Genomic DNA, 72,089 nt, shown 5'->3' on the forward strand with positions numbered 1-72,089 from the left:
AAACAAAAACCTAGCCTCCAAGACATCAAACACTACTAAACCGAGTAATAGGATCGACCCCGAGGCCTAAGGCTTGAATCCCCAAGCTAAATACTAATTTCTAGCCAAAAATGCCCTATGGGCCGCGGCCCTCCCTAGCCACGCCGCGGCTCGCCCCTCAGACAGAGGCAGCCCTTCTCTGCCAAGCAACATGGGCCGCGGCTCACCATAGCCATGTCACGGCTCATTATGCAAAATAGCAAAAACCAGAATTTCTTCCCCTGCATTTTCCTTGAAACCAACTCTTCAAACCAATCCCAAACATCAACCTAACACCCAATTCGACCCCTAAACTTCATCTACAACTCACCCTCATCAAAACCCAAGTTAAACACCAACAAACTTCCATTAATTCCAACTAACCACCAAGAAATCACAAACTGAAACTTAAAAGAAAACAGGGTATAACAAGACTTTCATGGCTGAGTTTCCTTACCTCAAGCTTGATTTTGAATCCCCTTCAATGGCTGAATCAAGTTCCTAAGCTCAAACCTTGATTTCCTAGCTTATTCCTTCAAATTGGCTTCAAAATTCCAAAGGGAGAAAGAGGGAAAATGGTGCACGGGTGAGGGAGAGAGAGAGGGTTGTTGATGCTCTGTTTTTAACAATTCCACAGCCTTCTAAACTCAAAGGGCTGATATATATCTTAGGGGTGAAAAGACTATTTTGCCCCTAAGTCAAATAAAGGCTTCTAAAGACTCCCAAGGGTAAAATCGTCCTTTCCCGCCTATCTCGTTAATTATAATTAACACCCTCCAATTCCCATTATTCTCAATATTCTCAAATACCAATAGTTCACATCCTGTTACCCTTTAATTCCCGGCAACGTTCTAATCATCAAATTACCCCGAGACTCACTCCGAGCCCCGAACTTAATCCCGTTATGACTAGACCGAAATCTTGCATTCCGTGATCATCTCATGCCGAATGGCTCAAACCAATCCACATATAATGTGGTATTATTTATAATTCACCCATATGCATGAAAATACACAATCACGCCCTCAACGGCCAAATTACCAAAATGCCCTTGTAATTAAAATATGAACCCATATGCATGCATTCACCATCATATAATAATATAATCCACATAAACATGCATATAATCATTAAATATCATAATAAATAAATTATGGCCCTCCCGGCCTCCTAATCAAAGTCCTAAACCTTATTAGGAAATGTGGGGCATTACAGAGGCATCACAGAATACCACAAACTTTCCTCCCTCCGAAGGAAGACTTAACACAGGTGCAGTAATAAGTCATTGCTTCAACTCTTGGAAACTGTCCTCACACTTCTCTGACCAAACAAACTTCTGGTTCTTCCGTGTCAACTCTATCATTGGTGAAGCAATCTTCGAGAACCCTTCTACAAACCACCTGTAATAACCTGCTAACCCGAGGAAACTCCGCACCTCCGAGGCGCTCCTTAGCCTCGGCCAATCTCTCACCGCTTCCACCTTGGATAGATCCACCTTAATCCCTTCTGTACCGACTATATGCCCAAGAAAAGTCACCTCTAGAAACAAAAACTCACACTTCTTAAACTTAGAATATAATTGATGCTCCCTTAACCTCTGTAAAACCTATCAGAGATGCCGATCATGCTCTACCTCTGAACTGGAGTATACTAAGATGTCTTCGATGAAGACAATGGCGAACTGATCTAAGAAGTCCTTGAACACCCTATTCATTAGATCCATAAAAGTTGTCAGGGCATTGGTAAAACCAAAAGACATGACCAAGAACTCATAGTGCCCATACCGTGTTCAGAAGGTCATCTTCGGTATGTCCTCATCTTTGATCCTCAGCTGGTGATAACCAGATCGAAAATCAATCTTTGAGAACACCGTCTTTGCCTGCAACTGATCGAACAAGCCATCAATCCTTGGTAGAGGGTACTTATTCTTGATAGTCAACTTGTTCAATTCCCTGTAGTCTATGCACATTCTCAGAGTCCCATCCTTCTTCTTAACAAACAAAACTGGAGCGCCCCATGGAGAGTAACTCGGCCTGATGAATCCCAAATCTAGAAGTTCTTGTAGTTGTATCTTCAATTCCTTCAACTCTGCTGGTGCCATCCTATACGGTGCTCTTGATACTATAACTGTCCCCGGTGCTAACTCGATAACAAACAGAATCTCCCTGCGCAGCGGTAATCCTGGTAACTGCTCAGTGAATACATCTAAAATCCCATAAACCACCCTGGTCTCTCCCAGCCCCGCTGGCAACATCCTAGTAATGTCCACTACACTAGCCAGAAAATCTATATATCCACCCTGTAGCAAGTCTCTGGCTCTCAATGCAGATATCATGGGCGCGGGGTTCGCCTACCGCACCCACGAAGATAAAAGGATAAAAGGATCCTTGCCCTCAGGCTCAAAAGTCACCATCTTCTTCCTGCAGTCAATAGTAGCCCCGTACCTGACCAGCCAATCCATCCCTAAGATCATATCAAATTCCTCCATGTCTAACTCAATCAGATCTATCGAAAGCTCCCTACTATCAACCATCACTAGCAGTACCCTAATCCATCTCCTAGAAACTACCAGTTCCCCAGTAGGCAATAAAGTCCCAAACCCCACAGTCCAATACTCACTAGGTATACACAATCTATCAATCACTTTACCAGAAACAAAGGAATGTGTAGCACCAGAGTCAATCAATACAGTAAAAGGAGAGCCAGCGCTAGAAAGCTGACCTATCACTATCGACGGACTAGCCCCAGCCTCTGCCTGTGTCAAGGTGAATACTCGAGCTGGAGTCAAGCTATCCACCTTTCCTGCTTCCCCTTTCTTCACTGTTGGGTAGTCCTTCTTGAGGTGCCCCACTGTTCCACCTACATAGTAAGCCTTAGCTCGACACTCGCCCTGATAGTGTCTTCTACACCTGGGGCACTTCGGATAGGTCCGCCATGCCTCGCCGCCACCCTGACGGCCACCCTGACTATCCCGACCCCTCCTATCAGGACTAGCAACGGTCGAAGTGTCAGGGGTCTTCCTCTTAAAATCATTGGGGCCTCCGCCCCTACCTGACCCAGAATAAGGAGGCACCACTCTGCAGCCCTCCTGCCTTACTACACTTTCCCTCCAGATCTTATTCTCCGCTTCCTCAGCGGTAAGAGCCTTCTCCACAGCCTGAGCATAAGTGGTCCCTCCAGGAACTGTCGTAATCCTCACATCTCGGGCTATCATATCATTAAGCCCTCTGATAAATCTATCCTGCCTAGCTGCATCTATAGGCACAAGGTCTGGTGCAAATTTTGGAAGTCTATCAAATTTTAGGGCATACTCAGTAACTATCATACTACCCTGAACCAACCCTACAAACTCATTAACTTTTGCTGCCCGAATGGCAACATTGTAGTATTTTTTTCCTGAACAAGTCTTTAAATCCTTCCCAACTCAAAGTAGTGATGTCCCTGGTCTGTGATGCCACTTCCCACCAAATGCGGGCATCCTCTCTCAACATATATGTGGCACAGGCCACTCTATCACGCCCCTCTATCCTCATAAAATCCAGAATAGTAGTAATCATAGTCAGCCATTGCTCAGCCTTCAATGGGACTGGTCCACCCTCAAAGATTGGGGGCTGCTGCTTCCTAAACCGCTCATATAACGACTCCCACATGTTCCCAACCTCTCCTGGCTGTACAACTGATACCACTGCAGGTGGTACAGTAGGGGCAGCACTCCCTGATGGAGCCTGATGTCGTAGCAAACGAATCTGTTCGTCTTGGCTCTATAACTGCGCTTGCATATCGGCCATGAGTTACTGCTAGTTCCCAGGAACTGGCGGAGGAATCTAGCCCTGGTCATCACCTTCGGTCTCAGACCTAGTGCTAGCTAGTCGGGTAGATTTTCTTAGACGCATAGTTATCCTAGTGAATCTGCAATCAATGACTCAGTAATAAGACCATGATGACAGGGTAAAAGCTTCTCCAAAATCCACCAAAGAAACACAACCAATCACAAGCAATCAAGATATCGCCATTTATCCACATGCACCGGCTTTGCTAATAAGCATGCCCCAACATTTCCACACAACAGCTAAGATATAAACATCCATCCATACACAATATGCAGTTAATCATCCAAGTATTCATTTACATGCACGGCAATGTTAATAAGCATGCCTCAATATTTTCACATAGCAGTTAAGGGCCAGGCCCTATCAGTATCTCATGCTTCCTATTAATCCAATAAATAACAACATTCGTAATTCATTCTAGGCATACAAGCATATAAGCACGTATACACATTACCAAACCCTGAATCGAGCTTGTCTCTAACAGCGAATGTACATGTCTAGTCGGTCTTCAGGAACCCTTAAACCTAGGACGCTCTGATACCAAGTTGTAACGCCCTGGATAGCCAAGACTACTACACTGTGTACTTATTAAGGTAGAGGACTTACTAATCAAGTCATTTATTGAAAAATGTGATACTGAAACCACTAAGGAAATGGGGTTAAAAGATTTTGGTCTCAAAAGGTGCATTTCATACAAATAAATATTTTTACATATGGAATCCCAAAAAGGAACAGCGTTCAAAAGTCAGTTTAAAAAAATTCCAGAGTTCAAACAACCCTTAGCCACTCTAAGTGCAAAGCAAACGTTTCTTGTTCTCCTGTTTCTGTGTCCCTCTCAACCGTGGCGGTTGAGCAGCTAATCATGTACATTCTGCTCTCAGAGCTCTCCAAATAAGGGCTGATCAAACTTGCCCTTGCCTTTACCTGCACCACGAAGCACCCGTGAGCCAAGGCCCAACAAGAAAACATATCACATTATATAACAAGCAACAATAACCTTTGGATAACACCTTAAGCATGTTTATACACTTAACTTACCATAATAATCACAAAGCATGAGGATTCAACCAAAGATTCAGCTAATCAACACCAAGCTATACAGCATAACAATCCACCAATCAATAATAACAATCAAATCACACGGTAATCAGGGCCGACACCTTAGGTCGCACCCTCTGTTTTTCCCACTGACTCCGACCCGCTTAAATCGAGCTCAGTGCATAATAAGCTGTCCTTAGCTACCAGTGGCTGAGCTGCGCCCTGTGCCCTAGTATAAACTTCGGTACTCTTAGGTCGTTTATTTACTATTTACATGGCATAATACCATCCTTCACAAAGCATACAAAATAGGGAACCCTTAGTCCCATTATAAATCGACAGTTGGGTCCAGTTTTCTTACCTTTAGTTTCCAAATAAACTGGTTACGCGAGATGCCTCTTGAGCATGATCCATTTCCCAAGCCCTAGCTTACACCTAGTCACAACCAAGATAAGAGATACCATTAATAATTGTAAAAGAAGGGCTTCTAGACAAAGTTCTAATCTCCGGAACATTGAATTCCACCAAGCACAGTAGTAGATTAGATCCTGAGCACCCTAGGTTAAATTCCCATGCTTAAAATCCAAAAACCCCTAATTTCCTTAACGGTCGTGACTCAAGCCTCCCATGCCACGGCATGGCCCCAACCAGAGGCTCCCCCACACCCAAAACCAGACACGGGTCGCGGCCCTACAAGCCCCATGTCGCGCCCTGCCTTCCTTCCTCATCATGCATCAGCTTCAGAGGGCCGCGGCTCACCAAGAACCATGTCGCGGCCTGACCCCTTCGAACCCAGAAAAACCTCCATTTTTAACTCTCAAACCTCACTCAAAACCATCCTAATTCCATAACTCAATTATCACAAAACTTCTAACATGATTCCAGCAACATAATCTAGCGAAAACCTGGCTTAAAAACTCATCAAAATCCCACTTCAATCTCTGAAATCCAAAAGCTCAAGAACACTAAAACCAGCCAAGAAAACATCAGAATTCAAGTATTAAATCATAAATTCAAGCTTACCTTCATTGCAGAACCAATTCTCTAAGCAATTTCTGAGCTAACTCTGAAGTTCCTAGCTTCAATTCAGTCTTCAATTTCAAAACCCAAAAACCTTCAGAACTCAATCAAAACCACAGAATTTCAACTACAAAAAGTGTGATTCAATCCTTACCTCAGTCTTGGTTGAATTCCTTTGCTAAAACTGAGCTAATCCCTCAAAACTTTAGCTCAAATCACAGAGTTTCCAGCTAAATTTCCCTTAGATTCCAATGGTTTGCTTTGAGAGAGAGAGAGAAAAGAAGAGAAGGTCGGTTTCTAGTGTTCCACCGAATTCTGTGTTTTACTTAGTCTATTCTTAGGCAATTAAGTTAATCCCGAGGCTCGGGGTACCGGAAACGTCCCCGAGGGCAAAATGGTAAAATTCCCCAGTATTCCCACCTAGACTTCTTAACCTCAAATATATCTCCAATTATTTATTTCCACAACCCGATATCCTAAATAAGCATCCAATACCTGAAATACCCCTTGACTTGCCAAAAGTCAAGTATTAAGCCCTGTTGTGACTTTCCCGCTAACTAGCTCCCTAGGATCACCTCAAATTGCATGCTGCAGTCTTACCCACATGATAATGTGGTTCTCACAAGTATAGCATAAAATCACATTTACATTCATATAATCATACTAGCATGCTTATCATATAATCATGCATTAAGTTAATAAATTCACACATAAACCAGTTATGCCCTCCCGACACACTAATCAAGGCCCTTAAGCCATATTAGTGATTTTGGGTCGTTACACTAGGAATGGCGAAGGCCGAGTACGGCAAGGGGCCGGAACAGCATCGAGCACGTGGAGTGCAAATCTAAGTACGATAAGGACCGGGAGCGGCGCTAGCACGCATAGTGCAAAGCCGAGTGTCGCAAGGGGCCGGAACGGCTTTGAGCACGCGGAGTGTGAGCCTGTTAGGGCGAGACCCTCCTAGGATGCTTGAGTCATCCTCACGGTGAATACCACAAACCCAGGGCATGGTAAAGCACCTGGGTTGGCATGGCCACTATATGTTTAGCCTGTTGGTTATTTTGTTATATGCTGATTGATAGATATGCATATGTTAATTGTTTTGTATTGAGTTTTCTTGTTGGGATTTGGCTCACGGGTGCTCTATGGAGCAGGTAAGGTCAAGGGTAAGTTCGACCAACAATGAGTATTGAGAGCGTGGAGCGACAAGTACATGGTCGACCTAACTGGCTGCCACGGTCAGGGGTATTTTTGGGAAAAGCAATGAATAGACTTGAATTTGTCGCCTAGTCGACCCTAAATGTATTTTGAGTTGTAAATATTTTCTAAACAGTATTTTGGGATCTCAAATGTTTAACTTTTAGTGTTTTCAATGAATGACTACATTTTTATATTAAATGCCCTAAAACGACCCTCAACACAATTTAGCTACACTTTTAATCTAAAACCTCGATTAGTGAGTTAATGGATGGTTTTTAAACTCACTTAGTAATGACTTTATGGAAGTAGGGCATTACAACTTGGTATCAGAGCGAGCCAAGGTTTATGGTTCCTAGAGATTGATCGAACATGTACGCTCACTGCTAGTGACAAGCTCGACTCAGGGTTAGTTGGTAATTATTGAATTATATGCTTGATTGCATGTTAAATGCCTTATTTGCCTGATTATGTTAAATAGAGCATGATGAATGTGTTGACATATGCATGATGTTAGGGCATGGCCCCTTGATTGTTGTATGTTATCTGTGTTATGTGAACTTCTTTTTATGGTTGGTTGACGTGAATTGGGAGGTGGTTTTGGATGTTGTTATCATGCCTGATGAGTGGCATCATTGATTGCAGGCATATTGTTGTGATGCCTCGACGATCAATCAGACTCTGTGGAAATAGGGTCGAGGATGACAACCAAGGTCAGGACCCTCCACCTGCCCCACCGAATTGGCAATAATTATTTGTCGAGATGGAAGCTAGACTTCACCTAACAAAAGAAGAGCTTCGACAGTTAAGGCAACAAGCCCCTCCTCATGGCATTGGGTTGCAGGTTCCACAGGCTGTGGGACCAGTGCCAGTCAAGCTTGTTGTGGAAAATAGATGGGAACCTTTGTATGAGAGGTTCAGGAAGCAGCATCATCCAACCTTCGAGGGTGGACCAGACCCACTGCAGATAGAGCAGTGGATGAACATGATTTCTTCCATTCTAGATTTTATGAGAATGGAAGGAATGAGAGACTAGTTTGTGCCAGCTACATATTGAGAGAAGACGCCCGCATCTGGTGGGATGTTATGTTGCAGAGAAGGAATGTTGCAGTTATGACCTGGGAAGAGTTTAGAAACATTTTCAATGAGAAGTATTACAGTGTCGCAGTCCGAGCTGCGAAGGTTGATGAGTTTAACAACCTGACTCAGAATCGAATGACAGTTACTGAGTATGCTTTGAAGTTTGACCGGTTAGTGAAGTTTGCGTCGGATTTGGTGCCGACTGACATGGAATGAAGAGATCGGTTTGTGCGGGGATTAATTGTAATGATCGTCCATGATGTCAGGATAACTTTGAATTTGGGACTACCATTTATGCTTTGGTAGTGGAGAAGGCCCTTACAGTTAAGGGGGTCGAGGATCAGATATGGAGAGAGGGTGCTACTAGGCGCGATGCTCGGAGGATGGTGCCTCCTTTCACCGGATCTAGTGGGGTAGTGGCCCCAGTGAGCATAAGAGAAAGAACCTAGACTCTTTCATTCCTCCTAGCTCAGATAGGAGGGCACGGGGTACTTTCAGTGGCCGTCAAGGTGGGGAGACAACTGGAGGAATTTCCCAGTGTGTCCTCGATGCAGACAACGACATCAAGGAGAGTGGAGGATCAGGGCCTGCTTTACTTATGGAAGTATTAGCCATCTGCATAAGGACTGCCCACAAGCCAGGATAGAGGAACCAAAGCAGAGCAATAGTCTCACTCCTGCCAGAGTATTTACCTTGACCCTGACTAAGGCTGAGGTTAGCCCTCGGTCGTGACAGGTCAGATTTTTAGAGTTTATTCTTCTTTTACTGCATTGATTGATTTTGGGGCTACTTATTTATTTGTTTCTGCTAGAGTGATAGATCAGTTGTGTAGACCTAGTGATTTGTATGCTAGGGGATTTCAGACTTTGTTCCCGACTGGGGAACTGGTAGTCTCTAGGAGATGTTTTAGAGCATTTCCAGTAGAGACAGACATTAAGGAGTTGTCTGTGGATTTGATTGAGCTAGCAATGGATGACTTTGATATGATCCTAGGGATGGAATGGTTATCGAAGTATGGGGCGACGATTGACTACAAGTGCAGAATGGTGACCTTTGAACTAGAAGGAGAGGTAGCATTTGTATTCATGGGGACAGTGAGTGGTCCGCGAGTACCTATGATTTCGGCACTGAAGGCTAGGGACCTGATGCAAGAGGGTTGCATAGGATTCCTAGCAAATATTGTGGATACTTCTAGAGTTGTGTCGGTTGGGCTGAGTGAGACCAGACTGGTATGTGAGTCTCCATATTTGTTCCCCGCAGACTTGCCAGGTTGCCACCACATCGGGAGATTGAGCTCATCATAGAATTGGCGCCAGGGGAAGAGCCAGTATCTAGGACACCCTATAGAATTGCTCTGGTAGAGTTAAAGGAACTAAAGATTCAATTGCAACAGTTATTGGATTTAGGATTCATCAGACCGAGTTTTTTGCCATGGGGTGCTCCAGTGCTGTTCGTCAAGAAAAAGGATGGATCCTTAAGGATGTGTATCAACTACAGAGAGCAGAACAAGCTGACCATTAAGAACAAGTACCCACTACCTAGGATCGACGAATTGTTTTACCAGCTACAGGAGAAGACAATGTTTTCTAAGAATGACCTTCGGTCAGTGTAACGCCCTGGATAGCCAAGACCATTACACTGTATATTTATAAAGGTGCAGGACTTGCTAATCAAGTCATTAAGTTGAAAATGTGTCATTAAAGCCAACTAAGGTTTAAAAAGGTTTTGGTCATAAAAGACACATTTCATAAAATTAAACGTTTTTATACAAGGGGATCCCAAAAGAAACAACGTTTGAAAGTCAGTTTACAAAATTTCAAGGTATAAACAACTGCTGGCCACTCTAAGGGGAAAATAGGCTTTTATGATCCTCCTGTTCCTGTCCCTTCCTCAACCGTGGCGGCTAAGCAGCTGGTCATGTACAAGGCTGATCAAGCTTACCAGTCAGCCAGTCATGGCGGCTTTTATGATCCTTCTGCCTTCAGAGCTCTCCCATCAAGGCTGATCAAGCTTACCCTTGCCTTTACCTACACCACGTAGCACCCGTGAGCCAAGGCCCAGCAAGAAAACATAACATCATAGCACAAGTACTGATAATAATCATATAACTCTTAAAACATCTTTATACACTTAGCAATCCCTAAAAATCACATAATTCATAGACATACTCATGATTCCATAAGCTAATACTTAGCCACTAAGCAACTCATATACAACAGTCGACAATGACAATCATATCACACAGTAATTAGGTTCAACGCCCTTAGGTCGCACCCTCTGTTTACCCCACTAACTCCGGTCCGCTTAAACCGAGCTCAGTGAATATTAAGCTGTCCTTAGCTACCAGTGGTTGAGCCACGCCCTGTGCGCCAGTGTAAACCCCGACACTCTTAGGCCGTTGATTTAATATTCTCATGGCCTAATACCAACTTTCATAACGCATACAAGAATAAGGAACCCTTAGTCCCATAATTAACTCACAACCGGGTGCAATTTTTCTTACCTTTGATTTCCAAATGCTTAGATAATAAGAGATGCCCCCTAAGCAAGATTCGTTTCCTGAGGCCTAGCTTTTACCTAGTCACAACCAAGATAAGGAATTCTATTAACAATTGTAAAAAAGTTTCTGATTATAGTTCTAGCCTCTGGGACATCGAATTCCACCAAACACGGTAGTGGAATCGATCCCGAGCATCCTAGACTAGGTTCCCGCACTTAAAACCTCCAAAAGGCTAAAAGTGCCCTTAAGGGTCACCACCCTTAAGACCCATGCCGCAGCCCACCCCCTGAAACAGAGGCTAGGCCTCCCTGAACACAGACACGTACCGCAGCCCTGCCCCTATGGCGCCGCGGCGCTCCCTTACCTCAGAGCCTTCCTAGCTCTTCCTTGCTCCGTAGGGCCGTGGCCCAGCCCTTCGAACCCAGAAGAACCACCATTTTTAACACTCAAACCTCACTCAAAACCATCCAAAACCATCCCAAATCCACAACTCAATTGTCACAAAACTTCTAACGCGTTTCCAGCAACATAATCCAGCAAAAACTTACCCTAGAAACTCATCAAAATCCCACTTCAATCTCTGAAACCTTAAAGCTTAAAAACATCAAAACTGGTCAAGAAAACACCAAGATTTAAACATTAGATCATAAATTCGAGCTTACCTTCACTAAAGAACCCATTCTCGAATAAATTTCTGAGCTAACTCCCAAGTTCCTAGCTTCAATTTAGTCTTCAATTTCAAAACCCAAAAACCTCTTAGAACTTAATCAAAACCACAGAATTTAAATAACCAAGAGTGTGGTTCAAGTATTACCTTAATCCTGGTTGAACTCCTCAGCTAAATACTAAGTTAATCTTCCAAAACTTCAGCTCAAATCACTGAGTTCCCAACCAAATTTCCTTAGTTTTCAATAGTTTCCCTTGAGAGAAAAAAAAAAGAGAGGAAATGAAAGTGACAAGCTGAAAGAAGGAGAGGGTTGGTTTGGGCATCTTCCAGTGTTTTCTATGCTCTAACTTATTCTATCTTTAGTTGATTAAGTCAATCCCGAGGCTCGGGCTACCAAAACGTCCCCGAGGGCAAAAATGGTAAAATTCCCCAGTATTCCCACCTAGGCTTCATATCCTCAAATATATCTCCAAATATTTATTTTCATAACCCAATAACCCAAATAACCATCTAATACCTTAAATACCCCTTGACTCGACCCAAGCCAGGTATTAGGTCCCGTTGTGACTTTCCCGCTAACTAGCTTCCTAGGATCGCCTCAAGTCGCATACTGCAAACATATCCACATAATAATGTGGTCTCCATAATTTATCACATTTATACCCTCAACAAGACAAAATTACAAATATGCCCTAATATTCTTCACATGGCCTACATGCATACTAATTCTCATAATCATGCATCTCATTTATTCATATAATCATATAGGCATGCTCATCACATAATCATGGATTAAATCATTTAAATCATACATAAACCAATTATGCCCTCCTGACATGCTAATCAAGGCCCTTAAGCCTTATTAGCAATTTCGGATCGTTACAACTATCCCCTCCTAATGAGAATTTCATCCTCGAAATTTACTTGAATAACTCGGGATATTGATCTCGCATTGCTATCTCGACCCTACTATTCCTCCATAACACTTTAACTAGCTGAAGAGATGACTAGAGCGAGTATAGAGTTGGTGGTTGGTCAGCTAGCCAACATCACTCGTCAGTCTACACTACTTGCGAGGATCAAGAAGGCATAGGGGGAGGATCCCCAGTTGAGAGGACACAAAGAGAGCATTATATCCTGAGCGGCTAAGGACTTCTCTTTTTTGGAGATGGGACTACTAAAAAACAAGGGCCAGATTTGCATTCCGATGGATTCTGGTATCTGGCGAGAGATACTGGATGAGTCTCATACCACTCTCTATTCTTTACATCCAGGTACGACAAAGATATACCAAGATTTGAGGACTTTTTATTGGTGGCCGGGGATGAAGAGGGATGTGGTGGATTATGTGGAAAAATGCTTAACTTGTCAGTAGGTAAAGGCTGAACAACAAAGGCCAGCAGGGTTGTTGCTGCCTCTAGGGATTCCATAATGGAAATGGGAGGATATTACCATGGACTTCATGGTTAGATTGCCAAAGATTGTGGGACAACATGATTTAGTGTGGGTGATTGTGGATAGGTATACCAAGTTTGCCCACTTTTTGCCTGTTAGGACAACTTATACTGTGGAGCAGTATGTTGAATTGTACGTGAAGGAAATCATGCGACTACATGGGGCTCTGAGTTCGATAGTATCTAACAGGGACCCCACCTTCACCTCCAAGTTTTGGGAGAGCCTGCAGAAGGCTATGGGCACACAGTTACGGTTTAGTTCCACTTATCATCCTCAGACGGATGGACAGTCTTAGAGGACAATTCAGATACTACAGGATAAGTTACGAGCCTATGTGCTGGATTTTGGGGGATCTTGGAGTAAGTATCTCCCTTTGGTTGAGTTTTCATATAATAATAGTTATCAGGCGACTATCGGAGTGGCTCCGTGTGAGATGTTTTATTGGAGGAAGTGTAGATCACCTATCCATGGGGATGAGACAGGTGAGAGGAGATACTTGGTTCATGAGGTTGTTCAAAGGACCAATGAGGCAATTGAAAAGATTAGAGCTTGAATGCTCGCCTCCCAGAATCGCCAAAAGAGTTACTCAGACTTGAGATGCAGGATCATAGAGTTTCAAGTCAGTGACCATGTATTTCTCAGAGTTACTCCCTTGAGAGGAGTGAAACAGTTTGGTGTAAGGGGCAAGCTGGGTCCTAGGTTTGTTCGCACCTTTGATATTATGGAAATGGTTGGAGAGGTAGCTTACAGATTGGCGATGCCTCCATCTCTATCAGGGGTTCACAATGTGTATCATGTATCCATGCTTCGAAAGTATGTATCAGATTCTAAGCATGTACTGAGTTATGAAAACTTGGAGCTGGACAAGGATTTATCGTATGAGGAGAAGCCGGTTCAGATTCTTGACCGAAAGGATAAATTCTTGCGGAGTTAGACCATCGCCTTAGTGAAAGTGTTGTGGAGGAATAGCAAAGTGGAAGAGGCGACTTGGGAACTTGAGATAGATATGCGGGATCAGTATCCCGAGTTATTTAGGTAATTTCGAGGATGAAATTTCTGTAAGAAAGGGACAGTTGTAGCGTCCCAAATTCGCTAATAAGGCTTAGGGCCTGGATTAGCATGCCAGGAGGGCAATAATTGATTTAATTATGTTCATATGTGAATTTGATGAGTATGTGAGTAGAAATACATGTTTAGGTGAATTAAATATGCATGTGGGCCCCATTTGGCCATTAGGGGCATATTTGTAATTTTCGCCTGTTGAGGGCATAAATGCAATATTTGTGTATATTGTGATTGATACCACGAGTGAGTGGTATATATTTGTGACGCATGATCCGAGAGAGTCCTAGGGAACAGTTTAGCTAGAAATCACAACGGTGTCAAATACCTGGCTCAGGAGGAGCCTAGGGGTATTTTGGGAATGTTATATGTGTCCGGAATTTATGGAGTAATGGGTATTAGTTTAGTAATGATTTGGACATGATGGGATTAAATGGGGATTTATAGGAACAATTGAGGAATTAACGAGATTTAGCAAATGACTAAATTGCCCTTGGGTTACTTAAGGATTGAGGATAAGTTTAAGGGGTATTTTAGACCTTTTGCATAGGCAGCTGTGATTCTATGGTCTGGTAGAAGAAATCAGAAGGAAAGAAACAAAAAGAATTCTCAGCTCTTTTCCTCTCTCTATCTCTCGGTTTCTTCCTCCCTCTTTGGAAACTTGAAGGCTTACGGAATTCTAAAGGATCTAAGCTGGGAATTGAAGTTTAGAGGCTGGTAGAACTTGGGAAGGTAGCTCAAGGGTGTGGATATTGCAGAGGTAAGACTTTAACTTGATTATTAAGATTGAACTCTGATGGTTTTATTAGAACTTAAGCCTGCATGGGGTTTGATCTTGTTAGTTGTATGTGAGATGAATTTGGGTGTCATGTGAGAGTATGAATTGTTTAGAGGTTTAGTTGTGATGATTAGACTGAGGGAATATAAATTCTAGACTTAATTATGAGTTTAATTTATGTTTGAATTATGAGAATTGGGGTTTAGTCTCGAAGAAAACGCAGAAAGAATGGTGATTTTCAAGGCTTGGAGGCTCGAGTCGCGGCCTTGTTCTTCAGGCACCGCAACTCGTGTGTGTCGAAGAGGCTAGAAGCCTCTGTCTGCCTAGACGCGCCGCAGCCCAAGGATTAGAGTTCCACGAACCGTGTCCCTCAACAGAGAGGCATTTTTCCTTAGACTTGAGTGTGTTGCGGCTCTTAAGGGGCTGCACCGTGGCCAAAATTCTAGATATTGATTGTTTGAAAATTTTTGGCTCGGGAACCCAAGGTCCCAGAGGCTAGAATTATATCCCAAAATTATTTATTGGATTAGAGCTTGATGGATGGCTATTGTGATTTCGTTGTGACTAGGTTTTTAGAGAGGTTCGGACTGTGCTCGGAATTGCGGTGCTCAAGAAGCTTGGGACACAAGTAAGAAAATTGTTGTACCCATAGAGCAGGGCGTAGCCCTATTGTTTGTATTGCTGGGCATGGCCCTATGTGATTGAATTGCAGGGCGTAGCCCTATTTTTTACGTTTAGTTTATGTTTAAATATTTGTTTTATATTATGCTTTGTATTGCATATTTTGTGAATGAACGGCGAAGGCCGAGAATGGCCGGAAGCCGAGTACGGCAAGGGGCCAGGAATGACGTTGAGCACGTGGAGTGCAAAGCCAAGTACGGCAAGGGCCGAGAGCGACGCTAGCAGGCAGAGTGTAAAGCTGAGTACGGCAAGGGTCCGGGATGGCTTTGAGCACGCAGAGTGCGAGCCGTTAAGGCGAGTACCTCCTAGGATGCTGGAGTCATCCTCATGGTGAAGACCACAAACCCAAGGCCTGGTAAAGTGCCTGGGACGGCATGGCCACTATGTGTTTAGCCTGTTTGTTGTTTTGTTATATGTTTATTGATAGATATGCATATGTTAATTGTTTTGTATTGAGTTTTCTTGCTGGTCTTCGGCTCATGGGTGCTCTATGGTGCAGGTAAGGGCAAGGGTAAGGTCGACCAACCATGAGTATGGAGAGCATGGAGCGACTGGTACATGTTCGGCCTACCTGGCTACCACGATCAGGGATATTTTTGGGAAATGCAATGTATAGACTTGAATTTGTCACCTAGTCGGCCCTAAATGTATTTTGAGTTGTAAATATTTTCTAAACAGTATTTTGGGATCTCAAATGTTTAACTTTTAGTGTTTTCAGTGAATGAATACATTTTTATATTTAATGCCTAAAACAACCTTCAACACAGTTTAGCTACACTTTTAATCTAAAACATCAATTAGCGAGCTAATGGCACGTTTTTAAACTCACTTAGTAACGACTCTAAGGAAGTAGGGTGTTATTGTGCAAGTAAAGGAGTTGATAGTTTGACCAGCCATGAGTTGGAGAGCTTCAGGGGCGGTGTGTACATATGCAGCCTGCTCGATCGCCATGGTCGGGGTAGCTTGCGAGGAACTAGGGTTAAACCCTGTTTTTGCCGCTTAGAACGGCTAAATTGTATCTGTTTATCTTTTACCAATCTGTAAACTGATTTTTTTGGGATCCCATGTACGAACTTAATATTTTAATGGAAAATAAACATTTTGTAGACCAAATATTTTACTACTTGACCTTGACTTAGTCTTTAATTACACATTTAAGTTCAAATTACTTGCTTAGTAGGTTAAGCATTATTTTAAACACACAGTGTAACGGTCTTTGTTATCCAGGGCATTACAACTTGGTATCAGATCGGTCTAGGTTTAAGGGTTCCTAAAGACTGGTTGGGCGTGTACACTCACCGCTAAAGATAAGCTCGACTCACGGTTAGGTATCTAATGACATGAATATGTGGTTACTTGTTTAAATTGAACCTATGTGTCTTATCTGCATGTTGGTATAGAAAGCATGATGTGTATGAATATATTTGGTAATAATGGAATTTAATAATTAATGCATGAGTAATGTAGGGTGGTGCTTTGATATGCTTATTGTGTGTGTGATTATTGTGAGTGTTTGGACCTGCCCGTGGGATGATTCTAGATATGAACATCAGGGTTGAGGGGTTTAGTCCGTGATTGCGGACATATTCAGAATGTATAAATTCAAGATGGTTAATTGGACCTGGTATTGTTAGAATGGGGGCCGCAGATGATAGTTAAGGTCGGAACCCTCCATCTGCTCCTGGAATTCGCAGGAGACGTTCGCTGGTATGTGAGTAAGGCTGCTAGATCAGGATAAGGAGATTAGATGGTTGAGACAGTAGGTTTCGTTGGGGAGTTGATATTTGGACCAGCCATGAGTTGGAGAGCTTCAGGGGCGGTGTGTACATATGCAGCCTGCTCGATCGCCACGGTTGGGGTAGCTTGGGAAAAACTAGGGTTAAACCCTATTTTTGCCGCTTAGAATGGCTAAATTGTATCTTTTTATCTTTTACCAATCTGTAAGCTGATATTTTTTGGATCCCATGTACGAACTTAATATTTTAATGAAAAATAAACATTTTGTTGACCAAATCTTTTATTACTTGACATTGACTTAGTCTTTAATTACACATTTAAGTTCAAATGACCTACTTAGCAAGCTAAGCACTATTTCAAACATACAATGTAACGGTCTTTGTTATCCAGGGCGTTACAGTCAATTCCCCTAATATTTATAGGGAATTATGATGAACAATATCGGTTAACCATAATATAAATGGTAGCATATTGTTATATTATTTTATAATATAATGTAATATTATATTATATTATAATATAATGTTTTAGATTAAATAAATGTGACAAAGTGTATCACATATTGTAACATATAATAGAGAGTTACAATATTTAGATATATGAGATATATCCAAATAATGTAACATATTTGGTGTTACAAATTTGTAACTTCCAAATATTACCCTTTATTGTGTAAAATTGTTGTTACACAATATTGAGATGAATTTCATAAAGTCATATGTGATATGGCTGTTAGAGATATGATTTTAACCCCAATAATGTGTTTTGGGAGTTACAAAATCATTTGGGAGAGTTTGGAACCATTTGGAAAAACAGCACATTTTTCAGTGCTGAAATTGGTCGGTGGCCGCGGCCACTGAAATGTTGGTGGCCGCGGCCTGTGGGACAGAGACCAGTGGCCGCGGCCACTAATGTCCCTGGCTGCAGCCATAGGCCAAAAACTGACCAATTTTCAGTTTTTTCAATCTTTGTTGAACGGCTCAAAAAACCCAAATAACTCCCAAATCTCTTTTTTAATTCCATATTAATCCAATTAAACATTGGTAACAACCATGGGGGTTGGTGGAATTTGAAATTCAAAGGGTGTCTCTAAACTCTATAAATAGGAGCCTATAGCTCACTTGTAAGACACAACATTTCTATCCATTAGAGCACTTGGCTAGAAACACCTTGAGGCTTGATAATTCCATAAAGCTTTTCCAATATCTGAGAGAGATCCCTTAGTGCTTGAGTTAGGGGGAAATAAGCTTTTGGACAAAGGTTTTAAACCTTGTTCAAGTTGGTGATCCCCAACCCTCTTCACTTAGGTTGTGTAAGTGAGAGTTTCTTGTATTTCTGTTCTTCTTTCTATTGTATTGTTTTCTTCTTATTCTCTTGTTCCTATTACTTGTATTTCTTGTTCAAGAGTTTTAATCTTTTCTTTTCTTTTGTTTCAAACACTTTAATTTATTTGTAACCTTTTGCTTAGAGTTTTATTTTACTATTCTCTTCTTCTTCATCATCCTCTTCATTTCCTTTGTTTTATTTGTATTTTCAGTTATAGAGTTGTAACACTTTATTTAATCAATCCTTGTCTATTGTAATATTTTGCATAGAGTTGTAACATATTATTATTAATTTCCATTGAGGCAAAACAATTTTTCCTAACATTCAAAAGCTTATCCCTTTTTGTTTCAATGGAAGGGGAAACCATCAAGATCATGAACCAAGACCTAGTAAGATTTGACAGGTTTGATGGATCCAATTGTACTAGGTGGCAAGACAAGGTGAGGTTTCTTTTAACCACTCTCAAAATTTCCTACATCCTTGAGTCTTCCTTGGCACCTCTAGCCGAGCCATCCGACAAAGACACTCCCGAGGAGGTGGAGAAAAGAAAAGGAGGACAACCTTCTTTGTAGGGGCCATATCCTCAACGCCCTATCCGATAGGCTCTATGACCTCTACACCGAGACCAAATCGGGCAAGGAGATATGGGATGCACTTGAGAAAAAGTTTAAGGTGGAAGAGGAAGGTACCAAAAAGTTTTTGATATCTTAATACTTCGATTTCAAATTTTTTGGTGATAAACCTATTCTTCCTCAAATTCATGAATTGCAAATTATTGTTAATAAATTGAAAGTGTTAAAGATTGAGCTTCCCCAGGCCTTTCAAGTTGGTGCTATAGTGGCTAAATTACCACCAACTTGGAAGAGCTATAGGAAAAGAATCCTTCATAAAAATGAGGATTATTCTTTGGAGGAAATCCAAAAGCATATTCGAATCGAAGAGGAATCGATATGTAGAGACAAACTTGTGGAGGGGTCTAATGGAGAGACTTCCAAAGCAAATGCGGTGTCACAACCAAAACATCTCAAAAACAAAGGGAAAAAGGGTAATGAGAAACCTTTGGGTCCAAAAACCAACCCAAACAAGTTTAAGGGCGAGAAAGGTCATTGCTTTATGTATGGGAAAAAGGGTCACTAGGCTAGAGAGTGTAGGCATAGAAAAGACCAACAAGGACCTAAGGTGAACGCAACTCAAGAGGAAAACATAGTTGCTACCCTTAGTGAGGTGAATGCAGTCCAAGGCAAGGTGAAAGGGTGGTGGTATGATACATGTGCCATCGTCCATGTCACCTATGACAAATCATTGTTCAAGACCTTTGAAGAGTCAAAGGGCAACCATGAGATACAAATGGGCAATGAGGTAAAATCCAAGGTACTTGGCAAAGGTACTATTGATGTCTACTTCACCTCCAGCAAGAAAGTTACATTAGTGAATGTACTTTATGTTCCCGAAATGAGTAGAAACTTGGTAAGTGGTGATTTGCTTGGCAAGCCCGGCATTAAAGCCATTTTTGAGTCCGGTAAACTTATACTTACCAAATCAAATGTATTCTTGGGAAAAGGGTACTCTTGTGAGAGAATGGTTAAATTGTGCACCAATGATGTAACTTTCAATGTTATCAACAATAATGCTAATTCCGCCTATATTGTTGAGTATGATTCTTTATTTTTGTGGCATCTTAGACTATCGCATATAGGTTTTTCAACCATGAAAAGAGTAGTAAAATGTGGTATGATTGCATGCAATATTAAAAACTATGGTAAATGTGAAACATGTGTTAAGGCGAAAATGATTAAGAAACCATTTCCTAGTGTAGAAAGATCATCTAATTTACTAGATTTAATCCATAGTGATCTTTTTGAATTAAATGGTGTTTTAACTAGAGGTGGTAAAAGGTATTTTCTTACTTTTATAGATGATTTTAGTAGATATACCTATGTGTTTCTTTTAAAGCATAAAGATGAAACTTTTGATGCTTTTAAATTGTATAAATTAGAAGTTGAAAATCAACTAAATAAAAAGATTAAGGTGCTAAGAAGTGATAGAGGAGGATAGTACTTCTCTAATGAATTCAATACATTTTGTAAAGAAAATGGTATAATTCATGAGTGCACTGCACCTTATACACCACAACACAATGGTGTTGCCGAAAGGAAAAATAGGACTTATCTAGAGATGATAAATTCTATGTTGGTGTTTTCTAAGTTGAACTTCAACTTATGGGGTGAAGCGCTTTTAACCGCTTGTCACATTCTTAATCGAATACCGATGAAGAAAAATGAGATATCTCCATATGAGTTATGGAAAGGAAGAAAACCCAACATATGGTACTTCAAAGTGTGGGGGTGTCTTGCATATTGCAAGAAAAACGAACCTAATAGAACAAAGTTAGGTTCAAGAGTCATAAAGTGTGCTTTTGTTGGTTATGCCAACAATAGCAAAGCTTATAGGCTATTAGACTTAGAGTCTAATATTATGATTGAATCTAGAGAAGTTGAATTCTTTGAGAATATGTTATTTGACAACAATTCTAAAGCTTCAACATCTCTAAAGGAGAATTTGTTATATGAGAACAATTCTCAAGCATCTACATCGAAAGTTGATTCTCAAGAGGAGAATTCTCAAAAGGATGTAAAGCAACCCTTTGAACCTAGAAGAAGTCAAAGGCTTAAAAATCATAAAAGTCTAGTAGTGGATGAGATAGATTCTCAACGAATTTCATTCTACATGGTAGAAGGAAATAGAGAGGAAGTCATTAGGAAAATTCCTATTGTACTTCTCGTTGAGGATGATCCTAAGACTTATAGAGAAGCTATGCAATCGAGAGATAGTGCATTTTGGAAAGAAGCCATCAATGATGAGATGGATTTCATTCTTTCCAATAACACTTGGGAATTGGTAGACCTCCCACCGGGGTCTAAGCCAATTGGGTGTAAGTGGGTATTTAGGAGAAAATACCACACTGACGGCAGTATCCAAACCTTTAAAGCTAGATTAGTAGCTAAAGGGTTTAGGCAAAAAGAGGGTATCAATTATTTCGATACCTATGCGCCTGTTGCAAGAACAACTTCTATAAGAATTTTGTTCGCTTTAGCTTCTATAAACAACTTGTATGTTCATCAAATGGATGTCAAAACGGCATTCCTTAATGGTGACCTCAATGAGGAGTTCTATATGGAACAACCCGAAGGGTTTGTCCTACCAAAATATGAACATAAAGTTTGTAGACTTGTAAAATCCTTATATGGATTGAAACAAGCTCCTAAGTAATGGCATGAGAAATTTGATCAAGCCATAATGTCTAATGGGTTTAGACATAACAATGGAGACAAGTGTTTGTATTCCAAAACTTGTAAGGGATATGCGATCATTGTTTGCTTATATGTGGATGACATGCTTATTCTAAGTAATCGCATGAAAGGGATAGAAGAAACGAAGAGGTTTCTATCATCAACCTTCAAGATGAAAGATCTTGGAGAAGTTGATACCATACTCGGTATCAAAGTAAAGAAACATAGTGGGGGTTTTGCGTTAAGGCAAGCCCATTATGTTGAGAAAGTATTGAACAAATTTAACCATCTCAAGGTTAAAGATGCCAATACTCCATTCGATCATAGTGTAAAACTAGAGTAGAATGAAGGAAGAGCGGTGGCTCAATTGGAGTACGCTAGTGCTATAGGGAGTCTAATGTACGCTACCCAGTGTACTAGACCTGATATAGCATTTGCGGTAAGTAAACTTAGTAGGTTTACAAGTAATCCAAGTGTGGATCACTGGAAGGCAATTGGAAGAGTCCTAGGTTATCTCAAGAAAACCAAAGGACTAAGCCTTCACTACTCCAAATTTCCTTCGATATTAGAAGGATATACAGATGCAAGTTGGATATCCAATCTTGGGGACAACTTGTCCACAACTGGTTGGGTATTTACACTTGGTGGAGGTGCAATTTCTTGGGGTTCCAAGAAACAAACCTGTATATCTCATTCCACTATGGAAGCAGAGTTCATAGCTCTAGCTGCTACCGGCAAAGAGGTCGAATGATTAAGGGATCTGTTGATAGAGATTCCCCTAATCAAAGAAAATGTATCTACTATATCGATACATTGTGATAGCCAAGCGACATTGGCTAGAGCATACAGTGGAGTGTATAATGGGAAGTCTAGACACATTAGTCTAAGACATGGATATGTAAGAGAATTGATTCAAAGAGGAGTCATCTCAATATCCTATGTGAGAACAAGCGAAAATCAGGCGGATCCTTTCACTAAGCCACTAACGAGGGATTTAGTGGCTGCATCATCTCGAGGGATGGGACATAAACTCCCTAAAGAGATTCACGATTGATGGTAACCTATCTTAACAATATTTATTCAACTAGTGTTAGGTTCAATAGGTAATAACAAGTCAATCAAGTGAATATTAGTTGTACTCAAAACAAGTCCAATCTGAGATATTGAGTACTTGTGTGTTACCAAGTTGAGGGTTAAAACCGAAAGGTTTTTTAATAGAATTCAGTCTTGTAAAGACAAGTATTTTTGGTAACGAAATACTGTAAGAATTCTACCTATATGGACCTAGGGGTGGTGCCGCGTCTCATGAGAATTGGGAGTATTCTCAAGAACATCCATGAATGGAAAGTGCACATGGCCATTAACGGTGCAAAGTGAGACATAGAGGTCTGAAGTGAACATCGCAAAGATGTGTGTGTTATCACCGATTTGTCATCATGAAAAGATGGTTCAATGCCTAGTGCAACCTAATTTTCGACAAATTTTGTGATAATTACACTATAGTAAAGTTCAAGTTGAAAAACACTTTGCTTTATGCACTAATGCAATGACTCCTATAAGAGAGAGTTCTTATTTAATCAAGTGGGGGATATGTTATATTTCAAAATATAATGATTGATTAAATAACTGTTACAATAGATAACTATTTAATCTAGTGGGGGAATGTTATATTATTTTATAATATAATGTAATATTATATTATATTACAATATAATGTTTTAGATTAAATAAATGTGACAAAGTGTGTCACATATTGTAACATATAATATAGTCTTACAATATTTAGATATATGAGATATATCTAAATAATGTAACATATTTGGTGTTTCAAATTTGTAACTTCCAAATATTACCCTTTATTGTGTAAAATTGTTGTTACAGAATATTGAGATGAATTTCATAAAGCCATATGTGATATGGCTGTTAGAGATATGATTTTAACTCTAATAATGTGTTTTGGGAGTTACAAAATCATTTGGGAGGGTTTGGAACCGTTTGGAAAAATAACACATTTTTAAGTGCTGAAATTGGTCGGTGGTCGCGGCCACTAATGTCTCTGGCCGCAGCCACAGGCCAAAAACTGACCAATTTTCAGTTTTTTCAATCTTTGTTGAACGGCTCAAAAAACCCAAATAACTCCAAAATCTCTTTTTTAATTCCATATTAATCTAATTAAACATTGGTGACAGCCATGGGGGTTGGTGGAATTTGAAATTCAAAGGGTGTCTCTAAACTCTATAAATAGGAGCCTATAGCTCACTTGTAAGACACAACATTTCTATCCATTAGAGCACTTGGCTAGAAACACCTTGAGGCTTGATAATTCCATAAAGCTTTTCCAATATCTGAGAGAGATCCCTTAGTGCTTGAGTTAGGGGGAAATAAGCTTTTGGACAAATGTTTTAAACCTTGTTCAAGTTGGTGATCCCCAACCCTCTTCACTTAGGTTGTGTAAGTGAGAGTTTCTTGTCTTTATGTTCTTCTTTCTATTGTATTGTTTTCTTCTTATTCTCTTGTTCCTATTACTTGTATTTCTTGTTCAAGAGTTGTAATCTTTTCTTTTCTTTTGTTTCAAACACTTTAATTTATTTGTAACATTTTGCTTAGAGTTGTATTTTACTATTCTCTTCTTCTTCATCATCTTCTTCATTTCCTTTGTTTTATTTGTATTTTCAGTTATAGAGTTGTAACACTTTATTTAATCAATCCTTGTCTATTGTAATATTTTGCATAGAGTTGTAACATATTATTATTAATTTCCATTGAGGCAAAACAATTTTTCCTAACACATATTATATTGCGTAACTTCCCGAATTAATGGACATCTAAATACCCTAATTAATCTTATTTCCATTTATATCAATCAATAAATGTATATAATAATTGTGTACATTTATTGCGTATATCGGGCATCCGAGTCTGTACGAATTCTTCCATGTGCGTCGTTAAACTACCTTGAGCTAGATGCCATTGAACTAGATGTAAATGGAGCAAGACAGATTGATCCAAATAATACTCAGGCTTAGTGAAGGCGATCTGGACACTAGACATTGGATATATTGTCCTCTGTCATCTACGTTTCAAACGATCTAAAGGATCATGGGTCGTCCCGGACTTAGTGATTTAACCTCAAGCTACTTGACCTGGAATTGGAAAAATATCTCCGAAGTCTTGCCTCCTTTATTTATTTCGTGTCAGTTGTACCCCGAGCAAGATAATAGAGCTCGTGTTTTTAGGATACAACAATAATGTAAATTGATATATTTAAAGTTTATTCCTTTAGTGAAAATCATAATAATTAGAATTTCAAACAAAATTGGCATCATCAAGTGATTCAACACTTGATAATATATTTTAATTCCCATTAATATTCAGGTATTATATGTTTTTACCAAGGTCAAGGTAGTTCTCTTTCTAAGGAACCGCATGCAATACCTGCAAAAGCAACATATTATACATGTATACCTTACTTCAAATTACTCTTTATATATGATTAATATTACTTGCAATCAAATTTATCTACATGTGTGAAACGCCCTACTAATCTAGGACTGTTACAACGTGTGTTTCAAATAGTATTGGACTCGCTAAACGAGTCATTTGGACTTAAACATGTGATTGAAGTAACTAATGGTTCATGTATTGAAAATTTTGGTCAAATGACTTTACTTTCATTAAAAGTTTCAGTCTGTAAATGGGATCCCAAAATATAAGTTAAGAGTTATTTACAACTCAAAAGATTACAAAGCAAGCTGGCCTAAACAGCAAAATAGGGTTCAACCTTAGTTCCTCCATGATACTCCAGTCGTGGCGGTCAAGCAAGTTGCATATGTACATGTCGTCCTTAAAAATCTCCAACTCATGGTTGGCCCAGCTTCTCCTTACCCTTACCTGCACCACATAGCACCCGTGAGCCAAGGCTCAACAAGAAAACTTAATTAAACAAATTCGGATAGTCAACAGAACATAAACAACATGCTTAGCAATAATAATTGTACTCAAGCAGACACATTATCTAGGTATGCGACCATAGAGTCACACAAGTTCATATCACACTTCTATTTATTCAAGTGGCATCCAAGATGAACAAGTGCAGACCGCACTCCCAAGGTGGCCTATTCATAATGTTCTATGTTCTGCATGCATAGTGCCGACCACCGCTCATAAGTCAAGCTTTCCAATCAGGAGTAATCAAACATATAATTCATTTATCACATAATCAGATACAGTGCATTCATGTATGCTTAATCAGGTATTCACAAGAATAATTATAATCATGCTCGTTAACAGGTGCCTGAGCCTTAATCACAACCAAGGTGTAGTTTTCTTACCTCAGGTCCTGTGTGAATGGTGAAGCGACCCAGTGCGCGATCCTTGTCCTGAGCTTTACAGAAACCCTAGTCACAACATAAACATACTCTTATTAGGGATTGAATCCAAATCCCGAGGTTCACTCTGAACCCCAACTTATACAGTCACTATTCCCAGATGTCGGGACGTTAGGAACGTCCCCCGAGCCCCCAGGTGGGCCCCAAAATGGATTCCTGAACTCCCCGAGCTCAAATCCTAAAAATAAAAATAAAAATAAAACTACATTTCAGGGCACCTGGCGCGATCGCGCCCACAAAAAAATTGGGCTTTCCAGGACATTGGTGCGGTCGCGCCCCAAGCCTCGAGCCCCCAAATCGAATTTCAAGCTTCAAGCCTAGAACAAAAGTGTTCTTCCCCAAATGAAATCGCTGCGATTTTTGCGATTTCCCATCTCAAAAGCAGGGCTCAAAATTGGTTCAAACATACTTTTAATAGAATGTCGACCATAATTTCACCCCAAAATACTTTCAAAACCTAACCCACAACTCAAATACACAAAACTAGCTTAATTAACAATACATGAACCAAAATCATCCAAAACCTCAAGAACACTATTAAGGAAGGAAGGAAGGAACCGGAGAATTACCTCAATTTCCTCTGCTGAACCCGAATCTCTGCTGAAACCTTAGCTTAGCAGTTCCTATTCCCCAAGAACACTCTTCAATCTTCACCAAAATTGCCTCTAGGCTTGATCTTAAGGAAGAATTTCTTCAAAGTTCCCAAGTGAACACATAAGAGGGAAAGAGAAAGAGTGTTACACGTTCAGAACTCAAAGGCTCAATACTTAGCCTAATTTTTACTTAAGGGTCCCAAAAGACCAAAACACACCTACCTCTTTAGCCTCTCACTAAAGCCCTCAAGGGAAAAAAGGTCATTTTGCACCACTTTCCTTCTAAACCTTGATTAATACCCTAAATTCCCAATTAAATCTATTAAACTCAAATACTCCCCAAGTTAATTCCTGTTACTTAATAAATCTCGACAATTTACCAAAGTACCCCTAACCTCACCCCGAGCCTAGTATTTTAACCCTGTTGTGACTTTTCCGCTAAATTTCTCACTAGGACTGCCTTGTGCTAAGTATCACAAATATATCTACATAATAATGTAGTCGCAATCACATAGCATATAATTACATATATACCCTCTGTGGGTCAAAATTATGAAAAATGTAAATTCTAACATAAATGGACCCATAAACATATTTAATACACGTAAACATGCATAAACAGTCATATTATAATATAACTCATATATTCCACATATATTCAATTAAATCCACATAATTCACATATAATTTCAATTATGTCCTCCTGGCACACTAATGAAGGCACTAAGCCTTATTAGCAAATTTGGGACGTTAACAATGTGCAATTTATAGTACTTAAACCCATTATTGAATATTTGAAAACAAAATAATATAGCATTATCAAATAATGAATTTCATTTGTTCGAATTGTACATATATATAAATTTTTAGACTATAAAATGTCAAGAGTCCCCGTTCGAGCCTTGTCTACCAATTTATTGTTGTTTGTAAGAAAATATTTTTACAAAGTCAAAACCATGTACATATATGCAAAGTGTTGTATAGTATGGCAAAAAAATCATGGAACCATTCATTAACAACAATAAGCTATATAATTGCATAAATAAAACATTACATAGGCTACCTATTGTTGGGGGAGAGTGAGATAACATCACCTCAAAATTTAGAATCTACACAAAAAATTGATTGATATAGACTACATAAATATTGAGAATGATTATGCAAACCCAAGTTAGTGAATGATCTTCTTCAACTTTGATGAACCTTCAAAAACCCTTGTAGAACCACCTCTTTAAGCAAATCCTTAGAGCAAAAGCAAAACAACAAATCCAAGGCTTATACACATTTCTTAACGTTGTCCTAATACTCTCTTTTCTAGCAACCATTTATGCTTAAGGCCTTTCTAAAAGGAAATGAGGATTGAGATTGAACAAGCCTCAAACTCACAAAGTCAAGCACTTTTCTTTGTGAGTTTCTTGGAGAAAATTGAGATTCTTTGATCTTGAGAGAGAGATGTGTTAGAGAGAGATTGGAGAGAGTGTTCAAGTCTTCCAAAACTCTATTTTGACCCTTATATAGAGTAGGCATTGTAACGTCCCAAATTACCTATTAAGGCTTAGGGCCTTGATTAGGGGGCCAAGATGAAAAATTGTGGAAATTATGTGATAAATATGTGTTTATGTGATATATAGGTGTATCATTATATGATTACGTGAGTTATATTATAATATGACTAGATTTGCATGTTTAGGTGTATTAAATATGCATGTGGGTCTGTTTTTTATTATAATGACAATTTTTCGTAATTTGGTCTGTTATGGGTATATTTGGAATACATGTGCATATATGTGATATATGTGTGAGACCACATTTTTTTTTTTTTTGGTAACTCAGCAGTGTATTTAATTACTTTCAAAACCAATTTACAAACAAATGGCACCCAATAAGGCCCAAACATATTTCGGTTAACTGTACAATGGTTATATTCTATTTATAAAACACTATACCATTCAAGATCTTTGGCAGATACTTTCTTTGGCCATACACTTTGTATTCTAGTCTTACTAGCTACTTTAGTCTTCTGTACAATACTTGTTGGATCATCAAGGGAAGATAACCAAATACTTTCATTTCTTGCCCTCCATAAGTGGTACACTAGTGCAGCCATGATTGCTGAAAGGACCATTTTCCTAAACCTTGTTGCTTTCATTCTGCCAATCGCCCTCACCAGACCAGTTAGTTGCCCGCCAGTTATGTTCCAGTAGACCCAGCTCTTAACCTGTTGAAGGCATTCACTAGAATATGGGCATTCAAAGAAGAGATGAGAAGTTGTTTCATCTGTTATTTTGCAAAACTGACATTTAGCTTCCGAAATAATATTGAAACTATGTAATCTAGCTTTAGTCTTCAATCTGTCTTGGATAGCTAACCATAACATGAAACTGTGCTTTGGGGTATTCAATCTCCCCCAAACCTCCATGCTCCAATTAACCTTGTCATGCATTGGATTAAGAAGGCTGTAACCCTCTGCTATCTTATATTTCCTGTTATTAACACCAGTATCAACAAGAGGCTTCATCTGTTCTTTTACTGCTATAACCTTCCTCCAATACCAGCTGCTATTAGCTGGTGCAATGTAATCCCACCACACTCTACCTTTTATGTACACGCTATGCACCCATCTAACCCACAAATTGTCTTCTTTGGCTGCCACTGCCCAAACATATTTAAACATAGCATCTTTGTTCCATTCAGAGATTTTTTTAATACCGATACCTCCTGCTACTTTAGGTTTGCACAAGCTATCCCAAGCTATTTGCCCTGCTCCAACCATCACTTGTTTACCTGTCCACAAGTATGCTCGGAAAATAGCTTCAGTCTCTTTAATCACCCTCCTAGGCAGCAACATGATTTGACTCCAGTAGGACTGAATTGAGAGAAGAACATAGTTAATCAAAACTGCCCTCCCTACAAAAGAAATATTCCTTGTGCTCCAAGACCTGATTCTAGCAGTCATTTTATCCACTAGCAAGCTACATTCCTTTGCACAGATGCGTTTAGGACAGATGGGTACACCTAAATAATTGAACGGTACCTCACTCTTCCTAAACCCAGATACTTCCAATATGCGCTGCACCTCATTTGAGCTCATCCCACAGCTAAATATTGCAGATTTCGAAGCATTAGGCTGTAGACCTGATGTTTGCGAAAATAATTTGAGTACCTGTAGAAGATAACATATACTCTTATAATCTCCATTGCAGAACAGAAGTACATCATCAGCAAACATTAGATGATTTAATTTCAGCTCCTTGCATATGTTATGAAAAGCAAAGTCAGATTTCTGTCCCACTTTTTGCATTATTCTTGTAAGGTATTCCATTACCAGCACAAAAAGAAGAGGTGACATCGGATCCCCTTGTCGCAGCCCTCGTTTAGCCTCAAAATATCCATGCAATGACCCATTAATCATAAGTGAAAATCGAGGTGTTCTTATACATGTCATGACCAGCTGAACAAAAGGCTCAGGGAATTTAAAACTAGTCAACACTTCCTCAATAAAACTCCATTCGATGGTATCATAAGCCTTTTGTAAGTCTAGTTTAATTAAGCAACTGGCTTTTGAGGACTTTCTCCCATAATTGTAGACTAGGTCTTAGCAAATCATAATGTTGTGCGCTATAAATCGGCCATGAACAAAGCCTCCTTGATTTTGCGCCACAAGGCTAGGGAGAATTGTTTTGAGCCTCGAGCAAATCAGCTTCGTAGCTGCTTTATAAATGACATTACAGCATGCGATTGGCCTGTAATCCTTTACTGTATTCGGGCATTTAGTTTTAGGAACAAGTGTAATCACTGTGGAATTGATCTCTTTAAGCAGCTGCCCAGTCTTTAAGAAGAAGCAAATAGCTTCAGCAACTTCATCTCCAATTAGAGTCCAGTTTTCTTGATAAAAATAACTCCCATAGCCATCCGGTCCTGGTGCTTTATTTCCCGGAATTGCAAATATCACTTTCCTTACCTCATCTTTTGAATAATCTGCCAAAAGCATCTCTGTTTGGGACTCTGTTACTGTAGGACCTTGAGCCATCACACCAGCCAATACTGACTTCCTTTATAGCATCTTACTACTCAAAAGCTCTTGATAGAAGCTTAAAAAAGCTTCAATAACTTGTACAGGTTCATCTACCCGAATCCCTCTTGCATCAATAATGGATAGAATTCTGTTTTGTCTTCTTCTTTCCCGAATACTAAGATGGAATAAAGCTGAATTCTCATCTCCATGTCTAGCCCAACTCAGTTTCGACTTCTATTGTAGAAAGGAGACGTAATCCTTATGAACTTTTGTATATTTATTCCTAGCCTCCAACTCTACACCATGCAAAATAAAGTTCAAAGGATCACACTTCAGCCTTTCTTGACAGTCCATTAGGTGATCTCTAGCATGAATCTCGGCACTAATTATATCATAATAGCCTTGAGTATTGATCTCCTTGAACACTAGCTTTAGTGCCTTCAACTTGGTAATTAGCTTATACATTTTTGTCCCTGTAAAAGGTTGCTTCCAGATTTCTGCAACCTTATTACCATACTCTGGCTTCCTACCACACGGAACTTTTGCATAAACCGTAAGGACAGCTGGTGTATGATCAAACAGCCCATCATTCACAAAAACTGTCTCAGCTTCCGGGAACAAACTCTGCCAAGCTTGGTTTGCTAGTACACGGTCTATCTTAGAGTAGATTCTATCCTCTCCATGTTGTTTATTGCACCAAGTATAAAAATTCCCACTATATTTGACATCCTCAAGTTTGCAATTTGCTACACAGTCCATAAAGTCAGTAGAGGTCTTATATCTCACTCTATTGCAAATCCTCTCCTCTTTTGCTAAGATATCATTAAAGTCACCCATCACAATCCAAGGCCCCTTAATATTCAGATCTTGAAGGTCTTTCCAGAGCCATCTCCGCCCCTCCTCATCATTAAAAGCATAAACATAAGTGACAAAAAAGAAATTCTTATGATCAACTGTTGTAACTCCAAGATGGATCATCTGGCTAGTACACTTAATGATGTTAATATGAAAACTCAAGGGATTCCAGCTAACCACAATTCGGCCTCCTGAATGCCATGCATTATTTGAAGTGAAGCACCAACCAACAAACAAATTCAAGTATAAGGCTCCTAGTTTCTGAGCCTTCACTCTTGTCTCGAGCAGACCAACCAAACCAACTCTCTGAGAAGCAATGAATTGCTTTACTAATCGTTGTTTTTGTTGGTTGTTAATCCCTCGGACATTCCAGCTGAGTACTTTATCCATTTGAAAGAGAAGGTGCTCCCCCCCCCCCCCCCCTCCTGTATTTTCACTTTGGGCTCCATCAGCTATCATATTTCGGGGTTGCTGTTCCTGATGTTCATTTTGCCCCACTTCCCCCCCCATTCAAATCTAGCACCTGGAATGAATTAGTAACACAAGTATTAACTGGAGGATCCTGTGCTTTAACCTTCCAGACCTTCGTTGCTGGCTTGAATCCATCCGGATCAGCATTTGTGGTCAGAGTAGGTGCCATATTCTTATCCAAATCTTGCATTGACACTCCCGGTTCAACTGATTTCTCTGTTTTCTTAACCACCCATTCAGGCTTCCTTCCTTCTTTTCGCCTACACATATTGGTATCATGACCCATTCCTTGACAGTGGTCACATATTAATGGTTTCCACTCATACGTGATAGCCACTGAGGTGTTACTACCATGCTCATCCTCAAACCAAATCAAATCTGGAAAAACTTGCTTCAGAGAAACTTCAATGAGTACCCTAAGATAGCTTAACTTGTCCCTAATTTTAGTGATAGAGTCGACCATCAAAGGCTTTCCTACTTGACTAATTATCTTGAATAAGGACTTCTCTCCCCAATATTTCAGTTCAAGATCATCCAGTTGAACCCAAATTGGGACCGATTGAATGTCCTGCTTCTTGAAGTTAACATTAGGGTCCCATGCCTTCATAATAACAGGCCTCTTATCGAAAAAAATATACCCCCCCTGAAATCACTTGATCCCTGTATTCAACAGAATCAAAACGAATTAAGAAGATGCCATAGGACAACTTGCCCACTTTGTCTACTTTATCCTTCCAAACACGTCGAGAAAACCCCTCTATAACTGATAATGGTGGATTTGCTCCTAGCACATAGCACACCATAGAGGATTTCCAGTAGTCCACTTCATCCTCAATATCTTCCATAGTTATCTTAATTTTCTGTTTTTCAGCAGACTCGGCAAATTTGGACTCCAGATTTTGCATCACATTGCCAGATCTCAAGATAGGAGGAGTGACATTCTTACCTTGAGACACTGCAGCTGTCGTTTGCCGATGGGCTTCCATGAATTGCTTCGCTTCCATGACTTGAGCAAATTTCATACGAATGTCTTCCCGCTGTTGGTGCTCCTACATGACTGTGCTAATTGAGATCTCTTCAGTACCATTTGCAAATGGCAGATGATTTTCGACTTGTTCCGCTTCAGATTCCTCATCCGAAAAGTGTAGTGGTTCAATTCCGAGAACTTCATCCATAGTTTTTGTCTTCCTCACATTAGAACTAGAGTCAGGCCCTCGTTTTTTCTTTTTCTTATTAGATGATTTAGGCTTGCTCTGCAACTTCTCCCTCGTCTTCGCCATGGCACCAGCTCAGAGAGCTGAGAGAAAGCTAGAGAGAGAAAGCCAACTTTTTTTATAAATGTGAGACCACATTATTATATGGATATATTTTGGTTACTCGACACAAGGCAATCCTATGGAGCAAGTTAGCGGGAAAGTCACAATGAGATCCAATACCTGACTCGGGATGAGTCAAGGGGGTATTTTGGGTATTTAGCACATTCTTGGGACATTGGGTAATGGGAGTAAATATTTGTGGATATATTTTGAGTTAGCAAGATTAGGGGAGAATTTTGGGGATTTTGACTATTTTACCCTCGGGCCGTTTTTGGTACCCCGAGCCCTCGTGATTCACTTAGAGCTACTTGAACTCTAACTAACCTCTCATAACTGAACAACACAGGAAAACAGAGGAGCTCATGATCTTTCTCGTTCACATACTTCCTCTCTCAACTCTTGGGAATTTCTTTGCGATCTAAGGAGAATCGAGGCTAGCTTAGTCTCGAGATTGCTTGGGGAAAAGCTTAGCATCGATTGGGGCAACAAAGGTAATGATTTATATCCCTAAATTTTTGTATTTCCCTGGTTTTTGGCTTAGTTTTAGAGTTTTAGAAACACAATTTGAATTTGGAGAATTGGTGAGGTTTTGGCCAAGTTTAAGCTTGGGTTTTGTGTGTTTTGAGTTGTTGAGTTAATTGGGAACATTACTTTTGGGAATTAGCTATGTTTGGATAGGGTTTTCGAGGGTTTTGGCTTGAGGAAAACGGGGAGAATTATAGGTTTTCATGTCGAGCCACATCCCTGTTCTTGGGGTGCCGCGACTCTCATGAGTGCAGGGAGAAGCAATTGTTGTCATGCTCAATAATAAAGGCTATTTTATGATTAATTAATTAATAAAATAGGATATTTTATGATAATTTAAATAATTAAATCATATATATTTAAAAATAATAAAGGCATAAAAATCATTTGTTTATCTTATAAATTTGTGTGATAGTTTATTTTTTATCAAGTTATTGGAGCTCTTTTTCTTCATTAAATTCACCAAAGGATATTGCGAGATATATTTGATGCATATATACTACTGTCTATACTGTGACTTTTTCTATTCTTATTGTATTTCTATTATTAATTTCTTTTTAAATATTATTGTATTTTATATATATGTCATGTAGCTGTGTAAATATATATCTATATCAACGTTGTGTTTAGATGTCATATATGTAAAGATTATTGGTATAAATATTTATATATACTATAAAACTATAATCATTCTATTATATGTATTTAAAAAAAACCGTGAACCAATTTTTATTAAAATTATAGACAATGTTTACAATTTAAAACTAAGCAAACGTGTATTGTACATTGCTTTTACCTAGTATATATAATTCGTGTGTATTAAATTGGTTATTTATGTTATATTTGTTGAAAGGTTGATGCGTTTTTTTGGACACAATATGAAATTCTCACAAAATAGATAAAATAGATTGTAAAAATCATAGGATGTCACATCATCACTCTTAAACTCTCATTTATATAAATACTAGGTAGAAGTAATGTGCAATGCACGTTTGCTTAGTTTTAAAATTGTAAATATTTTTTATAATTAGTTTCTAATGTATCTCACAATGTTCTTTGGTGAATTTAATGAAGAAAAAAAACTTCAATCACTTGATTAAAAACAAAGTATCACACAGATTTATAAGATAAAAAAATTATATGTATGTCTTTATTATTTTTTAAAAAGTATGATTTAATTATTTAAATTATCATAAAATATCTTAAAAATATCATATTTTAATTTATTTATTTATTTTTGTTTAAGTTTATATTTGTTTTAGTTTTTTAATTTGACAGTGACAACAAGAGATTATATAATATATGTTTAATATAATATTAAGTTTAAGTTTAATTAAATTTTATTTAAGTTATAAAATATATAATTTTATTATTTTTAAATAATTATCATTGTAAAATATCTCAAAAATATATTATTTTAATTTGTTTATTTAATTTTATTTATGTTTAAATCATTTTTACAATCTACCGTTATATATAAGAATATTCCGTTAATATTCCATTAAAGTTAACAAAATAAAATAAAAAACCGTTAAAACAAAAAAAAATTCACCATCTAGACACTTTTTATATAGAAGAGATATAGATTATCAATAAGCTACCTTTTTAGATTTTACCAAATACATTTTTGCTTAAAAGTTATTTTAAAAGCTATTTTAGCTTACGAAGAAGCTGCCCAATGCACAGCTTAGAGCACTCATACTAGCTTTTTTGCTTCATCCTTCAAAATCCATCACAAAATCTTTTTTTTTTCATTTTACATCAAACTTTCACATTAACTCATACATCAACTTTTCTATTTTTTTTTTATCTGCATCATTTAAATATTATATTTGTAATATTTTTTTATTCATTTCAAATATTTTTCCTAAATACCAGTAATATCCCTCTATTAATTAATATTTACAATTTCTACCCACATATAATATCATATAACTATATTCTATTTTAAATTAATCAAAAATTATAAAGTAAACTAAAATATAAATTAATTCACAAAATAAAAACAATTGATTTTACAATATTAATATTTTTCCCTAAATTTTAACAATAAATAACATCATTCCTTTATTATAGACAATTTTGCTAAATTAGTTTATTGTGATTACTTTTATCAAATTAATATAATAGTAGAATTAACATAATGAAACGATAGTGAAATAAAAAATACAAGTACTTAAGATTTTTTTTAAACAAAACAACATTAATTTAGGAAAAAATACAAGGGTGTGGTAAAAACTACAAGTTGCAACAACAAAAAATTACAAAAAACAGCATAAAATAAAAGTACTTAAGATTGATTATGTATTTCCCATAAATGTTCAATAAGTTCTGATTGGAGTTCAACACAAAGTGCTTAATCTCGAATCTGATGATGACGTTGAATGAAGCTTTTGTATGCTCATGGGACACAAGCTTTTGGGGAATTTTATCACTTTGTTCATAAACAAAGTCTTCTACTCGAAGATAAGTATGTCACTCATCTTCTACGATCATATTATGCAAAATTATGTAGCCATCATAATCTCCTTTAGCATTTGTGGATCATAAAATCGTGCTGGTCCGCGTGCAATAGCAAATCAAGCTTTAAGCATTCCAAAAGCTCATTCTACATGTTTTCTTGCTGATTCTTGAGTTGTTGCAAAATGTTTCTTTTTATGACCCTGTGGAGCATGAATTGTTTTGACAAATATCGACCAAGAAGGATATATACCATCAGCAAGATAATATCTCATTGAGTAGACATTTCCATTTATTGAGTGGCAGACCTTCAGTGAGCATGACCTGGAAACCCTTCAGTGAGCATGTCCAACAATATATACCTTTAGAGCATGTCCTTCAGTGAGTTCCCTAAAAACAGATGAGTGTTCTAGGACATTAATATCATTATGAGAGTCTGGTATTCCAAAATATGCATTCCATATCCATAGGTCATATGACACTACGACTTCTAAAATTATTGTTGGCTAATGAATGTGACCACAATACATTCATTTCTATGCACTTGAACAATTTTTCTATTTCCAATGCATGCAATCAATACTTCCTAACATTCCAGGAAACCCACGACTTCCTCAGCAAGCAATCTAGCAATATCGTTTTTGTTTAGTGATCTTAAGTATTTGTTAGAGAATATGTCAATCACAACCTTAACGAATTTCTTCAAATACTTGGTGGCTGTAGTTTCTGCAATCCTTAAGTATTCGTCCAAAAAATCACTAGATACGCAATCAATAAGCTAATATTCTCATCGCAACTATTATTTTTTGAAGGGAGGAATGCCCAAGTCTTCCAGCAACATTTCTTCTTTGGACAAAATATGGTTCATGTGCTTCTACTTCAACTTGAATGTGCAAGAAAAGATGACGTTGCATTCAAAATCTCCTACGAAATAAATTTGGTGGGTATGTAGGTGATTCGAAAAAATAATCTTCAAAAAGACGATGGTGCCCCTTAAGCGAATTTCTTCGAATGAATCTACGATAATGCGATGTTGAGTCTCTTCCATTACCCGAGCGTTCTTTATCAATAGCATGAGTTAAATTTAATTCGAATTCCTCCTCACATAACGAAGAGTCAACTAGTAATTCGTAGACAAGATCCATACAAACTATATAGAAAGAAGAAAAAGGATGATGTAACGTTATAGTTTCGTTTGTAAAAGAGCATTAATAATCATTCCCCTCCATATACCCTGCATAAAACACATGAAACCAAAAGGCACACACCACATTACTGTTTTTAAATAGATGCAAAGGAAATTCCCTGCCTCATCTAGATAAATTATACAAAAACTCACATCTAGCTTGCCAAATTAATAGAGCATCTACTATTAGAATAAAAAGCTTCAAAACTAAAAGCTTGACTAATTTAAGTATTCCTAGTAACACATCAAATGAATAAAGTTTTGTAAAATGGAAGACCACATAAATGGAACGACAAAAAGAGAACAACTACCAAATTCTGTAACTCAATAGTTAGAAACTCAATGGTTAGAAATTGATTAATGCCTAAGACTTTTAGGCAAGAAGCAAAAGCTGAAAAATAAGGCAATGAAAATTAAGACATAGCATGAATGAGAGAGAAGAAAGTGAAACTTTTGTGGTTGAACAACAGTCCTATATATTTAGAATTGAAAAGTTAGAACTTTGATTATATTCAGAAGCAAGTGGCTCCAGAAAATTAGAATAAAAGTAGATATAATAACAGATGCCATCATTGCTAGAAATGTTCAGATAACATATAGAGAAATTAACCAATTTATATAACCTGAGCAATTCACATGCAGCTAGCCTTAAAATTGGGTTCCCTGCCATTGGTTCCCTGCCGATAGTTCTAGATATTAAGTATCTTAGACAAAATGTAGGAAGATTGACTCAGACCTTCAAAGTATCGACATTTAGACCCATCAATTGAAGTTTCCTCAATGAATCGAACAATATAATTTATATTGTCACAAAAGCACCAAAGTTTTTTTTTTTTCATAGAAATACGATTTATAGTTTCTCTCACAACCATAATGCACAAACCAGAATACCCATAAATAAATTAGGGGTTATATTGATTATTCTTCAAAATGAATAAAATCCAGAATTCAAAACTAAGCCCATAAGAGCAAACATACAAATATAAATTGATCGAGGAAGAAGATGAATTTATACAATTGAAGGAAACCAATGATGGGCATCAAAAATCTACCGGGATAATAGGTGAGAGAACGTGGGTGAGAGAGAAAAAAGATGTAGAATAATCCTCAAGGCTCTGTTCGGATGCTCTTGAGTCCAAGGGAAGAACCCATAATCAACTTTCGAATATTGGCAGAAGCTCTAAATGGACATCTGTTGCCAGCTTCGGAGAAGTGCTTCTGTATTTGGCGCCACCGTAGAAAGCGAGGGAAAGAGGGAGGAAAAGGAAAGGAGTGACAAATTATTAAAATATGATTTTTTGCATATCCAGTATGTCACGCGGAGGTAAACTACATGAATTGACCCTATAAATTTATAGGTAATACAAACTTTAACCTCCTTTGATGCTTCTCATATTTTTAATTTTATACTTACGTGAAAGGACTAATTTATCCTTATTAACATTAAATTTTTTTTTTTCCTTCCCATTTCGTCTTCAGCCCCTTCTTTCTCTTCTTTCTCTCTTACAAAAAGAACAAACACTCTTCCTTATCCCTCTTTCTCAAATCATCATCAAAGAGAGATCATCATCATTTTTCTTCTGACGAAGCTTTAAAAAATGATGTAATTTATTATAATATTTTTTTCTTCTCACCCATGTTGAAGAAGATTAAAGATTAAAAAAAAACCATCTCCCAAACTTGAAGAAGTTTGAACATTTGATTTGATAATGAGTAAGTTTTTTTTTTTATTTATAGGTTATGGGTATCTTGTGTAATAGTTTAAATAGAATTTTGGAACTACTCTATACTAAAAAATCTGTGAAAAGAAATAATTTTATGTTGAGATGACGAATTTTCGATTGATTTTCGCGATTGAGGTCACTGCGTTCACACATTGTTCACACATTATTCACACTTGGTTCACACATGATTCATGCTTGGTTCACACTTGGTTCACGCGTACTTCACACATGATTCACACTTGGTTCACACATAATTCACATATGGTTTACACATTGTTCACATATAGTTCACACACGATTCACACTTGGTTCACACACAGTTCAATGATTTCCACGATTTAGGTTACTGTGTTCACACATTGTTCAAACGAGTTCACACATTATTCACACTTGATTCGCACATACTTCACGCATGATTCACACTTGGTTCACACATGATTCACACTTTGTTTACATATGATTCACATATGGTTTACACATTGTTCACACATGCATGCTTCACACTTGGTTCACACACAATTCACACACAGTTCACACTTGGTTCACACATGCTTCACGCATGCTTGACACATGCTTGCTTCACACATTTATTTCTTATTTCTTTTGGCTAGTTTTACCTAATAACCTTTCAGTTCTGAACCTTTTGTCATATGTTATACAGGTCAAACACATATAAATATTGTGGTGTTATATAATGGATCGCGGGAATAAGTTTTGAACAAAGGTTGGTCATTTAGTGCGAAACAAAGCAAGGATATGAAGGTGCCAAAGACTATCACTTACAATAGTCTTGTTGATCAATTGTATACTTTAATCGGAGCTGACAAGTCTCGTATTGATCTTGACTTAAATGTAATCTATCATTTTGGAAGTAAAGGTATCCCTCCATCTTTGATTAGAAATGATGATGATGTTGCTTTTTTTCTTCATGAGATAGGAACATCTATCAATCATCGGACACCCCTATGTGTGTTTACTATAGAAGAGAAGTAATGATCATTTGGTTACTAAAACGCGTGAGTTGTGTACTATTCCTCCAGTTGAAACCAAAGTGACTGATGATTTTTGCATTGATGGCAATGAAGATAGTTGTGATGATGATAATAGTGATGCATTAAGCTCAGATGATAATGAAAATATTAATAGGCCTACCTGCAATGATGTACTTGTGAAGCATAATTTACAACAGTCAACCTCCAATGAAGTATTGAAGAGCCATGATTCCTCAAATATTAGAGGTCGTAAAGTAAGACAGGTTGGTGAAGATAATCTATGGAGTACTCAACTTTTGTTGAATCAAGGGGAAAAAGGCTCTACTTCAGCCTCAGCAGCTCAATTACTAACATCTTCTTCGAGTATCAATTCGTGGGAAATAAAAGAGGGTCAAATATTTGAGAACAAGCATGAGTTGAAGATGAAACTCCATCTTATGCATTAAAGAAAAACTTTGATTTTAAAGTAAAGAAGTCTGCGAAAAATATATGGTGTACAGTATGTGTTGATGATAAATGCAAATGGAGGTTGAGGGCTACAAAATTGGTTAATTCCAATATGTTCGAGGTTCGTAAATTTTTCGGTGAACACACATGCTCATTGGATGTTCGACATAAAGATCACCGTCAGGCATCCCCATGGCTTATTGGACATGTCATAAGGAGAAAATTTGAGGGTAATGATGTTAATTACAAGCCAAGGTCAATTGTAAAAGATATGAGTTTATCATATGGAGTTCATATGAGCTATGCTAAAGCTTGGAGGTGTCGAGAGCATGCATTAGCTTACATAAGAGGTACACCAGAATCATCATTTCAGAAACTTCCCTCATTTCGCTACATGATGGAGCAAAAAAATCCTGGAACTGTTACTCATTTGCAGATGGACAATGAAGGTAGGTTCAAATATTGCTTCATGGCCTTAGGTGTTTCTATAATGGGGTTTAAAACATATATTCGCCCAATTATATGTGTAGATGGAACCTTCTTAACTACTCGGTGTGGAGGTACTTTGTTATGTGCCATGGGACAAGATGCTAACAAGCAAATATATTCAATTGCATTTTCAGTAGTTGACTCAGAGAATAATGACTCATGGTTGTATTTTCTACTAAGGTTGAAGGAAGCGATTGGTGAAGTAGAGAATCTAGTATTTGTGTCTAATAGACATACTAGTATAGCAAGTGCCTTGACTAAAAATTTTCCTGAGGCACACCACGGTGCTTGTATACATCATGTTAGCATGAATATCCGTGCGAAGTTCAAAACTGACCATTGTCATGAAGAATTCTTCCTTGCCGCGGAAGCTTATAGAAAGCAAGAGTTTTTATGCCATTGTGAGAAGATTAAACGCAAAGATCTTGCAATTGCTCAATACTTAGAGAATCAAGTGGGTTTTGAAAAGTGGGCTCTTTCCTGGTCATCGATATAATTTAATGACTACAGGTAATGCCGAAAGCTGGAACAATGTCATTGCTGAGGCACGTGGGTGGCCAATTACTAGTCTCATGGAATCTATGAGGCACACTTTACAAAAATGGTTTTTCGAGCGTCGAACTACAGCATCAACGGCTACAGGTCCTCTTGCCACAGAAGTGGAAGATGATTTGCGAAAATTAGCAGACAAGTCCACTACCTCATTCTCTTTTCCGTCTAGTCAATATGAAATAACAGTATTGGACGGTGATCTTGATGGAGATGTTGACTTAAGGAGGAAAAAATGTAGTTGTAGAAGATTTGATTTGACAGGTCTTCCTTGTGAACACGCTCTAGCGGGTGCTCGAGATCATGGCATTAGTCCATATACTTTATGCTCTAGATTCTACACAGTTGAAGCGTGGTTGTCATCCTATGGTGGATCTGTATATACGTTGGGTAATGAATGTTAGAGAATATATTTTGTAATTGCTCAATGGAAAAGTGGAAAAACCAATATACAACTCTATGCAAAAATTACAATAGACAAGGTAATTAATTAAATAAATATTACAACTCAATTGCTCAAAATACAAGTAACTAGAAAGATGTAGAAGAAGAAGATTACAAACTCAATACTATAATAATACAAGTAAATAAGAAGAACAAAAGAATGAAAACACAAACAAACTCTCACACAACCAAAGTGTAGAGTAGTAGGGATCACCAACTTGAACAAGGTTCAAGACCTTTGTCCAAAATCTTATTTCCCCTATTCTCTAAGCACTAAGGGATCTGTAACGCCCTGGATAGCCAAGACCATTACACTGTGTGTTTGTAAAGTGCCAGACTTGCTAACCAAGTCATTTAAATAAAATCGTGTTATTGAAACTATTAAGGAACTAGGGTTAAAAGCGTTTTGGTCTCAAAAGTTACGTTATCATTAAGAGACATTGTTTATTTACACGGGATCCCAAAAAATATCAGTTTAACGACCATTTACCAAAAGTTACAAGGTTAAAATATATTAGCCAGCCATACTAAGGCAAAACGAGCAGTTAGGTAATCCCTGTCCTGTCACACTCCTCGACCATGGTGATCGAACAGCTGGCTATGTACATTTCACCTCGGAGCTCTCCACCTCAGGCTTGGTCCAGCTTGCCCTTGCCTTTACCTGCACCACGTAGCACCCGTGAGCCAAGACCCAACAAGAAAACACAACAACAACAACAAAGCATGAACAATTAACAGACAAGTCAATAACTCATATTGCATCACACAGACTCAGATATATCATCAATCGGTATAATCAAGTATTCCACATACTAGGCATTTCAGTTCATAACACACAATTCACAAACGATAACCAGGGCTAGCGCCCTCAGGCTGCTCCCTCTGTTATCCCGTTGTTCTTGGCTCCCAGTGGCCAACCCGCGCCCTGTGCGCTGATATCAAGTACGACACTCTTAGGCCGCTTTTACATGTCCCTTGGCGTGATACCAACATTGACACGACACAATTCTTGGGAGCACTTGGTCCCATTACCAACATTTACCCGGGTGCAGTTTTCTCACCTTTCAATTCACTAGTTTCCGATGCCACGAAGCCGCGAGCACGGTCCTCTACCCCGAGCCTCTCCAAAGTCCTAATCACAACACAAATGAAACATCCTTTGTCACTAATCAATCCAAAGCTACCTCCCCGAAACCAATCCCACACTCTCGGAACCCCCAAATCCCTAAAACAATGCACCAAAGATATCCCCCGAACCCTCGGAGCAAAGGCTCAAAATTGCAAATTCTAACATCCTGAAATTGGCCTAGCGCCGCGGCGCTGCCCTATAGGACCGCGGCGCCCACCAAGTCAGAGAGCACACACACCGCCCAGAAACAGCCTTGCGCCGCGGCGCTCCTTCGCGAGCCCAGAAAATCTGGGTTTTCCCTGCGTTTTTCCCGAACCCAAATCACTCCAAACCATCCCAATTTCATACCTAAGCCCCAAAACCAATTTAAAACCCCACATAGACCAACCAATAACCTATAAACATTATAATCTAGCTCAATTACACAGCCACCCACAGAATTCACACTTAAATTCAGATTCAAACCCTTGAACCAAAGCTTGAGAAAAGTGTAAACCAGCCCCTTTAGATTCTTAAACCATAACAGCTATGAAAATTTAAACATGATATACTCTTACCTCAGTCAAGAACCCAGCTTGAACTCTCCTCAACTCTAGCTTCAAATCACCTTCTCTTTTGATTATTCCAACTCTGAATTCATGCGAAACTAGCCACCAACTTGCTTCAATTCATACTCATCATCTAAAAACCAGACTTGAAACTTAAACATATTATAGCTAAATCCTTACCTCTGGGTATTCTTGGCCTAAGCTTGCTTGATAACTTCAAACACCCCTTGATTCTCCTTCCAAGAGCTAAAGTTCAGCTTCCCTTTTCTATCTTTCTTTTGTTCTACTTCTAGGTCTCCAAAATTCAGCATAAAACCAACTTCCCAAAATGCTATACGTAAGTGTATTTTCCTTCAGCTCAAACTCACCTATTTACTGCCAAAAGACCAATTTATCCCTCTATTAGTATCCCTTTCTAACTAGACCTCAAGGGCTTACTTGTCCTTTTACTAGCTTTACAATTCTACCACCTCTCCAAACAAAACTTGTTACCCTCTATGGTTACTAACAGTTACACAGGATACCAAAACACCAGTTACCACTATCTAGCTTTCTAGGACCGTCTCGGCACGTGCATCACATTGAAATCACCGCACCCACGTGGTACAAATCACATATCATAATTATCACATAACATAATACACAGTCATATAACATGCTTAAAATCATAACCATGCATCTAAATCACTAAAATCACACATAATTCCTATTATGCCCTCCAGACACACTAATCAAGGCCCTTAAGCCTAATTAGTGAATTTGGGTCATTACAGGATCTCTCTAGGAAATAGCTCTCTAGAATTATCAAGCCTTTCGGTGAATTTTTCAGCCAAGTGCTTTGTGGATGAAAAATGGTGTCATACAAGTGAGCATTAGGCTCCTATTTATAGAGTTTGAGATACCCTTTGGATTTCAAATTCCACCAACCCCCATGGCTGTTACCAATGTTTAATTGGATTAATATGGAATTAAAATTGAGATTTGGGAGTTATTTGGGCTTTTAGAACCGTTCAACACATTTGGAAAAAACTAAAAATTTGGCCTGAAATGCACCTGTGGCCGCAGCCAGGGACATCAGTGGCCGCGGCCACTGCTCTCTGTCCCCCAGGCCGTGGCCACCATCATTCAGTGGTCACGGCCACAACCCATTTTCAGCACTTGAAAATGTGCTGTTTTTCCAAACGGTTCCAAACCCTTCCAAATGGTTTTGTAACTCCCAAAACACATTATTAGGGTTAAAATCATATCTCCAACAACCATATTTTATAATGGCTTTATGAAATCCAATCTCAAATGTGTAACATATAATATACACATTATTGGGTAGTATTTGGGAGTTACAAATTCGTAACTGATTTTGTAACTCCAAAATATGTCACATTTGGGCACACATATGTGTCTAATTTTGTGACTCTCAATAATATGTTACAAGATGTGACAAATCACATTTTGTCACATTATTTAATATAATATTATATTATATGAAATAATATAACAATGAAGAATCTTGGGTGATACCAAATGACATAGGAATTATGATGACAGCTCCTCCTTTAGTGAAGCAGAAGGCTGGTCGTCCAAAGAAGAAACAACATTTATCAAAGGGTGAGAAGAATAGCAAACAACATAGACGTAGTAGATGTGGTGTCCTGGGACACAATCGAGTGACATGCACCACTGTTTGTCCCCCGCCATCTAAACATGCTTAGTTTGTACTTTGATTGTTTTACTTTGTACTCTTCAATTGCGGAATTTTAATTTTTAGATTGGTTCAGTAATTTGACTTTTTGTGTTAAATTTTGTTGTTTCGGACACACCTAATTCATACATGCACGTAAATCACACATAATTCACACATATTTCATACGCAGTTCACACATAATTGACACTTGGTTCACACTTAATTCATGATAAACGAGTTTTAGACTTGTTTATCTATGTGTTTTTCAGGTACAATATTAGGTGTCGAAGGGCTTAGGTGACTTAGGTGTGGAAACATGGGGAAAATCAAAAAAATGACAAAAAATGGTAAAAAATGATATTTCGGAGTACTTTCTGCGACAGCAGGAAGGGTGTCTTGTGGCTGCAATTGCAGAAAAGTTTTGGCATTTCTAGGACATTCCTGGGACAGCAGGAATGACATGCTGCGACCGCAGGATATGTCTACAAATGAGAAAACTGCAGATTATGTCTATGATTGACACCTGGTTCACACTTAATTCATACCTAATTCACACTTAGTTCACACCTGATTTACACATATTTTACACGCGGTTCACACATAATTCACACCTGGTTCAAACTCAATTCACACCTAATTCACGCATAGTTCACACCTGATTCACACATATTTCACACGCGTTTCACACATAATTCACACCGGGTTCACACTTAATTCACACCTAATTCACACATAACTTAATAAGATAAAAGTGATAAAGATTTATCCATTCCACTATTAAGATGAAATAAACGACGTCATTCAATACCATTTAATGAGATGAAGTTGACATAGTTTCTTCATACATTCAAAAGTAAGATACATATATTTAAATAAAAGACAGCTATGGTTGTAAGTTATGGTAAAACAAATCTAAACAAGTCTTTTTTCTAAAGAAATCCATGTTGTTGTCATTTACTTCGGATAGCAGTTTTTTGGCTAGCAAGTACTCGAGATGTTTGATGACATATATACCCCACAATCGCCACTGCAAAGGAAATAAAGTTTTTTAATTATTGGAAGACCATAGTGATTATTTACAATATAAATATTGTTAAACGAGTTATACCTAGTTTTGGTCTGTGGAACTTTTTCTGTGCCAAGTCTTGTGAACTCAAAACGCACTTTCTCTGCTTGTAGTTGAGCATCTCTCCTATGGCTTAAAAACCCACTGGATTGAATTAGATATGGTAGCATTTTTCCCCATCTGCTCATTTTATTCTCAAACTCCTTGTTGGAGACCACAGTGATATCAGAGTCATAAGCTTTTATAAGATAGCTTGTCAATGATATCTCTAACAACACCCAATGTGTCCGAAAAAAATTAATCGGGGTAAACAAATTGTCAATGTCTTTCCAACACCTTTTGAAATTGTTATCATCACCTACCAAGTATTTAAGCACTTCTTTTGGCCAAATGTAGCTTGATTTGATTTTCCTCTTGTTGAATTGTTCCCAATGTGGTTCAAAGAACTGTTGGAACATAGAATCCACGATGGTGAATCTTTCGGAGTAAGTCTTCTTGTAAGTGTACACCCGTTCTTTCATCAACCCTAAAGTTGCATCAATGTGCTGCATGCCAAATATTATAAGTATATATACATCACATTCAAATTATATATATATTTTAAAAAAATTATTTCAATAGTCTTACCAGTCCGTCAAGCCATGTACGTGGTGTAAGTAGCTGAATAAACCATTTTGCTGTGCACGAACCAGCTAAGAGAGAAATAGGCTCATCATTCTTTTTTAAACCAATTAAGCATTTCTTAAAACGTCTCATTTGCTTTTCGTCATATGGCTGTAGGGGATTAATTTCACAAGGATCAGTTACAATTGTCTTTGCTTTCTTTTTCTTCCTAGTTGGATCAGTAAACTCGACACCAAAAATTATTTTCGTTGGAACCCTCCTTCTCTTGAATTCCACCCCAGCCATATCTTTAGGAGATACCACCTTACAGCTAGGGCTATCTTCTCCAACAACGTGCTCCACAATATATGTATGGTGTGGTGAAGCAAGATGCCCATCTGATACTGAATCCTCAAAATCACTACCTTTACGTTGCGAGAGCACCAATTCAATTAGATAATCCAACTTCTCCTCCATTCTTTGTTGGTTACTTTTCAAAGTTTCAACATTAGCTAACAACTTTTCATGGTGGGTGTTAATTGGAGTTGGTATATCTTTCTGGTCTTGCTCGTGACAATGCCCATATGCTACATCGGGCTTTGTGGGAGGTTCCTCACGTTCTTCCCTTTCAAACTCCAATTCCACATCATTGTCTACAAAGCTTATAACACGACCCATGAGTAGTTCATCTGGTCCTTGAATAATAGAGTCATGAAATTCTTTCTCTTCGGGTCTTGGATTGAGTGTGGCCTTCACAAGATCCTACAACAAAATAATAAATTAATAAGGTATAAACATTTCTTCTAAATCACAAACTCAAATAAAATCTCAACGACTTACACTTTTTTTCTTAAATACAACTTCAATATCTTTCTCTTTCAGCATTTTATCCGCTGACCAGCTAAGCATTCTTGGAAAGGCAAGGGATTGTTGATCAGCAAATGCAGCGAACTTTGTGAAAATTTCATAGGCCCAATATTGTAGAGCAATGGCATAACCATAAATTGTGTACTGAGGTGCTGGTCTTTTTCTCTTTTGCTCAATATTCTTCAAGTATTTATTCCTTAGCCTTTCCATATCTTTTGTCAAGCCGAATAGTGTCTTCTCATACGATAATATCCCCCAAGGATAGTTGAAGAAGTCATCTTCATTTTCCACCATGGAAAGGACATCAATAAAGCATTTATTCTTTGGTTCACTAGGTAATAAAAGAGAGTCTACCAAAAAACATAGACCTAATTTCCTTACGTCTTCTTTCACATCGCACCTTTTGAATCCATCTTCCAACTCTTTAGAAGACAAACATTCTTTATTGTTCAAGAATTTATGGAGAAGTCTTTTACTCTTGGTCATTTCTTTACACTTTGCCTGATCCGGAGAAATTCCACAATTCAATCCAGTGATCAAACCAAATTCACTAATTCAAAACCTTGTATTCTGACCACAAATATTAAAATTCAAGCAGTATTCATTCTTTCCTCTACCAACAACTCTCCTAAGCAGTAACTGGTGAATAATAACTCTAGAATATTGTAGAGGCGGAGCTAAGAAGAATTGCTTGAACGGTGACTGTTTCGCTCGTTCCAACAAGTCAAATGCTGTGAACTTCGTTATTATTGTACTCATAATGCTCCCTCCCCTATACGCAGCCTTTGCTGGATAATGCCTTTCAGTAGGAAGCATGAGGAGTGACATCTAAACAGGTAAATTAAATAAGCACTTAATACATAACTCAGATATATTCACACTTTCTTCACACACGGTTCACTCTAATATCACACATGGTACACACCAAATCTACACCTTGTTCAGACACAATTCACCCCAAATTCACACATATTTTTCACCTATTCACACATGATTCACGTATGGTTCACACATTATTCACACTTGTATGGTTCACACATTATTCACACATGATTCACACATAGCTCACCCAAATTCACCCCAACCTCACACATAATTCACACCAAATTCAGACATAGTTCACACTAAATTCACCTCTTGTTCACACAAAATTCTGACAAAGTTAGTATTTAACAAATATATACCCATAATAATCCATAAACCATCCCACAGTTGGTCTTTCTTGAGCTAAGATATTTCTCAATCAAAAACTCAAAAACTAAAAATATATTACTTACATTCTGCAAAAATGAAATGATATTTCAAATGAGTTTTTCTATATCATTACAAGATACTAGTTTTTCAATTAAATTCACATATAAACATTAAAAGATCATATGGAGAATTCAATTCACATATTGTTGTGAAGTACACACTCCATGAGGATTCAATTCAAAATAATGGAGATAAATATGGTACCTATTCTTTAGCTACTTTGAGCATGTTTGGCATTTGATAATACTCATTCATATATTTGATAACAAACTAGTGCATTTGAGTTACAAGTTCCTTCCACAATTGGTTTTCACTTATATATCATATATTATATGCTAATAAATTTATTCCAGTAAACAAAAAGAGATATATACACACTAGAAATTGAGGTCGTGCATTTTTATAATTTGGTTAGTTAGTGTAATTTCCCTTTATAATTCACACATTATTCACCATAAATTCAGAACATGGTTCACGCACCATTCACACCAAATTCACACATGGTTCACACATCATTCTCACATTGTTCACCATAATTTCGAAACATGGTTCGCACATCGTTCACACACTATTCACACCAAATTCACACATGGTTCACACATCATTCACACATTGTTCACCATAAATTCATAACATCGTTCACACACTATTCACACACTGTTCACACTGAAATCACACATGGTTCATACATCATTCACCATAAATTTGGAACATCGTTCACAAACTATTCACACCAAATTCACACACTATTCACACCAACTTCACATGGTTCACACAAACTTCACTTCATACATGGTTCTCACTAAATTCAAACCACAATCACACATGGTTCACACCAATTTCACACACTGTTCACACTGAAATTACACATGGTTCACAACAACTTCACTTCACACATGATTCACACTAAATTCACTCATTATTCACACCAAATTAAAACATGCCTCAAGTAGTTACAAATTTAACCAAAGTCCAAACCTTACATTCTTCTAACATGTTTCCAACCACAACCATCAAATCTCAAAGCATCAATACGACAAAATCAAAATAAACAAAGGAGTCATAAATAATATAACAACAATACCTTGGCTTAGGGTATCGGGCTTGCAAGGGGAGCGTGGGGTCGTAGGTGTTGTATACCTTGGGCTCCGGCGACGTGGGCTCGACGATATGGCTACGGAGCACGACAAGTCAGCAATGTGGGTTTGTGGAGTCGGGAGCAAGCGAAGGGGATGGGGGCTGTGGTAGATTTGAGAGAGAGGGGTTGAAAACAAAATGGGTAAGAGAGAAAGTGGCTAAAAACGATATGGGTAAGAAAAAAAAGGTGGCTGCGAAGATGACAACGCAGCTAGGAGGACATGCATCGGTGTGGCGGGGACGAGGTGGGTGCTGACCGGAGACGACAACACCACCGAAGCTTCGACAACAATGTTGAAGATAGCTGGGTTTGGGAGGGTTTTCAACAGGAAGCTTAGAGATGAGAAGGGTAAGAGTTAGATTTTTTTCTAATTTTTTGTTTAAGGGAAACTCCATGAATTGACAGAGGGGTAACTTTGTCTTAAAGAGTCAAAAATGTGAAAAACATTAACTAAGGGTTAGAGTTATAAATATAGGGCTAATTAGGGTCAATTAGTGTAGTTTCCCATGTCACAGATGTAGAGAATCAATAATAACTTTATCTAATAGCACTCTCATTGGGTGCTCTACCCTTTATTACAAATTGCATCCCAATTTTTTTTTTTATAATTCACCTCAAAGTTTTACATTATACCATACATCAGTTTCTCTATTTTTTCTCTACGTCATTTAAATATTATATATTTTTAAAATATTTTATTCATTTTAAGAAATAAAATAATTAAATATAATAATATCACACTCATATATATACAAAATTTTTATAAATAAATAATAAAATATTTATAGTTTGATTAAAAAAATATTATTCATTTAGGTAAAAAAAAATATAAGTTTACATCACCCATTGGAAGACTATTTAACTATTTTTTTTTCTCTATATTATAAAGAATAAGATATTTTACCTCCTCCATTGGGAGTGCTCTAAAGACTACGTAAAATAAATGAGCTGATGGAGCTCCATCTTTTCACAAATTCTTTATAATATGCAGATTTATTTATTTTACATCTTATGATGAGAGTGCTCTTATTCACCAAAGAAGTGTGTACATGATATACTAAGCTATTTGTTACATAATCAATATATTAAAGATAAGGGTGATAAAATGTGTTTCGACACGACAACACGACTAAAAAATGACACGATTTTTGCAGGTTAAGGTCAGGAAAATTAAGTGCGGGTCGAAAATGGGTCGTACTCGTTTGACACTGCATTTTTTTGTGTCGAGTTAGGGTCAACTCATGTGACACGGAATTGACACGAATTGACTCGTTTATGTTTAGTATATCATTAAAATTATTATTTTATAGTTAAAATAATCTTTATTTTCCATAAAGATAAATCTAAAGTAGAAAGAAAATTCCTTAAAATAATATAGCATAACTAATCCACAATTGATAATTAATTAATATTAAAAATTTATTTATTGTGTAGATATTTTGCCGATAAATTATTTAATTCATCAATTTTGTTTATTAGAAATTTTATATATCTTTATGTAGTGTATTAGTCAAATATGTGATATTAATCATGTCGATCTACAAGTAATGTGGGATGGGTATGGATGATACGTGAACACGACGGGTCGAGTTTGGGTTGAGATTTTTTTACACGAAACATAAATAGGTCGAGTTAGGGTAGACCAATTAAATACGCCAACTCTCCATGACACAACACGAACACAATAGATGGCACAAATTGCCACCCCTAATTAAAGGGTATGTGCTCATTTAGTACCTTGTGTTTTGGTTGAGTACAACTTTGGTACCTTGTATTACGAATAATTATCATCGAGTATCTTGTAATTGTAAAATCAGTCAAAAATGATACCATTTGCTTGAATTTGGACATCATTTTTTTTTTATAAAACCTTAACTACGCTCAACTATAGGTCCTTAACTAACTAAAATATTAGCAATATGCGCATTTGGTACCCTATGTGTTTACCAAGTACAATTTTAATACCCTCTATTACAAATAATTATTGTTACACCCAATAGAAATTATGGTCTCAAAAGATAGGCTCGTAAAATGTAAGCTCAAAATAAGCAAGTATGCCACAACATCAGCATATGCGCGAACTGAGTTTGACAGTTTCACTTGGTATCAAGGTGACGACGATAGGATTGGTGAGCTCGAAGCTACACGCAGTCTCGAAGGTGTTTCGAGGTTACAAGTCAAGCTCGAAGCCACAACTGATCAACTGCAAGGGTTCAACACTTGAATAAATTTCTTGATTTGTTCTTATTGCCGGTTGAGCACCAGTCAGGAAGGTTCGAGCCTGGGCATTGCAAGCTCGAAGGGGATGATCTCGATAAAGTTACTGGCTAAGGACGAAGTTAACCAGAAGGATGAGCTTGTTATGTTGGTCTATCTTAATTATCAATGGAGACCACAAACAACCCCAGCACTGATGGGCGACCATTTCCCCAAATACAAGAGGAACAAACTCCTTGCACTGAAGACTACCCACGTCGACCTGGGAAGCAGCCCATGGCTGACTAGGGCCCTTAGGAGAGGAGCAATTCTTCCGATTCCCAGGGACCACCTGCTCCCAGGCCTGATGAGGGTCTTTATTATAATCCAGAGAGATACGTTCCTATTGTTGAACTCGAGAATCGCCAATTACGCCAACAATTGGCAGAAGCTACAAGGCGCAATGAAGAGTTGTCCAGACAGGCTGCTGAGGCCCATGCACCACCCTGGAGGCCAAGAGGACATCCTCGAGGGAGCACGACCACAAGGAGAGCTGAGCAAGGGGCCCAGCAGGCTTAGCTGAGGCCCATAACAAATCATGGTGATGAATGCCCCCGGAGAAACACTCGAGTTGAGGCTACTAAAAATCTAACTGCAGAGCTGTCAACAGGAACGGGGAATAACCGAGCTCTCCAGTAGCTTGGAACTCGAATCCTGAAACAATAAGAAACAACCAGAACCAGTTTGGGTCCATTCTAGACCATCCAGGCCCAACAATGGGAGGCAGCCCCCATCACCAATAAGACATCTGTCCTCTTTAATAAGGCACCATGAGGCCCCATGACCTGCGCCACAAAGGCCCTCTTGCAGTGGCAGTCGAGATGGGAACTGTCAGGCCAGACCTGGACATAGGAGCGAGAAGGAGGCTACTCAAGAACACAGGGCTCCCCAACCATCGGGTAGCCATGTGTTGAGATCATAAATGGCTGGGGCAAGGAGGCCAGCGGATGATCCACCTCGTAACCACCGAGCCTCTCAGCTGGAGAGAATTATTAGCTTTGTAAGTGGAAGATCAGATTACACTCGGTCCGTAAGCATATATAATACCAAGCCTAAAAATACTGGGAATCGGGGAATCATCCTGACCTTTGAGATCACCTGAACCATAATCGGGGACAGGCTAATCCCACAAACCCTGACCTGCACGACCACTTGAACGGTAAAACATAGTCGGCATATGGAAACTAGAATAACCCTATGTCGGGACAAGGAGCTGAAGTGTTTATAAACAATATCCAGCTCCCTCAGGCTCAAGCTCGACCCCCAGTGGACCCGATCCAAGAGAGAATTGAACAGCTGGAAAGGGCATTCAGGCTCTTACAAGATGAGAGGAACAGAGATAAGGCTGAAGACTGCGATGAGGGGTTCGAGCCTTTCGCCCCACATATCTCTAACACCCCATTTTCACAAGGATTTAAGATGCCCCATGTAGCACCTTTTGATGGGAACTCTGACCCGTATAGTCATCTGAGCACATTCAACACCATCATGCGAGCCCACAATGTTGGGTATGAGCTCCGATGCATGTTGTTTCCAGCTACTCTTACAGGTCTGGCAAAAAAAATGGTTAGAGAAGTTTAGAAGACATTCGATCTCATCTTGGGATTAGTTAGCAAAGGATTTTAAGAAACACTTCAAATCCATGGTTGGTGTCAGGCCCGAAGCCTCGACCTTGACTAATGTCAGACAACAGCAGGGAGAGTCACTGAAGAGTTACCTTGCGAGGTTTAATATAGAAGTGGCTCGGGCCCGCAACATTGATGACAGTGGCCACCTAATGGCTGAAAGAGATGGTATATTACCAGGGAGTCCCCTTTGGGAGGATTTGCAAAGAAAACCCATAAGGTCATTAACAAAGTTCAACCGGAGGGCCCAGAGATTTGTCAATGTAGAAAAGGCGAGGTCAGCATTAAACTTGACCTCTCAGCCCATAACTACAACGAAAAATGTTAACTCAGCCTTGACCTCGGTGGCCCCATTGACATCAAGACCCTCTTGGGATAACCCTTCAAAGAGGAAGAAAAATGAAGGGAATAACCCCGAGGCTGACGGAAGGAAAAAGAAGAAAGGAGACAAGTACTTCTCCATTTACATAGTGTACACCGAGCTCAATGAGACTCGGGATAATATATTTATTGCCAATGAGAATCAGGTCCTATTTTGACAACCTGACCCAATGCGGAATTAGATGGAAAAGAAGGACTCCAATAAATATTGTAGATTCCACAGAGACGTCGGACACACAACTGATGAGTGCCGACAGCTGAAGGACGAGATCGAAGGCTTGATCTCTCGGGGATATTTCGGATAGTATGTAGGAAACTGGAATCTCAATCAAGCCTCGACAAGTCAAAGGGCAGTAACTGCACAACCTACCCAACAGAACAACTCCTGAGCACGGGAGGATGAACGACCTCCTTCAATAGATGGAGAAGATGTGGTAACCATCTCTGGGGGACCTCATATTGTAGGATCGAGCAGGAATGCCCAAAAGAGATATGTTAACGAGTTAAACCATGGGGATGGTTCTCCCTACGAACTCGAACCATGAGCTCCAAAGCAGCAAAGGGTTGAAACTCAACCCATCACGTTTACAGAAGAGGATGTGTCGAACGTCCAATTTCCTCACAATGACCCCTTGGTCATCACTCTTCGGCTCCTGAACATGAGGGTACACAGGGTCTTGATTGATAATGAGAGCTCTATGAATATCCTTTACAAGGCCACTCTAGAAAAGATGGGACTAACGCTTCGAGTTTTGAAAGCCTGTGCGACCACTTTGTACGAATTTTCAGGAGAAGGGATTGCCTGTACCAGATCCATTGAACTCCCTGTTACCTTGGGAGACTATCCAGTCTTGGTAACCAAGATGATGGAGTTCTTAGTGGTGGATACCCCGTCAACCTACAACATACTGCTCGGGAGACCAGCCCTGATTGGGTTAGGGGCAATATCATCTGTTAGGCATTTGGCCATCCAATTCTCGACGTCTAGTGGTATCGGGACACTAAAGGGAGACCAACTCGCAGGAAGGGAATGCTACAACATTTCCATGAGGGGAAAAAACCAAAAAAGTGCCCAAACACTTGTGGTCATTCAAGAAATGGACGAATCCGTCTTCGAGAAAGAAGAGGAGATCGACCCTAGAGTAGAAGAAAGGGCCGATCTCGAACCACTGGAGGAGCTCGAAGAAGTTGAGCTCGATGAAAAGGATACCACGAGGGTGGTAAAAATAGGAAAAAACCTTTATGAAAATGCAAGATATCAATTAACTTGTTTTTTGAAAGAAAATCAGGATGTATTTGCATGGTCGCACTCGGACATGGAAGGAATTAGTCCGAATGTCATAAGCCATGCACTTAACATCGATAAAAGCTAACCCCCAAAGCAGCGAAAACGAAGGTGTAACATCCTCCTAATCTAGGACCGTTACACTGTGTACTTTAAATTGTCTCAGACTTGCTAACCAAGTCATTTGGTTTAAAATGTGTAACTAAGGTCAATGTCAAGGGTTAGGGTTACAAATTTTTGTTAAATGAACCGTTGACTTTATATAAAAAGTTTCATACAAACATGGGATCCCAAAATATCACAACCAAAATTTTAAAAAGGTGATTATTCATCAAAAATTACATTCAGCCGGCCTAAGCGGCAAAAACAGGGCTATAACCCTAGTTCCTCTGAGATATCCCTAGTCGTGGTGGTCGAGCAGCCGCATATGTACACACTGCCACCGAAGCTCTCCAACTCATGGCTAATCAGGCTTTCCTTTCCCCTTACCTACACCACAAAGCACCCGTGAGCCAAGGCTCAGCAAGAAAACTCAACATGTACATAAACAGATAATATAAACTCTTAGATACTTATCTAGCACGTCCAACAGTAATAACCTACACACAGCTATTTAATTACAAAAAATGGTCATTGGACCAATTTGGGGTCGCTGCCCTGAACAGTTGACCATAGAGTCATTCCCAGGGCCCTATGCCCAAGCTACGTGACCATAGAGTCACCTAGGGTCGTTGTCCTTAGCCCTGAGTAGCTAGCCGTAGAGCTCTACCCAACGTCTAATAAGAAACGGGCCCACATGCATATTTAATACCTCTAAGCATGCACAACTAATCATATTATCATATAATCCACATAATACAATTAAATGTAACAAATAAGCACATATCTCCATATATTGCCATCCTGGCCCCATAATCAAGGCCCTAAGCCTTATTAGCTAATTTTGGGACGTTACAACTATCCCCTCCTTATAGAAATTTTGTCCTCAAAATTTTACCTGAACAGTTCGAGATACTGAGTTTGCATATCTGCCTCCAGCTCCCAGGTCACCTCCTCAACCTTGTTGTTCCTCCATAGTACCTTAACTAAAGGTATAGTCTTGTTCCTCATGACCTTGTCCTTCCTGTCTAGAATTTGAACTGGTTGTTTTTCATAGGACAAGTCTGCCTCTAGTTCCATATCCTCATAACTCAGTACGTCAGTTCCATCTGACACATACTTCCTCAACATGGAAATATAAAATACATTATGCACACTAGACAGTGTAGGGGGTAAGGGAAACTTGTATGCCACTTGCACGATCCTCTGCAGGATCTCGAAAGGTCCCACGAACCTAGGGCTCAACTTTCCCTTCTTCCCGAACCTGTTCACTCCTCTCAGAGGTGAAACCCTAAGGAAGACATAGTCTCCCACCTGGAACTCTACGTTCCTCCACCTCGGGTTTGAATAGCTCTTCTGTCTACTCTGAGATGTGAGCATCCAGAATCTAATCTTCTCAATAGCCTCGGTGGTCCTCTGAACTGCCTCAGGACCAAAATATTTCCTATCACCCATCTCATCCCAATGAATGGGCGATCTGCACTTCCTACCGTACAACATCTCATAAGGTGCTACCCCAATGGTAGACTGGTAGCTATTGTTATAGGAAAATTCTATCAAACGCAAGTATTTACTCCAGGGCCCTTCAAAGTCCAACACACATGCACTTAGCATGTCCTCCAAAATTTGGATAATCCTCTCAAACTAACAATCGTTCTGACGATGATATGTTGTGCTGAACTTCAGCTGTGTACCCATCGCTCTCTGCAAACTTCCACAAAACATGGAGGTAAAGATAGGGCCTCTATCAAACACGATAGACCTCGGAGTCCCATGAAGGCGAACTATCTCTCTCACATAGAGATCTACATACTGGTCAACCATGTAATTCATCCTCACTAGAAGAAAATGAGCTAATTTTGTATACCGATCCACGATAAATCCATAAATGTTGCCGGGGCATTAGTCAACCTAAATGACATCACCAAAAACTCATAATGCCTGTATCTGGTGCGAAAAGTTGTCTTCGGTATATCCTCCTCTTAGTTCCTTCAGCTCAGCTAGAGCCATCCTGTAAGGTGCCCTAGACACTGGCTCTGTCCATAGCGCTAATTCAATTACAAACTCAATCTCCCTGTGTGGAGGTAACCCTGGAAGACCCTCTGGAAACACATCCAGAAACTCACAAACTAATCGAGTCTATTCTGATCCCACTGGCACGACCTGAGTGGTATCCACCACGCTAGCTAAGAACCCTATGCATCCTCACTACAATAGGTCCCTAGCTCTAAGTACATATATAATAGGTATACAGGGTCCATGCACAGTGCCAACGAAAACAAAGGGGTCCTCACCCTCTGGCTCGAAGGTTACCATCTTCTTCTTGCAGTCTACCATTGCCCTATACTTCTATACCCAATCCATACGTAGAATTATATCAAAATCGGTCATCTCCAGCTCTACCAAGTCAATTGATAACTTCCTACCATCCACTATAACTGGTAGTGATCTAATCTATCTCCTAGAAACTACTAACTCCCCAATAGGAAAAACGTACCAAACCCCACAGGATAAAAGTCACATGGACTACACAACCCATGTATAATCTTACTAGCAACAAAAGAATGTGTAGCACCCGAATCAATAAGAATAGTATAGAAGGTTCCACCACTAGAAAGCTGACCTATAGCTACCGAGGGACTAGCCTCGGCCTGTGCCTAGGTCAAGGTCCTTTTTGGCTGCATTGTCATGCCAGATCTTGTTCTCTAGGCTCTCAACTGTAAGCCCCTTCTCCACAGCCTGTGCATAGGTAGTCACTCCTGGCACAGTAGTAATACGAATGTGTTGGACTATCATAGGTTGTAGCCCCTAAAGAAACCTATCTCTTTTAGTGCCATCAGTGTGCACCAGATCCCCGAAATTTTTTGCCAATCTATTGAACTTCAGGGCATAGTTAGTCATTGTCATATTACCCTGAAGCAGCTTGCTAAATTCTTTAGCCTTCGCAGCTTTAACTGCATCATTGTAGTACTTCTCATTAAACAGAGTTCTGAACTCTTCCCATTCCATGGTAGTAACAGCTCTGGTCTAGGATACCACCTCCCACCTTAATCGGGCATCCTCCCGAAACATGTAGGTGGCGTAGGCCACTCTCTCATTACCACCTACCCTCATAAAATCCAAGATAGTGGTTATCATGGTCATCCACTGCTCAGCCTTCAGTGGATCTGAACCTCCCTAAAAAATTGGAGGGCACTGCTTCCTAAACCTGTCGTACAGGGGTTCCCACCTATCTCCCCCTGCTTGGGGATGTACAACAACTAGTACCTCTGGCTATACCACTGCCAGTACCGGAGCCTGTAGGTTCCCCGCTGGAACCCGCTGCTGTCTCAAGAGGCGTATCTCTTCTTCTTGCCTCTCTAACCTAACTTGCAAGTCTGCAAGCACCTGGCCCTGGTCATTCCCTTCACTATCCTGTAACTCTTGGCCAGCCAATCTGTCTGACCTTTGAGGATTCATACTATTACCCAATCCACCCTACAAAGATCAAATCGATCGTTAGGTAAGTAATAACTATACCTTTTGCCGCGTGACGGTCCAAGATCAACAAATAACAAACAAGTGCAATGCTGATAAGCATGCCATCACACAATATATTCATTCATAGTCCTAATAAGCACTTTCTAATATCCATCAGCAATTAACAATGCACATAAACATATCCATGCATTTTCACAAGTCTGACATAGCTAATAAGCATGTTCTTTCATTCCCAGCCAGTGTTAACAGTGTTAATAAGCATTTCCTGTCCTACATACAACTAATAACGCTCATGCTTCCTAAACAGGCATGCAGATAAGGCATTCATATTATGTTTAAGCATTTAAACATATAAAGACATAATAGTTACCAAACCCTGAGTCGAGCTTGTCTTTAGTGGCGAGTGTACATGCCCGACCAGTCTTCAGAAACCTTTAAACCTTGGCAGCTCTGATACCAAGTTGTAACGTCCTCCTAATCCAGGACTGTTACACTGTGTACTTTAAATTGTCTTAGACTTGCTAACCAAGTCATTTAGTTTAAAATGTGGAACTAAGGTCAATATCAAGGGTTAGGGTTAAAAAATTTGGTTAAATAAAGTGTTGACTTTTATATTGTTATCCCTAAAAAATACGAGGATGACATGGCGAATGAGAATCGACACGCGACATCACAAATCAGGGAAAAAATGACAAAGTATTTAGAAAAGACCAACGGGCAAAAAAGATAGGTCTAGGATCTATGGGGAAGTCGACCAAGCCTAAACCCCCTAGAGGTGGTCGACCTGAACCCTACCCCTAGGGGTGGTCGGCCTAAGTAGGCCCAAGAGCCCAAGGGGTAGTCTGCCTGACCTCTACCCCAGGGGTGGTCGGCCCTAGTGTGTCTAAGAGTCCTAGGGGTGGTCAGCCTGACCTCTACCCCAGGGGTGGTCAGCCACAGTATGTCCGATGATCCTTAGGGGTGGTCGGCTTGAACTCAACCCCTAGGGTGGTCGGCCTGACCTGCTCACGAACCAACAAGGTGGTTGACGCACCCTATTCTTCATAGGCTGGTCGGCTCAAACCCCCAAGTACACTTCACTGAGAAATACTCAATCTCGTTCAAACTGAGATCAACAGGCCGAGCACACAGAAGGTCACAGGCCTAGCACCCAGAGGATCAATAGGCCAACACCCAGTAGGTCATAGGCCTAACAACCAAGCTCGGGTCGTCCAAAAATATGAGGATCACGTGGCGAATGAGAATGTAACACATGACATCACAAATTAGGGAAAAAATGACAAAGTATTGAGAAAAGACCAACGGGCAAAAAAGATAGGTCCAGGACCTATGGGGAAGTAGACCAAGCCTAAACCCCCTAGGGGTGGTCAGCCTGACCCCTACCCCTAGGGGTGGTTGGCCTAAGCAGGCCCAAGAGCCCTAGGGGTGGTTGGCCTGACCTCTACCCCAGGGGTGGTCAGCCCCAATGTGTCCAAGAGTCCTAGGGGTGGTCGGTCTGACCTCTACCCCAGGGTTTGTCGCCCCTAGTATGCCCAAGGATCCCTAGGGGTGGTCGGCCTGACCCCAACCCCTAGGGTGGTCCGCCTGACTTGCTCAAGAACCACTAGGGTGGTCGGCTCAAACCACCAAGTACACTTCACTGAGAAATACTCACTCTTGTTAAAAATAAGATCAACAGGCCTATCACCCAGAAGGTCACAGGCCTAGCACTCAGAGGATCAACAGGTTCAGCACCCAAAAGTTCACAGGCCTAGAACCCAAGCTTGGGTCGTCAGGCCTAGCACCTAAGTCTCACATACCAACAGAGACTTAACATCTTCCTCAGAGGTTTCTATCGTGCATGATCCACCACAATTTAGAGAAACAACGAGAAGACCCACAATCTCATAATCATGGGGAGGTGAACACATATCTCCACTACCTAATAATCGTGTACCAAACCACGATCCCAGTATTACTGGTTATGTAACAGCCCCTGGGTACCATAAATAAAGGACCTAGGGCTTCATAAAGGGGACTTTTGGGACTTTTTCCCTTGGATCACTTTTTCTGGAATTTCTGAGATCTGAAGAATATTTGGGGAGAAATTCTAGGCAACTTAGAAATGAGTGAATGCTTTTGTTCCTCAGTGTAATTGTCGAGTAATTAAATACTAAAGACTAAGTGGATGTTATTACTGTTCATCAGAACATGGTTGAACCACTATAAAATTTCGGTGTGATTACTTAAGATAATCGTACTATGTCGTTTATTTAATTTATTTTGTTAAAAAGGTGTCGTATAGTGTACATACGATCATTGGCCAATTTCACAGGTCAACATTTTGGTGCTTTCATTGAGAGTACGAAATCAAGAAACACACTTTGATCATTTATACGATGCCTCCAAAATCCAATTAGACCATGTAGATGACTCCCAGGGATTCCGATACTCAGGATCCCATCGATCCCATGAACGAACCTCAGGTGGAGGTTGGGGATCAACCTAATGCGGAAGATCCACAAGACGCTCACCAGGAGGAGATGGCGCAATTTTTAGCGAGGCAGGAGGCCTTGGTTGCAGAAATTTCCCTTCAAAGGGTGACTATAGAACGACAATGACAGGAGATAGATGAGCAGGTCCATAGAATGATCCAGAAGGGAGCAGGAAACTGACCGGAGACACTAAGAGGCTTATGTGGCCTTGGAGGCGGCTACTCAGTTAGCTCGAGCTAACGCTAAAGTTGCTGCTCAGGCGGTGAGGGAGGCTCAGGCCAAAGCAGCAGGAATGCGAGACAACAGTAACATAGAGTCCCAAGGGAGGATTAGGACCCCAAGGACACTCTCAAATCCACTTTCCCAGAGATAGGATGAAAGGGCACAATCCAAGACTGCCTCCTCCATGACTAAGAAGAATAACACTTCATCTCAGAGTAGGAGTATTACCAACCTGAAGGCCCCTTCCTAGGGGGGCCGAGGAAAAAATGCAAGAGATGAAGGTCAAACATCTGAGAGGCATGACAGGAATGGAAATGGCCGCTCAAAGTCTCAAGGTCATGTAGGAGGATAGGCTCGGGGGCTGGGTCGCACCGACAGGGGCAAGGCAAACCTACCACCCCTACACCCTCAGTCTCGCAAGGGAAAGAAACCGATGAATAACACCAGTACTATGTTTGATAGGCTAGGGAAAGATGCACAACCTCAATATTTAAGGGAGGTCATCAAAAGGAGCGCCAACGCTCAGGAAGGGGTACCAGGGACATTTACCCCACCTGGAGCAGCGATCCCGCCAGCAGTGAAGGCTCAAATAAATGCACTCGTTATGGTTGTTCAGGGTCTAACAAAGAAACCTTCAAATATCAAGTTGGGTCATAGAAGTGGGAGTCCTTTCAGTGCCAAGATCCAAGCTGCCCAACCACCACCGAAATACAAGACCCCGAAACTTCTTACATACAGTGGGAATGAGAGGACCCAATACGACATATTGGGAAGTTTGAGGATCAGATGGAATTCAATGTGGAGCATGATTATAGGTGCAGGGTATTCTCTACCACTCTCTCTGACTCAGCGCAGGAACGGTATTGGAAATTCAAACCTGGATCAGGAAGGAATTGTGCAAGGTCTTTAGTGCCGGGCGGATTCAACCAGTTTATTCCAATTAGTTCTAACATTGAGCAAGGGAAAGATGAATCCCTAAAAAACTACATTCAAAGATTCATGAGAGAGGAAAACTGAGCGTCCACAGTAGGAGATGAAGGGAAGTTCATTGCCATCTCGGCAGGAATAATTTATCATAGTCCCTTGTGGGATAGTATACACAGGAACCCTATCAACATCTTGCAAGAGTTCCTAGACCGAGCCGACAAATACATGAAGCTAGATGATGCTATCATGAAGGAAGAAAAAGGCATAAACATTCCGACCACTGTCAAGGCAGATCAAAACGGTGCAAACCCTCAGGGTGGCAGTGGGTGCAACGGTAAGAAGAGGAATACCTCAGGGACCGAGCAGGGTGGAGAAAATAAAGCTAAGCTAGCATTTAAGAACCAAAAATATTTGTGCCAAAATAACCAATGCCAAGAAGAGCAAGTTGCGTGATAGTTTAATTCCCCACAAATGAGAAGTCTCCAAGCTCGACAAACAAGCTAAGCATCAACCCTACCTGCTCAGGTTCACCAATTATACCATCTTGACCACATCACGGGCTGAGATTTACATGGAAACATACCAGGAGTGTAGAGTCCCAGAATGTTTACTAAGCCTAGTTAGGTAGTAGTAGTAGTAGTAGTAGTAGTAGTAGTAGTAGTAGTAGTAGTAGTAGTATGTTAGTTACCATGGATTTTGGTTCAAGTCGAGACTTAGTTGAAAACTCATAGAAATAGTTATGGATTTTATAAGTTTAACCTATAGTTTAAGAATATTAATTATAACATAAGATTTGATTAATATTGCTGGTCCTAGATATATTATTTATTATAACCCAAGGTTTAGATAGAGCCAATAAGAGCATGACACTTTTCATAATCATGATTATTAAGGAATTAAGTATTTTTTATGAATAGTTTTAATGAAAGAAAGAACTAGAAAGCTCTAGAACCTTACAACAACTGTTAGGATCATATTATGACTCAGTCAAAGTTGTTTATCCAATTCAAATTATGCTAGAAAAGTGCAAATACGTGTTTAATATATCTACGTATGCTAATATATCGCAGCATAGGGGCCAATATATCGCCTACAGAAGATACCGAAAACACGTCGACTTTGCACGAATGATCGAAAAAGCCTCGGGAATACTGAGGGAGGCGATATATCACCTAGGGTGGGTGATATATCGGCTCCATGGGTATAGTTTTGAAAGTTTGATTTTTAAAATTTTAAAAATACCCATAGCCACTTAGACCGACCTTTGAACGATTTTGACCGAGTTCTGGGCGTCGGTTGAATGAAAATTCGAATTTTTTCATTTTATAATCATTTATTTATTCAAATTAAAAGGGGTTAGTTTCACTCCTTAAAATCTATAAATAGGACCTAGTGCTCAACCATTTTCATCATTCTTCAAGCATTTGATCAGAGCCTCCAAGGTGCTAGTGTTACTATAAAGAGATACACTTGGGCTTTGGGTTAAAGCTTTGTTATTCTAAGCTTTTATAAATACTTAGGAAGTGAGAAATAGTGTGAGTTTGGTATTGGGGTTTAGACCAATTCATAAAGTCATTCAAGGTATTCCTATTCCTTATGTTCAGTTCTATATAATTCTTTAGTTTCTTTTATTCAGATCCTAACTCTTGTTATTGATTCTTGAGTAGGTATTTAAGTTCTTGAAACTTAAGGTCTTTCTTGGTAAGTTTATTCTTGATGGTTTAGTTCCCATATTCATCTTTATTCTTAAAGATTCTCACCCTTTTCTATTGTTGGTTTATAGGAGTTTCTAAATCTCGTTCTTGTTTCCAAATATCCCGGCTTTTGGTAAGGAAAATAGGATAGATTTTATATGCTTATATGTTGGTGTGATGATATGTTATAATATGTTTATGTTATGATATATATGAATATGTTTTGTAGTCCTTGGGGCTTATAGTTGCTTAGCTAGCAAACCTCAATGCTTTTATGTCACTTGAGGCTTATAGTTGCCTAGCTAGCAAACCCCAATATTTTTATGTTGCTTGGGGCTTATAGTTGCTTAGATAGCAAACCCCAAGATTACCATGATCATGGGTTAGAGTTGTGACATGTGTTTTATAGTATGTGGTTATGATATAGTCTTATGCTTTTGATTTATGATGTATGTTGTTAGTAGATTTTCCTTGCTGGGCATTAGGCTCACTCCTTTATTTTTAGTGTGATGCAGTAAAGTGATTATGGAGGCGGAAGGATTCTTGGTAGCTTGGCTTGTGTGTTAAGGATGAATGAACTGAGTGGACTGCGTGTCAATCGAGGATGACGTTTATTTATTCTTTTGAATTATGTTTCTTTTGAAATTTCGCATTTAGTTTTTTGAACAATTGATTTAAAAGTTATGTTTTTGTTTTACAAACAATGGGTACCCATGCCATATTACATTTTAAATTTATAATTTTATGTTATTGATACAATACTTATTTTAGAGTTTTAATAAAGTTATGATTATTTCTTATGTTTTCTCCAAAAGTAGTAGCTAAGTCTAGTACTTTTTAATGGTCCAAGGTCTTAGAAATAGTTGGGTCATTACAGTTGGTATCAGAGAAATGGTTCATTTGCATGAAGTTCTCCTTGATACACACGCTCAAGCTCTGAATCTAACCGCCAAGGTAAGTGTTTATGTTATAGTTATTATGTTTATGTCTTTAACCTTATGTTTTCATTTAAGAATGGATGGAGCCTTAACCTAAGAGAATATCCGAGCCATTAAGGCCTTGAAAAGAATTAGAGAGCCCAGAAATACAGTAGGAGTGCTAGAAAGAATCACTCGGAGATTACTTTTATTCCACCATGAGATAGGTCACCTCTAAACAACTAAACAAATCATGATGAGAGCAATGGAGCAATATGTTTTAGTGATTAGACTTTTTAAAGATTATCCTACTATAATAGCAACTTTAGAAGAAATATGGGAGACTATAGATGATGAAGATGAATTACTAGTAGCTAAGAGATATTATTTTCTCATACTTAGGTTCACCTCTAAGATGGAATTCCAATTCTCTAATGAGCAAAAAAATAGAATCTTTATGAATCTTCCTAGATGAAATTTTGAGGCTCACAATAATGATGATTATGAGGAGATAGATGATGATATGTTAGATGAATGGTCAGATGTAGAAGATCCTGATTTTTACATTAGATTAGTTTCTTTATTTAATTTATTTATTATCTTTGCATTTATGATTGTACTTAGTGAAAACCTTTTTCCAAATAAATATCATTGTTATTTTTGATGACATGTATGAGTTTGATTTATTTTACAATCATAATAAATAATAAATTTTGTTGACGCGGTTCTTCGGCAACAGATAATTATATGAATAAGGAGAGGGATTAGTGCTAAATAATGAACCGTAATAGATGAATGATCTCAAAGGAAAATTATAACTCGAATACTTTTTTAGGTGGTTCAAAGGTTAAAATCCTTCTAGTCCATCAGCCAATATTATTGATATATCTCTGATATTATTTATAGGGTATTTCTTTACAAATTAGAAGCCAACCCTTTGCAACTCCCAGGGTCTCCATATTGGTAGGGAGAGGGCACCTGGGTGTTGGCAAAGGTGGTCATCCCGTGACCTTCTTACCCATCATGTCACTTCTGTGACATTCATGATTAATTCATAAAACCTGACAAAGATGTGTGGTCTAATCAATAGGTAAGGGGGATAATGGGCCACATGGCCCAACCCAGTCGTGGGTGCCTGAACACTCATGTTTATGCTGTGTGTCCGAGAATTCAAGAATGGAGTAGACACGTGATATTTGCAAGTTTACATTGCGTGGTTGACTTTATAAAAGGTCAGAGGTGTCAACTCAAGCTCGTACCCTGAGCTTGATGTAGTCTCAGCTCGTGGTGTCCACACTGTTGACCCGATGCCTTAGTAATCGCACTAAACCTTTGGTTATCTCGAACTGAAGAGGTAGAGCCTTGTAACAGCAGCTCCGGGTAGGTGGCTTCCACGTGGCTGATAGAATTATGCCATTTTCCAGCTCGCTAATGACCCGTGGATATTTAGGGCGTACATTTCCCCCCAAGCCCCTGCTCGTGGCATGTGACGTCACCTGGGCCACAGTGGGGGCTTTTAGGCTTCTTTGTGGACTCTTCATATCCCGCCCATTACGCTGGTGTCAGATACGTGGAGCATCATGGTTGGTGACGATCCGTCTTCTGAGAACCGCATTAAATGGCCTAGCCTATCTTCGGCCGTCGTTTTATCTTTCGAGTAGTGATCCTCGTATCCTACATCAAGACAATCAAACGGCCCTCATCCCGTGGCCTTTAACGTATATATAAGGCTGGCCACCCTTTGCATGAGCCACCCTTTTATTTGAAATTTTTCTCATCTTCTTCTTTCTTCTCAGTTTCAAAACCGTTTCTTTCTTCCGGTCACTATTCCCAACGTTCCTGAAGTTCAGATACAAGGGCTCTTTTGTAACTCCAGTACCAGCGATTCCAACAGGATTTCAACCCAGACGCTCCTTTCAGTTTTTACACAGCAAAAAATTTATGTAAGTCCTCTGTTTGTTGCATGCTTTAAATGTTTTCCCTTTCTCTTGCTTAGGTAAACTTGCTCTTTAGTCGCATGCAGTAGGTTGTTTGTCTTTTGTTCTTCTTTGCTAGTATTTTATGCACAGGTTTTTATCCTAGGGGTATCGACCATAGGAAAAATTGCTTAGGAGCATGACTCATAGGATACAACTCTGGGGTGATTTTCTGGGTAAAAATTTTATGCCTGTTTGGAACAACCAGTTTCTAGGGTGCAAAAACCGGGTAGCTTAAGGGACACGCTTCACAGGCGGTTTTACCTATCGAAACTTTCCTTCCAAGGCAAACTTTTATCCTGACCCTCCTTACACACGAATTCTAAGTAATCAGGGACCCGTTGGGAGCACAGGCGCGTGTTCATAGAACCGCGTGGTCTCACTCGCCGCGGGCTGAGATTACCTCAGCCCGTGTAAAGGAAACCCTTCGTGCTAGATTCTTTCTTATGCTTAGGTCTCTTTTTCTAAATTTTCTTCTTTGTTCATTAGGCGACCAGATGGGACCCAAGAAGAGCACACCCAAGAAGAGTGTTGGCAACGCGTCTTCCCAGCAAACCAGTAAGGGGAAAGAGGTGGCCACAGACTCCCCGATCCCTAACTTTGGTCCCACCATGGAGAAGGAGGTCGAGGTGGGGCCCGACGCCTTTTTCGAGGCCGAGAGGATCACCTCAAAGGTCACCACCCAAGGGAAAGTTTACAAAATTATGCTTTCCCATAATATTGAGATAGGGAGGGGCGCTCTGGACGCCCGACCTCCCCTTGAGGGCGAGCGGAGCTGTACGCCGCTTGACGAGGAGTACGCCGCCTGGAGCGATGAGCATCTCAAGGCTGGGGCCTTGCTTCCGCTGGACCAGTACTTTGCAGATTTTTTAAATTACGTGAAGCTAGCCCCCTTCCAGCTCCCCCCTAACTCCTACCGTCTGTTAGTGGGGTTGAAGTATTTATTCCTGAAGCAGGAATGGGAGGTCCCCACGCCGGCGGACATCCTTTACTTCTTTTGCCTCAAAGCCAGCTCGGAGCAACGGGGGTGAGGTGACGGGTTATACTACATGACCCGTCTTCCCAATTCGGCTGCGATCATTGAGCATCCCAGCCACCCCAATGACTTCAAGGATCAATTCTTCATGTCAAAGGGGTTTCACAACTGCGAATACCATTACGTCAACCGTCCTCGTAAGTTCCTTCTATCTTCAGCTCGTAAGTTGGCTGCTGATTAGCCTCTTTTTATTCGTTCCTGACTTAGAAACTATCATGCAGCTATTTTCGCGAGGACGGCCAAGTCAGTGACCCTTGGGGGTTAATACAAAACCTTGGCGGGGCTTCCCCCAAGCGAAAAAGATTACCGCCAGCTCGTGTCCGATGAGACATTGCAGGCATGTAAGTTAATTTCCCTAGGCCAGACTCTAGCCTTCAGGTGACCGCGGACCATCCCCGCTGCTCTCGAGATGGCGCCCATCCCCGAGGAGGAGGCCACGGATGAGGATGAGGACGAGGTGCCCCTCGTGCGCCAGAAGCGGGCTCTGGAGGTCGCCCAGGAAGTCAGTGCAGAGAGGACCCAGTTTGGGGCATCAGCCGGCCCCTTCGGTCAAGGTAACCCTTATTTATTTAGGGACATAGATAGGGCCACTGCAGACCTACGGCTTGCTAGGTTTAACCCCAGCCAACCCGTTCATCGCCACCAAAATGACCCAGACCGCGATGTCACCCTACTCCAATGTGTTGACCAGCTCGTGCTATGTTATGACATGAGCCGCCCTAGGGGCACTGTAGTAGTAGATAATACCATGGCCTTTAGGTCGGCCTTTTTTGAGGAGTACGGGACCAATCTTAGATCGTGGCCCTCCCTCCTGGAGGGTGTAGTAGCTCTGGGCCTTAGGCAGTACGTAGAAGAGTCCAGTCCCGAGGCGGATCCAGATCCAAAGCCTCCTCTAGCTCATGAAGTCATTATCTTAGACTCCCCCGTAGAAGCACCGGGGCCGGAGGTCGTAACAATAGATTCCTCCTCTAGTTCGGTGGGTAAGACCCTTCTTAATACATACTTAAGCTCTGCTTTTTTTTTTTTTTTGCACAAACATTTTTTCATGTATATTAATGCTTTGCTATCTTTGTTTCAGACAAGGAGATGTCGCAGCCCAGGGACAATGATCTTCGAGCTATGTTCCATGGAGGAAACCCTTCCTCTGGGTCTTCCAGGCCCATGGTGAAGAGGCTCCGGATGGCGAAGAAAGCTGTCGGGACTACCTCCAAGTCTCCAGCTAAGGGGAAAAACCAAGCCTTTGTTGCTCTAAAGAAAGTGCCTCCACCCCCTCCTGCAATGGAGAAGATGATGGCTCCACCTCCCCCGCGACCTCCTGTCTCGACTCGAGAACAGAAGATGCCCACTGGGACCTTCTCAGCTCTGACCCCCGGTGTGCGCGTCCCGGTCAACCCCCAGGCCTTGGAGAAAGTCCCCGAGGTCTTTAGGGGGACGGTCTACGAAATCACGACCTACATGGTTGACCACGGCTACTGGTTCATTGGGGATGACCCTCACGGTAAGTTGGATTTGCCACTGGTTCTTCCTGTTTGTTTGTTTCTCTTTTTTTTTTCTAAGGAACTTGCCTTATTATCTTTTGGTTTTGCAGGCAGCTTTGGCCCTCCACTGGAGCATATCTCGGTTCCGGACCAGGATCGAGGAGATCAGGGGCGAGCATTAGGCTGCTCAGGTCGCCCTTGCATCTACTCAACAACAGGAGCGGGATGCTAAGGCGGCCCTGGCAACTGCCCGAGAAAATGAGAGGGTCGCACAGGCCGCTTTATTTCAATTTATTTACATATTTTTGCCCCGACCTTATGGTTACTTCTCTTCTATGCATTTGGTGATAACTTAGTTTCTGTTGGTGTTGTGATTGACATCTTATGCTTTTCTAGGAAAAAACATGTTAATCAACTCGAACCAACTTCTAAGACTTAAGTCCTGGTTGTATCCAAGACATTAATTTAAAAACTTAGTCCGTGTTAATCCTTTGTCGATATCTCGTGCTTTTTAAGAAAAACATCGATCAACCAATTTGAAATAACTTCCAAGTTTTAGGACCTGGTTGTGTCCAGGACATTAATTTGAAAACTTAGTTCATGTTAATCCTTTATCGATATCTCATGTTTTTTAAGAAAAACATCGATCAATCAATTTGAACTAACTTCTAAGTTTTTGGACCTGGTTGTGTCCAGGACATTAATTTGAAAACTTAGTTCATGTTAATCCTTTATTGATATCTCGTGTTTTTTAAGAAAAACATCGATCAATCAATTTGAACTAACTTCTAAGTTTTTAGGACGACCTGGTTATATCTAGGATATAACTTAGTTCGCATTAATCCTTTATCGATATCTCGTGCTTTTTAAGAAAAACATCGATCAATCAATTTGAACTAACTTCTAAGTTTTTAGGACGACCTGGTTATATCCAGGACATATGCCCCCAAGTAATTAGGAAAGGGTCTTTCATGGTTACTTGACGTTACATCCACAAATATATACAATAATGTAAAAAGATTTAATTATCATTACTTAATAAATAAAAGATGGCTTTTTCGATTAAGCCTTACAAAGATATTATTGGTAATATTTCTTCAAATGGATAGCGTTCCAAGTTCGTGGGACTGCTTCTCCATTAAGCTGAGCTAACTTGTAGGTTCCTTCTTTTATGACCTCGGTTATTTGGTAAGGCCCTTCCCAGTTCGGTCCCAATACTCCATCCTCGGGATCCTTATTGGCTAGGAAGACTCTTCGGAGGACCAGGTCACCAATGCTAAAGGCGCGTTTCCTAACCTTTGAATTGAAATAACGAGTGATCTTTTGTTGATAATGCGCGAGCTGTAGCTGTGAATCTTCTCGTCTTTCGTCAATCAGGTCGAGGGATACGTAGAGCAATCTATCATTGCAGTCTTGGTCAAATGCCTGGACTCTATGCGAGGCTACCTTTACTTCGACAGGAAGGACTGCCTCACTCCCGAAAGCTAGGGAGAAAGGAGTATGACCCGTCGGCGTTCGGTGCGAGGTCCAGTATGCCCACAGTACCTGGGGGAGTTGTTCTGGCCAGACTCCCTTGGCTTCGTCCAGCCTTTTCTTAAGGCTTGCCTTTAGCATTTTATTGACGGCCTCGACCTACCCATTGGCCTGGGGATAAGCCACAGAGGAGAAGCTCTTAACAATGCCATGCCTCTCACAAAATTCAGTGAAGAGGTCGCTGTCGAACTGCATTCCATTATCTGACACGATCTTCTTTGGTAGCCCGAATCGGCAGATAATGCTTTTGACCATGAAGTCGAGGACTCTTTTTGAAGTGATCG

At 39.7% G+C, this 72,089-nt stretch overlaps 3 protein-coding genes and 1 long non-coding RNA gene across 4 annotated transcripts; 1 reads left to right on the forward strand and 3 right to left on the reverse strand.

The window, feature by feature from the left end:
* Positions 1 to 28,593: 28,593 nt before the first annotated feature.
* LOC133785356 (uncharacterized) lies at positions 28,594 to 30,075 on the reverse strand. Its single transcript, XM_062224603.1, has one exon. It carries the CDS (start codon positions 30,073 to 30,075, stop codon positions 28,594 to 28,596), a length of 1,482 nt encoding a protein of 493 aa, XP_062080587.1.
* An 837-nt stretch (positions 30,076 to 30,912) lies between these two features.
* LOC133785357 (uncharacterized) lies at positions 30,913 to 31,923 on the reverse strand. Its single transcript, XM_062224605.1, has one exon. The coding sequence runs from the start codon at positions 31,921 to 31,923 to the stop codon at positions 30,913 to 30,915; it is 1,011 nt and encodes a 336-aa protein (XP_062080589.1).
* A 4,198-nt stretch (positions 31,924 to 36,121) lies between these two features.
* On the reverse strand, positions 36,122 to 39,125 carry LOC133782407 (uncharacterized). The gene is made up of 2 exons (XR_009870488.1): positions 38,544 to 39,125; positions 36,122 to 37,539 (listed from the first exon to the last, which is right to left on the reverse strand). It is a non-coding gene; the product is annotated as an uncharacterized LOC133782407 (long non-coding RNA).
* Positions 39,126 to 40,766: 1,641 nt separating this feature from the next.
* On the forward strand, positions 40,767 to 41,639 carry LOC133785358 (uncharacterized). Its single transcript, XM_062224606.1, has one exon. It carries the CDS (start codon positions 40,767 to 40,769, stop codon positions 41,637 to 41,639), a length of 873 nt encoding a protein of 290 aa, XP_062080590.1.
* Positions 41,640 to 72,089: the final 30,450 nt, after the last annotated feature.

The sequence above is a fragment of the Humulus lupulus genome, chromosome 6, assembly GCF_963169125.1.
Source record: "Humulus lupulus chromosome 6, drHumLupu1.1, whole genome shotgun sequence".
Lineage (NCBI taxonomy): Eukaryota > Viridiplantae > Streptophyta > Magnoliopsida > Rosales > Cannabaceae > Humulus > Humulus lupulus.

Coding starts and splice junctions, on each gene's coding strand:
- LOC133785358 (XM_062224606.1), top strand. CDS start 40,767: ATGTTCGAGGTTCGTAAATTTTTCGGTGAACACACATGCTCATTGGAT.
- LOC133785356 (XM_062224603.1), bottom strand. CDS start 30,075: ATGATTAATGGGTCATTGCATGGATATTTTGAGGCTAAACGAGGGCTG.
- LOC133785357 (XM_062224605.1), bottom strand. CDS start 31,923: ATGGATAAAGTACTCAGCTGGAATGTCCGAGGGATTAACAACCAACAA.